The 72089-nt window shown below is 41.0% G+C and overlaps 2 long non-coding RNA genes across 2 annotated transcripts; both read left to right on the top strand.

Moving 5' to 3' along the window:
• The first annotated feature begins 17918 nt into the window (after positions 1 to 17918).
• Positions 17919 to 49482, top strand: LOC143273170 (uncharacterized). The gene is made up of 2 exons (XR_013051079.1): positions 17919 to 18002; positions 48916 to 49482. It is a non-coding gene; the product is annotated as an uncharacterized LOC143273170 (long non-coding RNA).
• Positions 20594 to 21610, top strand: LOC143273169 (uncharacterized). The gene is made up of 2 exons (XR_013051078.1): positions 20594 to 20753; positions 21382 to 21610. It is a non-coding gene; the product is annotated as an uncharacterized LOC143273169 (long non-coding RNA).
• Positions 49483 to 72089: the final 22607 nt, after the last annotated feature.

The following is a 72089-nucleotide window of genomic DNA, read 5'->3' as shown; positions in this document are numbered from 1 at the left end:
CTGAGAAAGAATGGCCTAGGATCAAAGGTCTGGTAGTCTCCATGTTGTACTAATAGGTGTATCCTTTCCCTCTTCTTCCCTCTTCTTTGTGTCCTCTTTCTTTTCCTTTTCCCCTCTCTTTTCTCTTGTCCTCTCTTCTCTCTCTCCCTCCATTCCTCTTTCTTCCCTTCCTTTCTTCCTTCCTTCTTTTCTCACCCTCCCTCTTTTCTCCTCTTCCTTCTTCCCCCCTCCCTCTCACTCCCTTCCTTCCTCCCTCAATTTCTCACTCCTTTCCCCTTTCTCTTTTTGGGTCTTAATTTGTAGACCACATTTCTGGGTATCCTCCCGCCCCATGTGGATCTTCTCTTGTTCTGTTATGTGCTATCACCTGTGAGTTAATGTAAGGGCCTTTGTGGCTGAGGAACAATGACCAAAGATCAAAGGTCTGAGTAACCTTTCTCACACCAGCTAGCACCTGTGACTGTTTCTAGGGACTGCATGAAGGCATGTAGCCTAAGAAGACCTCCTGGTGGCCATGAAGGGGTGGGGGGGAGGATGAATATTGTGAGCAGTGGAGAAAGGAAGGAGACAGCTGTGGAAGGCTGTCTTAGTCCCGGGGAGAACCAGCAGAGGCCTAGAAACAGGAGGAATAATTTGGTATGGTTTGAGAAACCCAAGAAGGGAAAAGAGTCCAGAGAAGTTTTGCTCGAGATCGAGACTACACTTTTGGAAGGTAGTCTCTTTTTAGCATGGCTATGGGCATGGCAGTGTGTGTAAGGGCCCAGCACTTAGTTTTAATCCTGTAAGTGGCTACTGCTACTCGGGTGTTTTCTGAAGTGAGAAGTTTCAGTATGCTACTGAAAACTGATTTTTTTTCTCTCATTTCCTAAAATATGTATTTTTGCTGAAAATTGTACTTTTCTGTTTTGTAAAAGTTAAAATACAATTTTTGACTCTCTGTATACAGTGGTTTTCTTGTACTTGCATTTTTTTCATTTTGTGTGTGTGTGTGTGTGTGTGTGTGTGAGCATGACTGCATGTGTGTGGAGGTCTGATGACAGACTACATTAATCCTTACTTTCTTTCCATTATATGAGTTTGGGGGATTTATAGGGAAGAGCCTTTACCCACTGAGCCAACTTGCTGGCCCTTTCTATGTTTTGGTGGTTGGAGTCACACTTCCTATAGCAACTTAATTTTTGTATCTGTGAATTTGGAGGAGGAAAAGCTGATGCTGCACTTTCCCTCTGTTCCTGTGGCTTCTGCACTGTGTGCATGTTAATCTTCAGGTATAATTCCCATTATTTACAATTATCACCTGAAGGACTTAGGACATCGCAGGTATTATATACTAAGGAGGGATGTGAACCTATACAGGTTATGAGAATCAAACCCAGGCCCTCTGAGAAAAAGCAGCCAGTGCTCTTAATTGCTGATACATCTTTTCATCTCTTGGATCTTTTTAGTTAGTTTGGACTCCACATCTGAGAGAAATGTGGTGCTTGTTCTTTTAAGTCTGTGCATTTCACTAACAAAAGGAATCCCAGCTCTGTCCATGTTACTTCAAGTGGCATGATGACATTCATCACAGCCCTCACTAGCAGTTGGATCTTTCTAACAAAGTAAGAGCTTAGGACTTCCTTACAGAAACCAGGGTTTGACCTTTACATACATATTATGACAAAACTCTTAGTTAAAAGGGTATAAGTGCGAAGAATAGAAAAGCCAGTTAGTAGTGTCCTGGAGGTTGTAGACTGAAATTTGGCAACTATAACTTGTCTTCTTCATTTGAGCTGGTGGTCATCAATTGGCTGAAGCTGCCGGAATCTGTGCTGAGTAAGCTGCTGAGGCCACATCTTGGCTTTAGGTGCATAGGTTCCACCCTGTGTGCATAGCTGAATATCACTGAGCTCATCTTCTCCATGTTTAATGTTTTCACATCTATTATTTATTTGTGTGGAGAACATATGGGTGGAGGCCAGAGGACAATTTACAAGAAGATGGTTCTTGCTTTCTACCTACCAGGTGGGTTCCAGGAATGAGATTCAGAGGGTCTGACTTGGTGGAAGGTGTGCTTACCTGCTGAGCCATGCTGCTGTTTTAAACTCTATTGGTATAAAGCCATCATTTCTCCACTCTTTTTAGCATGGCTATGGGCATGGCAGTGTGTGTATAAGGGCCCAGCACTTAGTTTTAATCCTGTAAGTGCCAATCCTCTTTCGTTTCCTCTCTGGCCTCTTGAGTAATATTCTTTGAGATATCAGGTTATACTCAATATTATGGAGTATAGTCTGGGGAATATGTTACACAGAAGTTTCTACTTGCCATAGAAAAATCAATTTGCTTTTTAAAAATACCACCCAATACATAGTCATCAGTGTTAAAATATTCAAGTGGCTTGAAGTATGGATATAACTACTAAAAGGAAAAAGACAGAATGTTCTAGAAGGATTTATCAAAGATGCAACTCGACTTAAACAGATCATGATATTCACAAGAAACAGTATACCTTAAAGGACATGGGCTCAGGACTCTCATATTATTTCTCTGAGTAAATATTTTAGCCTATCAGTTCAAATTCTACCTATGGAGGACTGCACTTTTGAGCTGTGGATTATGTTAATGAATAAATATTCTACCTTGCAGTCCACTTTGGATGTTATTAAGTCTGCTTTATTGAAGTTGTCAACTTTCCAAAGTCAAAGGAGAAAATTTTTCTTGCCCTGAAATTGATGGATGCTTCCCAAAGGGTGAGGAATGGGTCCAATGCACATTGCTTTCTCTGATGATCTCCCTTGGAGGTTTCTTAGACGGCACAGGCTGTCTTTCAGAAGCCCTTTAAGCCACCCCACATTTCACCTGCTTCAGTTTCTTTGCCTATAATTCCACATCTTTTTATTTCTTGCAGTCAAAATGAGTGTTTGAACTTTTCAGTCTCTAATCAGAAGATTCATTATTCCCCAAACATGCCCAGGTTTATGATTAAAATAAGTCAGGCAGCACACTGTTCATTTATACCTGTGAGAAGCCAGCAGCAGGCAGCTAGGAATCTGTCTGTCAAAGGCTTGCTTCCTCCAACAGATGTGGCAACCAGCCACTGCAGGCATTGAGGCTTGGGGAGAATACTTGGCATGATGGGTTTATCCATCAAACTTCTTTTTTCTTCTATGCACAGAGGAATTATAGGGGAAGCTGAAAACCCTGATGTTCTAATGGCTTCTTGCTTTAGATGAATTGCTCCTAATTAAAAAGTATTTGTTTTATCTACGACATGAAAAAACATGTGCACCTGATTCAAAATATATGTTTATATTTAAATCCTGCATTTCCTTCATGGGATGTACTTGATATTTGTTTTTCTGTTTCTTTTACTTCTAAAACAAAATTGAAGGCTCAATGGTAGAGCATTTGCCTAACACATTTGGATTGTTGTATTTGGGTTTCAAGAAACACACACACACACACACACACACACACATATGTGCACACACATACATACATAAATGTATTGTAAAAGGCTGAGGCTTATGACTGGAAATATTGTTCTAGATAAACCTCAGAAGTCCTTTGTAGTCACAGTGGCATTGGAAAGATGCTGCCACTTAGTGAGAGAGAAGCAATGTGGGTGGGGACATCACCACTAGTTGGCAGTGTAAGATTATTGCAGACATTGTACTTGTAGCTTCCCAGCACAGAGGAACAGAGAGAGGCCAATCCAGGGCAAAAATACTGTTTAATCTGTTGTCAATCATCTGGCAGTACTCTCCCATTCCTTTGTCCAACTCCTCCTTTGGATTTACACACTCCTTCTCAGACTCATGACATCTTCTTTAACTATCTTTGCTTATGTAACTTCTACACTGATTCCACTTAGCAGCACCCATGAAATTTTCAACAATATTGATGCCTAAAAGCTATATATAATTATTAGATCATCTGATATGTGTGATATATGACAGTGAAAATGTGCATAATAAAAGTCTCTATATATGCACATATATTTCCATATATATGTACACAGACAGACAGACAGACACACACACACACACACACGCACACATATTCAACACCTTGGAAAATACATACATCCACACAGATTATGCATAAATGAGGTCTGTGGAATACAGCTTTACTTTCTTCCATGTTTATGAGCAGTATTATTAAAACTGCAGGTATCTAAATATCCTTTTACATCAGTAAGCCAATGCTGAACTCCTAGTACTGTGATTGGTACTTGTCCAGCAAACATAAATATAATTATGCAGCAATTATTGCCTACAATCTTAGGAGCGTCTTATCCTTTTAAAAAAGACTTTATCCAGGGGGCCCCCCAAGCAGATCAAGCTAAACAACTGTCTCGCCGCGCAGAGGGTCTAGTCCAGTCCCATGCAGGCTCCACAGCCATTGATCCAACTTTCATGAGTTCTCACTAGTTTGGTTTGGTTGTCTCTCCAGATTTCCCCGTCATGATCCTGATGCACTTGCTCATAGAATCCCTCTTCTCTCTCCTTTTACTGGACTCCTGGAGTTCTGCCTGGTATTTGGTTGTGGATTTCTGCATCTGCATCCATCAGTCACTGGAGAAAAGCTCTGTGATGATCAGTGAGTATTCATTGATCGGATCACTGGAGTAGGCCAATTCAGTTCAAGCACCCTCTGCACTATTTCCAGTAGTCCAAGCTGGGTTCATCCTTGGGGGTTCCTGGCAACTTCCTTAGTACCAGGTTTCTTTCTATCCCCATGATGTCTCCCTCTATCATGGTATCTCTTTCATTGCTTTCCCACTCCATCCCTGTTCCAGATCCACCATCTTCTGGTGCATGACTGGGCTTTTTGGAGCCCTCTCTACCTATGATGGGACACCTTGTGCAGCCTTGAGGCAAGGGAAAGGGCTGAGACTTGCCTCTACTGGATGTGCCTCCCCATGGGAATCCTTGCCTTCTTGTGTGTGGGGGGAGTGCGGAGTGGGTTGGGAAGGCAGAGCTGGGGGGGGGAGGGAAGAGGGGATCTTTGGTATGTAAAATGAATGAAAAAATTTCTTAATTAAAAACAAAAGAACTCAAGATGTGAGGCTGGAGAGATGCCTCAGGGGTCTTGATCACATGTTCATGCAGAGGGTCAGGGTTCCATTCCAGCACTCAAATGCTAGCTCATGACCATCTGTAACTCTAGTTCCAGGGAACCCAACACCTTCTTCTGGCCTCTGTAAAACATACACACCTGTAAGCAAAACACCCTTAAAATAAATGAATAAATAAAATTCCTCAAGCTGTAAAATAAATGAAAACAACCTCCCTCCCCCCGCAAAAAGAAGACTCTGTCCAAGTATGTGCCATAGATGCCCATGGGACCCTACAGAGACCCTTGTTTGAGATATACCTTCTTTACAGAATAGTAGCCAAGGAGCAGACTTGTCACCCAGGGTTGATGCCCCTCATCTTCAGGATATAAGGATGCTTAAGGAGAATCCAGCTTTTGTATTTAGGAATGTGTGGTGACTAAAAGCAAGGTTAGTCACAAGGCAAACACATGTCCTTCCCCAAAGTTGAGACAAATGATTTAACCTGCCTGCTGGCCTTGTTGACTCTTGCAGAATTGTGGCAATGGGGCTTCAGTTTGGAACCACAGCTTGGCAACTTAACGTCTATAAAGAGTTCAGCACTCATGGAATATTGTAGTCTTTCTTCCTCCTGCTCTGCCCTTTCCTCTTCTATGATTGCTAATGTTCCTGAAGAACATTTAAAGATACACACATTTTCTTTTTTAAAAAATATTTTGGGTATGAATGTTTGTATGATGCATATGAGCATGTATGTGCTGGTGCACCTGTCTTATAGGTGTGCACAGAGGTCAAAGGAAGATGTCAGATGCAGTGTTTTTTAGCTCTCCACTTTACTTTCTTTTCTCTTTTTTTCACTTTTTTCTTTATTAAGAAATTTTTTATTCATTTTACCAACCATAGATTCCCCCTCTCGTCCCTCCTCCCGCTTCCCCACAACCTCCCTGTTCAACCCATGCCCTATTCCCTCCTCTGAAAAGGTAAGGCCTCCCATAGGGAGTCAGCAAAGCCTGGTACACTCAATTGAGGCAGGTCCAAGCCCCTTCCCCTGCATCAAAGCTGTGCAGTGTCCCACCATAAGTAATGGGCTTCAAAAAAGTCAGCTCATGCACCAGGGATAGCTCCTGATCCCACTGCCAGGGGGCCCCTTAAACAGACGAAGCTACGCAACTGTCTCACTTTACTTTCTAAAGACACAGTCTCTCACTGAATGGAATTAGTCTGGTAGCCAGAAAGTCCCAGTAATCTTCCTCTGCCAGCCCCAACAATACAGGAGTTACAGGTATATGCTCCACATGTCACATACAGCCCAGCATGGATTCTGGGCATCCCAACTTAGCTCCTCATGTTTGCACACAACTGATCTTACCAGCTGAGCCACTTTCTCCCATTCTGTGTTCTCACTTACAGTAAAATGCTACAAATTCCATCCTTAAACATGTAACATATTACTGTAAGTGAGGATGTAGAATACAAGATAATTGCGTAAAGTGATTAGAGGCTGGATAGAAGCTGGACATCATTCATTTTCAAACCTAATCCTGTAGTGTAGTAACTACATGGTTACATGAAACACTATTGGAGTTTTAGATTTATCTTAAGTGTATGGGTGCTTTGCCTGCATGGATGCATGTACATCATATATGTGCCTGGTACATGTGGAATCCAGAAGAGAGCATTGAATCCCCTGGTACTGGAGCTGTGGATGGTGTGAACCACCACACGGGTGCTGTGAACTGTACCAGGTATTCTTCAAAGGCTGCAAATGCTCTTAACTACTGAACTATCTTTCCAATTACATCACAGAAGACTGAGTCCCTACTTTTTCATTCGGTACTTGGAAGATTATGAGATAATAAAATAGAACAAGCATATAATTTTTACCCAGTACATTAGAGCTGCAAAAATTTTCTTTTTTCCACTTTCTCTTTGAAGATTTGAGACAACTTTAGCAGCACCCAGATAAAGGGACTAGTTAATTAGTTTATTGTTCTCTTATTCACTTTTTCCTTGTTAGTTCTATGAGCACACCTTGAATAACTACATTGTATCAGGTGCTGAGCAGATATGGGTAAGGAACGGTCCCTGCTATGAAGGAAATTATGGCTTAGAAGAATATTTTATAGTGACTCCTGCTAGTTAACATTAAATCTTTCTCTCAAGTGCCTAGAGTTGGGCTTCTCCACTAATCCTTTTCCCCCTCGGAAGGTTTTTCCTATGTTTTAGAGTGAAGGTCAGGGAAAGAAAGGAAAAGGAAACTTCCACATTACCACTCATTGCTCTCAGGGCAGGGAGAAGGCTCTTAGGACTTCATGTTATTCAGATTGGAAAGTTCCAGGCATGGTGATGGCAAATGCAATACCATATGTCATGGTTTGCCTTAATTGTTAACTTCACATAGCCTAGAGCAATCTGAGAAGAGAAACATCAATGATGAATTGCTTAGACCAGATTGGCCTTTGGGCATGTCTTGGAGAGTTGTCTTGACTGATAATTGATGCAAGTGAATCTATCCCACTCTGGGTCGCATCATTACCTAAGCATGAGCTCCTGAGCTATATAACATAGTCTAGCTAAGCATGAGCCAGCAAGTAGCATTCCTCATGGTTTCTTCTTTAGTTTCCTGCTTGAGTTCCTGTCCTGACTTCTTTCAATGATAAAGGATGATCTGCAAGTATAAGCTAAACAAACATTTCCCTCCCCTACTTGCTTCTGGTTAGAATATTTTATCACAGCAACAGAAAGAAATTTACAACGTTACAGTTGGATCCATGCAATTAAAATGACCAACCAATGAAGGAGAAAGTCAGATTATTGGTTTAGCCTTATCCTATCTAGGTGTAAATACATGGTTGAGTTGAGTTTGTGTTAATTATTCTATAAGTCTACCACCTTAAAAATGCAAACCTATGGTGAGTATTCAATAAAAACACTATTTGTGACTCCTGTTTTCAAAAAATCCTTCAGTTTAAAATAAATGCCTTTTGCTCAATTGGTTCCTGGTAGGCAATTAGCTACAAGTGGAAGAATATTAATTTAAACTTCAGGGGTTCCCTTTAGTCTCCTCAGGCATGTAACTTCAAATAAATTATGCATGTTACAGGGAAAGAAAAGTATATTATTTTCAAAACACTTTAGGTACCATTGGAGAGATTTCATGTTTTAAAGAAGGAAAAGGGCTCACAAATAACATTTTTCAAATTTCAAATGTTTAACATAGGGATTTAATATTGCCTACATTCAAAATAAGGAACATTCGTTACCAAGATCTCTGAGAAGCACTACAGAGAATGTGAAGTTTCAAATGTCACTGAAAATTAATGGAGATAGTAAGGCTTTTAATTGCAATGATGAAAACATCTGCTGTCAGCAGAGAAAAGGAAAGAAAAAGTGGGGTGAGAATCCCTCTGGATTTAGGTTCAGAGACTCTCAGAATTGAGCATTGGAAAGAGCTTAACAGCAAGAATCAATAGTATTCCTAAAATATTCTATCCTGAAAGAATTATCTATGATCAGGGAAATCTAGCCACAAAGAGCCTAATATGCCTGGAGCAGACCACTATTTTCTTGGCCTCATATGTAATAAAGATGAGAACAGGAGAAAATTAGATGTTTAATAATCTATGACCATTCTTGAAGTATGGAAAGTGTTTAACTTTTCATAATTAAGGCACTTTCTCAATATAGCCTGTGTGACTTCTGTTTCTCCTTTTCTCTCTCCATTCCTCCCTCGATTTCCTGACTCCCTCCCAGCCCCTCATTATTGTGATACAGGATCTCACACTGTAGCCTTGGATGACCTGGAACTCACCATGTAGACCAGGCTGGCCACAGACTCTTAGCTTTTTTCTTGTCTTAGCCTCATGAGCAGTGGCATCAGAGGCAGGAACCACCAGGCTGGCTCCTGCTTCTCTTTCTTTATTGGCTGTCCTTTAGGATGGAGTTAAGTTCACTGTATTAGGATTCTTACTAATGCTTGGTAGAGTTCTTGCTAAAGTCTTTCTAGAATTTTCCAAGTCAGGTAATAGAGTGATTTGTAGAATATTTGTATTCTTCTAGACTGTTGTTGAGAAGAGGACAGAACTTCTATACTTGTCAAGAGAAAGCAATTTAAAATTCTAAAAAGGATTTTTCCTGATGAGACAATTTTTTAAAAAAAATTATTTATTTTTACATCCCAGTTACAGTTTCCTCTCCCTCCTCTTCTCCCAGTCCTTCTCCCCACCCATCCCTGTTCCTGCCCCTTAATCCATGCCTTCTCTGTTTCTATTTAGGAAAGGGAAGGTCTCCCATGGATATCAACAAAACATGGCATATCAAGTTGTAGTAGGACGAAGCACCTCCCTTATATTAAGGCTGAGCAAGGCAAACCAGTATGAGGAGTAGAGTCCCAAAAGGCAGTAAAAGAGTGGGAGACAGCCCCTGTTTCCACTGTTAGGAGTCCCACAAGAGGACCAAGCTACACAACTGTAACCTATATGCAGAGTGCCTAGGTCAGTCCCATACAGCCTCCCTGGTTGTTGCTTTAGTTTCTGTGAACCCCAATGAGCCCAGGTTAGTTGATTCTGTGGGTTTTCTTGTGGTGTCCTTGATCCCTCTGGCTTCTACAAACTTTTCTCTTTCTCTTCTGCAGGATTCCCTGAACTCCACCTAGTGTTTGGCTGTGAGTCTGCCATCTATTTTCATTAGTTCCTGGATGAGGCCTCTTTGATGACAATTGGACTAGGCACTAATCTATGTGTATAGCATATGCATAATCACATATGTATGCATATCATTGTCATTTTCCCCTCCAGTCATGTTTGGTTCTATCCTTGGTCTCTGGGTCATCTAGCCTGTGGGTCCTGGTGCTCCAGGCAGTGTCAGGATGGGCTTACTCTCTTGGTGTGGGTTTTAGGCTAGTCATTGGTTGGCCACTCCCTCAATCTCCCCAGCACATCCTATAGGCAGTACAGATTGTAGGTAGAAGGTTATGTAGCTGGGTTCGTTTCCTACTCCCTCCACTTGAAGTCTTGCCTGGTCACAGAAGATGGCCAGTTCAGGCTACATATCCACTGTTGCTAGAAATCTTAGCTTGGGTCATCCTTGTATATTCCTGGGAGATTCCTTTGCACCAGGTTTTTACCTGATCCCCCAAATGCCCCTGTTTCCAGTAGTCTCTTTCAGTACTCTCCCTCTCTGTCCCCCCAACCTGATCAATCATGTTCCTATCCCCACTCACCCATAGTCCACTCAAGAAATTGCTTTTACTTCCCCTTCACAGGGAGATCTGAGTGTCCCCCACGCTGAACTCTCCGTGTTACCTAGTCTCTCTGGGTCTGTGGATTGTACCATAGTTATACTTTATTTTATAGCAAATATCCACATATGAGCTAGGACATACCATGTTTGTCTTTCTTGGTTGTGTTATCTCACTCAGGATGATTTTTTCCAGTTCCAACAATTTGCCTTCACATTTCCTGGTGTCCTATTTTTAACAGCTTAGTAATACTCCATTGTGTAAATGTACCACATTTTTTATCCATTTTTTTTGTTGTTGAGGGACATCTGGGTTGTTTCCAGTTTCTGGCTATTAAAGATAAAGCTTCTATGAACATAGTTGAGCAAGTGTCCTTGTGGTATGGTTGAGCATCTTTTAGATCTATGCCCAAGAGTAGTATTATTGGGTCTTGAAGAAGATTGATTCCCTATTTTCTGCGAAACCACCATATTGATTTTTAAAGTGGCTATGCAAGTTTGAACTCCCACTAGCAGTGGAGGAGTGTTCCCTTGCTCTACATCCTCTCCAACATAAGCTGTCATTTGTGTTTTTGATCTTAGCCATTCTGAAATATATAAGATGGATTCATTTTGATTTATATTTCCCTGATGGCTAAGGATGATGAACATATGTTAGCATTTCTCTGCCATTTGAGATTCTTCTATTGAGAGTTTTCTGTTTAGGTCTGTACCCCATTTTTAAATGGGTTATTTGGTTTTCTATGTCTAGTTTCTTTAGTTCTTTATATATTTTGGAAATCATCCCTCTGTTGGATGTGGGGTTGGTGGAGATCTTTTCTCATTCTGTAGGCTACCATTTTGTCCTATTGACAGTGTCCTTTGCCTTATAGAAACTTCTCAATTTCATCTTGATGTAACTTTAACTAAGCAAGTGAAAGAGCTGTATGACAAGAACTTCAAGTCTTTGAAGAAAGAAATTGGAGAAGATATCAGAAGATGGAAAGATCTCCCATGCTCATGGATCAGTAGGATTAACATAGAAAAAAATGGCCATCTTACCAAAAGCAATCTACAGATTCAATGTAATCCCCATTAAAATCCCAACACAATTCTTTACAGACCTTGAAAGAATAATACTCAATTTCATATGAAAAAACAAAAACCCAAGATAGCTAAAGCAATCCTGTATAATAAAAGGACTGCTGGAGATATCATTGTCCCTGATATCAAGCTGTACTGCAGAGGTATAGTAATAAAAAACATATGGTATTGGCATAAAAACAGATAGGTGGATCAATGGAATTGAATCAAAGGTCCAGACATAAATCCACATACCTATAGGCACCTGATTTTTGACAAAAAAAAGCCAAAATTATACAATGGATGAGGCAAATTTTGAAGGGAGGCTATTCATGCTACATGGAAACAGTTCACAATGCCACTAGCATGACAGATCTCCTGCTGTCAACACTGCTGCTGCTACTTAAATGGAAGTTATTCTGGTCACTATTCATTTTCCCCATTTAACAAAACTCTCATCCCTACATGGAAAGATTTGAAGTTCTATGCTAGGGAACACATTTTTTATCACTACGGGGAGATGACTGATTTTTAGTAACTAAGTCAAGTGCTCCTATGAGGCTGAAAGATTTGTATTAATGTATATACTATTCAAATGGAAATACTTGATACAATAAACCACATAGATCCTCCTTGTTTGCCATCTGATTTAAAATTGTCCTCAATTCATTACCCAAGAACCCATCAAGATGTGCTTTCAGACTTTCTCTCAGATTCAGTACATCACACTTTTCAACTTCTATTACTAGTACATTTTCCACACAAGGGGAGTATTATACACTAAAAATATTAGAGGACTGTCTCCTTCTGTATCAAAGATTTTATCTACTAACATAAATATCTTGAGTATCATTGCTCTTAGTATTATTATGACTATCATTTATCAGTAAAATTCCAAAAAAGCTGAATGTTAGCTTTCCATACTTCGTGGATCTGCCAGGGCCTCAGCTATGACATCTTCAGGAGACACATGTGGTTTCCTGTGTTTAATGCCTGTAGAAATGATCATTAATTTGTCTTACAACACTTACTGTTTAATGAGTGTTGATCAATCTTTTACAGTGTGCTTACTGCTGTTTGGTCTAAGTGAGTAAATGCATTTTCTGTGTGTGTGTTTTTAAGATTGTCTGATTTTGTGCCTCTCCTTATATTGTTTCACTTATGCTCTCAAATTTCATAGTTGCTTGGATAATAACTCACATGATACTCTATGATGGAGCAGCTGGATGGACCTGATTTGACACCTTCACTCTTCCCAGGGACAGAGATGTCATTGGTTATCTAATGAATATGGAGACCCTTCTGTATGACTGGAGGCTGAGTGCTCTGCAGCTGTGGCCAGGTGGATGTTTCCCACTAGAATTTGAACATTCTGGAAGCTTAGTGGGATCTCAGAGATCAACTCTTGCATGTGAGCTCCTCTTTACTCTACTCTCATTTGAAAGCTTCTCTAATTGTCCCACTTGACTAAATGTTTTGTGGACAGGGGTGGTGTTTTACTCACTATATGTAGTTTGATATGCACATTGTAGTGACCCTACTCAAAACATTAGCTTTAATGCTGTGTTCTAACCAGGTGTAGAATTTTGACCCTAGTTTAACACCTTTGGACAAGTGACTTTTCTCTTTACTGTAACAAAGCATTGGGAAAAAAAACAACTTTAAGAAAGGAAGGATTTATTTTGGCTCATGGTTTTTAGCCTTTTATTCTTGGGAGACATGATGGAGTTCCTAACAGCTGGTGTTTATGGTAGAGCTTTCTTGTATCATGGTGGATCAGGAAGTCCCCATGGCCTGATCTTCATGGCTCGTATCTTCCACGTAGGTATAAAGGTTCTAAAGGTTTCACAACCTGCCAAAACTATACCACCAACTGGGAACAAGTTTTCAAAGAGATGAGCCTATCAGGACATTTCATATTTAAAATATAATGGTATTAAAAATGGTCCAGGATAGATATATCCCACATATATTTACATATATTTGATGTAAAAAGGCAAATATATATGCAAATAAGATTCTATATGTATGTTATATGTAAGTGTTTACATGTTCCTGTGTTTGTGCAGGTGGGTATGCAGGGGTGAGTACACATTCAGGTAGAGAGCAAAAGTCAATGTTGAGTATCTTTCTCTTCTTTCTGTATTTTTGAGATTAATTTTATTATTTTTACTTGCACTTATGTATATGTCTCTGCGTGGGTATGTGCTGGTGGTAACAGAGGGCAAAGGGATCATTAGATCCCATCAAATGGTTGTGAGCCCCAATAGCTGGATGCTGGAAATTGAACTTGGGTTCTCTGGAAGAGTAGTATGTGCTTTGAACCCCCCCCCCAGCCATCTCTGAAGCCCCTCCATCTTTCTGTGACAGGGTCTCTTACTGTACCTGGAGCTCATCAGAGTGGTGGACCACAGAGCCTCCAGAATCATCCTGTGCCCCATACTGTGCTAGGATTGCTGGCTCACACCACCACACCTGGCATGCCACATGGACATGGGGATCAAACCCAGGCCCTCCTGCTTGTGTAGCAAGCATTGTACCAACAAAATGGTTACTTTAACATTCATTATACTGTAACATTGTCAACTTGGAAAGCAGAATAATTTTATTTTAATCTCACAAACCTAAATAGTCTCTAGAATGTTTTAGGGATTGTTAATATATTTGTACATCACTTATTGATGATAATACATTCTAAAAAGTATTATTAGGTGGTTTGAGCATTGTGTTATTATCACAAAGTTTATCTATACTAACCCAGGTGATATAGTTTGATCACTCTGTGTGTCCTCAGTGCCAGTAAGAGACTTGGTAATCATGGGGGTGTGAGGCTTCTCATGCACATATTCCATGTCACCATCTCTGCCTCTTCTTTGATTTGGATGTGTTGGTGTAGTCTCTTATACACATATATTTTGTGCTGAATTTAGTAATGGACTCAATGACTTGCTGGCCCCAGTGTCCTCTCTATTGAATGCTATTGGAAGCTACTGAGAAATGTTTCACTTGTTCCTTCCTCTATGCACTTGACCCCTAATGAGTTATAACCTGCCACTTCTCTATCATCTTCACTCCTTTCTTGTCGTCTCTGTACTGGCTGACATTATTCTCTTCGGAAATTAAAGCCCATTGTGCCTGTTTTCTCCAACACCTCTGTTGAATCCGGCAAGTAACTTTCATTGGCAAACACATAAAGCATTTACAGAGAGTCACTGTTGAGTGACCATGGATTAGACCAGAGGAAGGACCCTGGGTTCAAATACCCTGCTCCCTCACACCTGAGTCAACGTGAGCTGTGCTGTGACCTCTGCTATGTCACACGGCCTCAGAGTTCTCCAGAGCATGGAGATGCTGACCCTTGTGAGCAACAAATGGAATTTTTATGGGAGTGTTTTTAAATCCTATGACAGCTTTGTCAAGAGAAAGGTTTAGTTAAATATTGAGCAGGTAAAACAACCATGCTGTAGCTAATAACAACAGTAGTGAAGAGAAGAAATTTTAGAATGTAAATGAAATTTTAAAATATTCAAAAAATATATATATATATTCATGAATATATGAATGAAGTATAATAGGGTAAAGGAAAATATGCTATAAAGGAACAATGGCTGTTTATAAAGATTTAATGAATCTTTGAATTAAGGCTTACACATATGGTATTCATCAGTGTGTATCTGTATTAGTTACTTTTTTCATTACTGTGGCAAAATACCTGAAAAGCAAATAAAGAAAGGAAGAATTTATTTTGGTTCATAGGTTGAATATCTAGTCCATCATGGTGGGGAAGACATGGGGCAGGAGCATAGGCAGCTGGACACATTACATCTGTGGTCAGGAAGCAGAGAGAAATGTTGGTGCTCGTCTCTCTTCTTATTCAGTCCCAGATTCTAGCTAGAATCATCCACATTTTGGGTGAGTTTTTGCACCTCAGTTAACCCAACCTAGAATCTCCCTTCTGTGTTCAGACACATTCCAAGGTTTACTTTCATAGTGATTTTGAAGCCAGGGAGTTAGACCCTCCCAGACAGTCAGGATGTGGTTCTGAGCCAAAGGTTTCTGTTTGCTTACTATAGCTGAACACATCCTGATTCCTTCAAAAACTATAGAGGTGCTAACAGTACTCTGATTGCTTACAGTCCCTCCACCCTTTTCAAAGGCCCCTTTTAAACACACAAGTAAGCCAGGCAGCAGCAACCCGCTTTAGGGACCTGTTCTGTTGAGCTGGAGCTCTGGTGAGCATAAGGCCTTTGTATCAATCTCACCATCACTCTGTCCTACTCCTGACGCTTACCAAGCTTCTTGTCTTTGCCCTCACCTGTTGTTTGTGGATTTAATTTGCTGATGTCGTGAAATGTGAAGCCAGTGTTGATCTCTGGTGTTGGGACCTTGTGGTGCCTCCAAGGTCTTCTGACCACAGTATCACACATCAAGGAGAACTTGGGTTTGAATTCTAAATCACAGTAAGTGGATGATAGAAGGTAACATCACAACATGGCAATAGGAGGCTGCTCTCCCATTCTTGGGCTGGAAGTACAGCTGGCTATGGAGAAAGAGAAAGCTAGTAAGCACGGAACTGGAAAGATGGTAGAAGGCTAGTGTTCCCCCTTCCTGTGAATCTCCATATACTCAGTCCCCCAAACTCTTCTTATGGAACTGAATTTGAGCACATCCAACAAATGTGTGTGGCACTAGAATGGTGGGACACTAGGACTCATAGAAACAGTGGGGCCAGCTCACTTCAGCTCGGGAGTATGAAACTCAAACGGTTATCTTGCCACCTACCCTGGCCCCTGCATTTGAAATTACAACTTCAGTTTTCCCCACCCCACTGCTCTTGATTCATGTCTTGCCAATACCCAAACCCTGGCACATTTTTGAAATTCAACTACTAACAGAAGTTATATGTAACATGCACAAATCAATCATCTTTAACCCTGACTTTACTTTTTTTTCCTTACCAATTTAAATTGGCTTCTGGGAATCTTAAGCTACATTTACCATTTACCATTATTAAATACAACCCAATAATGATCCTGCTTGCATGCTGACTGTTTCTGAAACATTGTTTTCATTTCATGCAGAATTATAGACACCCTGCTCACTATATATTTAGGCCAAGCAGGCTCATTTTAATGGGTGGCCATTAGCTTTGCCTTCAGGGGAAGATTTATTTTTTATTTACACTTGCTGCTATGAGAAAAATGAGCTGCACAGGTTAAGGGTGATTGATGATGGCATTTTCAGGGCACAGGAATCCCTGGCTGAATAATCTGAGATCTGCACAGGAGTTCAATGTTTCCTCAAGGTTGCTTGCAGACTAAACAGGGACCCCAGCTCCTACCCTTTGTCATGTCTTGTGGTTGCTGCTCTGCTCTCTCTGGCAGCAGGTATTCTCCTTGTCATCAAAGCTTTCTTTATTACCTTTGCTTTCATCAGGTTACAGAGCAAGGAGATGGTTGGAGATGGGTTTCTGATGCAACGAATTATCTACCTGCTCTGCAGTTTTATCACTGAGTCTCATCTATGTGCCTGGAATGTAGAATCCAACCCATCATCCCTGTCTTCTGATTATTCCTTCAAATATCTCGGAGGAGAATATTTTTGAGCTATTCATGACCCTAGTCCATATTGTTGTTATAAAAACAAAACAAAAAACAAACAAAAAACAAAAACCTAAACTAAATTAGTGAAGAAGCAGATAGAGGTGTGGAAAGGAGACATATTGGAACACATGCAGGGGAATATGTTTGGGACAGAGCTGAGCAGGATAACAATGGAAATGCCAAAGCTATATCAACAGATAGTCCTGGGAGGGGCCTGAAGACACAGAGGGCATAGGCATCTGGAGTCAGACTCTTACATTAGCTGGGTCAGAACTAGAGCCATCAGTGAAGGAGGCAACCATATTCCTAGATAGACATTGGAAAATGAGGGTTCATGACAGGAATTATCCCATAGAGCACGGAGAGTATGTGACTCCAGAAACAAATCTGAGATACACAGGTCACACCCAGAGGGGAAAGCAGTAAGGGATGGTTAGCTAAGATGCCAAGACATGGATGTGTTTGAGATCTTCATTTCAACAGGAACAAGGAGGAGTTGATGGTTCTGAAGATCAAGGAACAAGCTGGGGTAGAGGCACAGGCTGAGGAACTAGAGAAGGGAATCCGCAGCTTCATGTCCAGGTCTGCCCAGCCTTTTGGTTTGTAACATGATACTGTGGTCTACAAATGTAGGGCCACATTCATGGCTGTCCTGTGATGATGTGCAGCCCATAGACACGCCTTTGCAAACAGGCGTGTGTGATCAGTGAAGAGTTGAGCTATCAATTAGCTCCAGGCTCAATTTTGCCCATGAGCTTCTCTGACCTTGGATACTTGTCTTTTGAAGAATGAGACTATATCTTCTTCCTCCCTTTCAGAGGTATGTTTCTTGGGGACCATGCTTAGCACAAGGGAAGATTTAGGAAATGTAATTGTTTAAATAAAGGACTAAGTCAAGAGCTTGTAGAAGCAAAGACCCCAATGAGTGAATTTCTGTGTGTTAAGCAGTGTTCCGTTGCTATGACAACAAAACTTGAGACAATCAACTTAGAGGAAAGTGTAATAGAGACTTAGTGGGGGCTTGGTGTAGGGGTGTGAAGAGGACAAGAGAAAGCAGAGGGGTGAGTGTGATCAGATGTACTATATACATGTGTAAAACTGTCAATTGATGTTTAAGGCTCAATAATAAAATAAAAATGTCCTATGGAAAAGAATCTATATTCTGCATCTGAGAGGATAGCTCTGACATTTGTGATTCTGTGTCTGGTTTGTTTAACTTAACATGATAATATCCATCTTCACCCATTTTTCTAAAAATGAGACAATTTTCTTTATGGCCAAATATAACTCCTTGGCATATGTATTGAATTATATCTATCCATTCATCTGATGGGCAGCTAAACTCAATCTTTTGTGGTAATTCATTTCAACATTGATACCCATTGATTTATCTTGGCTTTTTCTCCCCCTGAAAATCTTGTATTGGGTTAGAAAATGGGATAGTCCATATCAGAGTAAATAACTGTCTGAGTCTATCTGAGACGATTCTTAAGCCAAATATTGATCTCATTGAAACCAGAGATGGGGAAACCTAGAATTTTCTACCACCTACCCACTAGCAATGGTGGTTTCTTTAGTGGTCCTAGGTCAAGTTTCCTAGAGCAGCTTTGTCCATTCAGGTGTAAACATCCCTTGGCCTTTGTCTGCATAAAACTCACAGAGATCTAACTCATCTTGGAGATTTCACATGAGAGAGGAAATAAAGGAACCTAGTTAGCCAGCTTTTCCTCTTCCTTGTGTCTACATAGGCAGCTGGTCTCCTAGAACATGTGCAGGGAGGGCTGGAGACAGGGGTAAGGCAGATGGCCTGTCAGAGGATATGGATGCCACACTATAAAAACCACACAGCATATTTTTTCATGACAGGACTAATTCCTTGACTAAATCTATAGTCTTTAGTTTTAGTAGCTGTGAACATCACTCTGGGGCTGTCAGAAAATTGTGGCTACAACTGGAAAGGCCTGCCTGTCTGGCTTCCTCTCTCTTGAAGAACACACTCAAGGTTCTTTTCAGCAACCTTAAGCTCATGGGGATCAGTGTTCTTTTCACTTTTGGAACTGAGCCCTCCCTCAAGACTTCTCAGTTATTAGACAAAACCTGGGTAGGTCTGACACAGGTTGCATCTGCCCCAGAATTCACCCTTAGCCTGGAATGATTCTGAAGTGACTGAGACACTGACATGGTGCATGAATTTTGTAGTGCTCAGACAATATGAGCATGTAGTGTTACAGAGAAGAAAAAACTCTAGGCAAACTTATAAGAACTAAGTAAATCACAAAGAATTCTGTTCTGAGAGAGATGACCATGCATAGCCTTCTTCTGAGAGATGCATGTGGATAACATAGTCATATTTGTGGAAATGTTGTTTTTAGTGTACAGAATTGATGTAGGAAGATAGATGACATAGCCCATTTTTCTATAAAGGAGTTTTTAAAAAACAGATTTATTTATTCATGTGTCCATGTGAAAGTTTGAGCTTTTGTGTAGGTGTATGTGCACACATGTACATGCATGAGAGCCAGAAGAGGATGTTGGATCCCCTGGAACTAGATTAATAGGCCTTTTCTGATGCCTGCCGTGTTATCTGAGTGCTGGGGTCTAAACTCTCATCCTCATGATTGTTCTTACCCACTGAGCTATCTCTTTAGCCCCCCCCCAGGTTATTTATGTTTTTATTATGTCCATACTTTTTGTTTGATTATGCCTGAATTTCTAGGCAAGCATGCAAGAAAGTAATAGATCAGAATAATACTGACCAGAAATAGATAATTTAGAAGGAGATCAATTAGAATCCTAATGTTTTCTTTGGTAGTTAAGATCATTTTGGACACAATTTCAAGTGTAAAAATTTGATGAAGATGGAGCTGATGGAATTTCTTAGTGGTTAAGAGCACTTACTACTTTTCTAGAGGACTTGAGTTTGGCTCCCAGCACATAAGTCAGGTGGCTCCAAACTCCAGCTCCAGAGGATCTGATGCCTTCTTCTGGACTCTGAGAACACTCATGTGCACATACCCACACCCTGACACACACACATACATATATAATAAAAAAAAACCAATTACAATAGATCTTTAAATATGTTTGAGGGGGTAAATTTGCTTACTTTAAGCATTTGCAGATACTTTATGTTTGTATATTTGTGAGAGGAATTGAAAATGATTTTAGCAAGGAGATAGGCTAAACTTAAATCACATGTAGTGGGAGGTCTAAATACTTCCAGAATATTCTGTCACCCTTTCTTGCTTCTATTTCTCCATGTTTGCTTAATTCTTGACCATAAAAATACAATTCCTATGGATGGTAGGGAATGTGGCCACAATCTGATATGTACATTTCTTAGTTCCCACTGCAACAGGAGATGGCCCATGTTTTATAGTACTGAGGAAAAGATTACAATGATTCCCTTAGACAAGTAGTCCAATCTTAGCCCAGTCAACAATGTTGACAAAATTGAGGTACTTAAGGGTCTCTGGATGGGTTATATCTCTGCTCTGGAACCAACAGCTGTGGTTAGGGAATCAGCCTTGGGGCCTCTGATGGATATAATGAGGAGAGTTCTCACATGAAGAAACAGATCTAGATTGAGATGACATCAGAATGCCTCCCAAGGACACGTGATCTTGTGAATCACTGAGAAGTAGGTGTCAACACTTGACAGGAACAACACACTTTCTCTAAGCCCACTCCTTAAACTTCAGGAAACAAATTTACTTTAATGAGATAAGACTGTTGTTCTAGAATTCTCTTTCAGTGTTTGATCCACTTTTTCCAGTTCTTGTTGTTGAGGAGCAGTCTAGCAACAAAGAGATGTAAGTAATAAACAGTTTCTGCCAAAGCTCCAGCCCCTTTCCTTTGTCTACCCAAATCTTCCCAGGGGCAAATTCATATGAAAAACTCACAGAAGACAAATAATGGATCCTATATTAAAACTTCTTCTTAGGGTTTCTATTGCTGTGAAGAGACACCATGACCATGGCAACTCTTATAAAGGAAAACATTTAGTTGGGGGGGAGGATGTTACAATTTCAGAGGTGTAGTCTATTATCTTCATGGAGGGCCATGGCAGCATGCAGGCAGACATGGTGCTGGAGAAGGAGCTGAGTCCTACATTTTGATCTGCAGGCAATGAACTGGGACACTGGATGTTGCTTGAGCATAGGAGGCCTCAAAGCCAACCCCCACAGTGACACACTTCCTCCAACAAGGCCATAACTATTGCAATAAAACCATACCTCCCAATAGTGCCATTCCCTATGAACTTATGGAGGCCAATTACATTCAAACTACCACAACATCTAATTAACCCGATTGGAGACAAGACAAGAAGAGGTGACAAGGAAAAGAAATTCAAGTATAACTGAGTTTACCTGCCTACCTACAGCAAGGTTAGTGCTAAGCATGATCTCTTAGTTAACTTTGTATTTCATGTGTTACCAGGATGAGTACCTGTGTTCTTCCTTTCCAAGGGAAAATAACATCTCTACAGTGCATAATTATGATAAATAGCACCTTAATTGAGCCATCAATGTTCCATCACCAGTAATGGACAACTCTAAAAGTATGTACCTTCCAATGTTACACACAGACACAGTATTGCCTGTGCAATGTCCTTGCCAAAATGTTCAACCTAGCTCTATTCATGAGAATAAAATCATACAGGCCTCCATTGTGGGGTGTTTTTATTATAAAATGTTAGCTCCTGGAAAAAGACTAAGAATGCAAGAGGACTGTCGTAAGGAGATGGAGTGACAAATTACAGTATGGGTTGTGTTGGTTACTTTTCTATTGCTGTGATAAAATACCATGACCTATGGAACTTGTAGGGAAAAAACCCTTTATTTGAGCTTATAGTTCCAGAGGGTTAGAGTCCATCACCATTTTTATGGGAAGCATAGTAGCTGGCAGGCATTATTGCTTGAACACCATCCTGAGCTCACATCCTCAAACCCAGAGCAGGAAACAGAACAAATTGAGAATAGTATGAAGCTTTTAAAGTTCAGAGCACACCCTCGGTGATGTACCTCCTTCAGCAATGACAGACACTTTAAGCCTTCCCAAACATCACCACCAACTAGGGGACCAAATAGTCAAATGCTAAAGATTATTTGGGACATTTATCTTACATGCAACCACTGCAGGCATCATTTGTTCTAGCATTAAAAAGTCTCCCAGCTGTAAGAGACTGTTCTTCCTTTCATGGCCAGTTAGGGACTTATTAAAATGATTGTGTACTTGATATTACTGTTTAATAAATTTTGAATTTCTGGAGAATAATGTTGATATTTTTGATATATAAAATGTTCAGGTATTTAGATATATTTTCATATATGTAGTGGATTTGTAAGTAATTCAACAGAGATTAATGTGTGGTATGTATGTATCTTAAACAGAGAGAACCATGAAAAAGAAAAAGAAAAAGAAATCATGTATTAGTCAGCTTTCCATTACTGTAAAAAGCAACAGAGACATTTGTTGTAGAATATTATATTAAGGCGTTTTGCTTTTGTTTATGTTGCATTTGTGAAGCTGTGTTACTGTGCCTGTCTAAAACACCTGATAGTCTAATAAAGAAGCGAATGGCCAATAGTAAGGCAGGAGAAGGGGTAGGTGGGGCTGGCAGGCATAGAGGATAAATAGAAGGAAAAAAGGGAGGAGCCAGAGTAGGAGGAGGACATCAGGGACCAGCCACCCAGTTACACAGCAAGCCATGGAGTGGAGTAAGATTTACAGAAGTAAGAGAATGGGAAAAGCCCAGAGACATAAAGGTGATGGGATAATTTAAGGTAAGAAAAGCTCATAAGAAACAAACCAAACTAAGGCAGCTAAGAATAAGCCTCTGTTTGTGATTTATTTGGGAGCTAGGTAGTGAGTTCCCCCAAAGAGCAAAACCAACAATTAAGTTATAAAGGGAAAAGGTTTACTTTGGATCACAATTTTAGCCGTTTGTCAATTTAACCATAGACCAAACCAATTGCTTTCATACTTGTAGTGAATTAGCTCTCCACAGCAGGAGTGCTTCCCACAGGGAGACTGCTCACCTCATGATCAGAAGTGACTAGAAGCCAACAAAGTCTCACTGTCTCCCCAAGGACCAGCTTCAGTGACCTGGAGCTTCCCCTAGGTTTCATTTCTTAAGGTCTCAGCGTCTTCCAATTGCAACATCTAGGAAAACAATCCTTACGAGTGTGTGTGTGTGTGTGTGTGTGTGTGTGTGTGTGTGTGTGTTCATTTAGGTGCATGTGCACATGTCTGCAACTGTACTTGTGTGTGCAGGTGCATATGTGTGCTTATGCAAGTGGACTCAAAGGACAAAGTGTGGTATTATTTTCAGGTACCATTCTCTCTGTCTCTCTGTCTCTCTCTGTCTCTCTGTCTCTCTCTCTCTCTCTCTCTCTCTCTCTCTCTCTCTCTCTCTCTCTCTCTCTCTCTCTCTTTCTTTCTTTCTTTCTTTGAGACAGGATGTCTTACTGGCCTGGAATTCATCTATTAGAATTAGAGTGTCTGGCCACCAATCTCCAGGATCCCATGTTTCTCCACCTCCCCAGCACTGAGATTACAAGTATGTGCCATGACACTCAACTTTTCCAACATGAGTTCTGGGGACAGAACTCCAGTCCTCATGCAGTTTACAAGCTGAGCTATCTCTTCAGCCCTCCAAACGCCTTTGAGGGGCAGTAAAACCCATGTAATAGGCCGGGCGGTGGTGGCGCACGCCTTTATTCCCAGCACTCGGGAGGCAGAGGCAGGCGGATCTCTGTGAGTTCGAGGCCAGTCTGGGCTACCAAGTGAGTTCCAGGAAAGGCGCAAAGCTACACAGGGAAACTCTGTCTCGGAAAACCAAAAAAAAAAAAAAAAAACCCCATGTAATAGCAGGCCATGTAGTAAGTGATGGCCAGTCATGAATCTAGATGAAAGCAGTAGAGCAGGTAGTCATTATGTAAGTCTTCAACCCTTCTTGTGGGCTTGACAGCTTTAAGAATAAAAGATTGGGTTACTTCACTCAGAATGATATTTTCTAGTTCCATCCATTTGCCTACAAATGTCATGATGTCATTGTTTTTTACAACTGAGTCATATTCCATTGTGTATATGTACCACATTTTCTTTATCCATTCTTTGGATGAGGGGCATCTAGGTTGCTTCCAGGTTCTGGCTATTATGAATAATGCTGCTATGAACATAGTTGAGCAAATGTCCTTGTGGTATGTTTGAGCATCCCTTGGGTATATGCCCAAGAGTGGTATCATTGGGTCTTGAGGTAGATTGATTCCCAATTTTCTGAGAAGTCACCATACCAATTTCTAAAATGGCTGTACAAATTTGCACTCACACCAGCATCCTCTCCAACATAAGCTATCATCAGTGTTTTTGATCCTAGCCATTCTGACAGGTGTAAGATGGATCTCAGTAATTTTGATTTGCATTTCCCTGATGACTAAGGATGTTGAGTAATTCCTTAAATGTCTTTTGGCCATTTGGGATTCTTCTGTTGACAAACATGGTATGTGCTCTGTCATAAGTGGATACTAGATGTAAAGCAAAAGATAATCAGACTGCAACCCACAGCTCCAGAGAAGCTAGGAAACAAGGAGGACCCTAAGAGGGATATATGGATCACCTTGGGAAGAGGAAACAGAGGAGATCCTGATGAGTAAACTGGGGTTGGGGGGTTCATTGGTGGGTAGGAGATGGGGGATGAGAACATGAGGGAATGGAATGGTCGAGCTGGGGGAGGGATGGAGTGGGAGAGTAAAGAAAGAGATACCTCAATAGACGGAACTTCTATGGGGTAAGGGAGAAACCTGGTGCTAGGGAAATTCCCAGGAATCCACAAGAACAACCCCGGATTAGACTACTAGCAACAGTGATGAGGGTGCCTGGACTGGCCTACCCTGGTAAGCAGATTGGTGAATACACTGTCATCATAGAGCCTTCATCTAGTAACTGATGGAAACAGATGCAGAGATCCACAACCATGCACCGACCGAGCTCCAGAAATCCAGTCAAAGAGAGGGAAGAGGGACTTTATGAGCAAGGGTTTCAAGATCAGAATGAGGAAATCTACAGAGACAACTGAACCAAGCTCAAAGGAACTCACAAATTTTAGACTGACAGCTGTGGAACCTGCATGAGACCAGTCTAGACCCTCTGCATACGGGATACAGGTGTATAGCTGAGTCTGTTTGAGGGGCTCCTGGCAGTGTGATGAGGATCTGTCACTGGTGCATGAGCTGGCTTTCTGAATCCCATTACCTATGGTTGGACACCTTGCTCACCCCTGATAAAGCAGGGAGGGGCTTGGTCCTGCCTCAACAGAATGTACCAGGCTTAGCTTTCCCCCCAAGAGAGAAGTTACCCTATTAAGGGAGGGAATTGGGGAGGGGAACAGGAGGAGAGATGAGATGGGGATCTGTAGTTTGTATGTAAAATGAATAAAAATATAAAAGTTTGGGATAAAAAGGACGTGCTGTAAGAGTAATCTTAGTTTACAATCTATTAATTGGAAGCAATAAAGGAGCCTGGAAAGGTGCAAACACCTCAATGTTATCTCTTCTATGGTTGGAAATAAAAAGCACTGAGGGAACACAATTTGAAATCTTATTTTATCAGGTGTGAATGAAGGTGAGACATAACACAGCTTCTTGGGAAAACAACATTTCTTAATGGAAAAGTTCACTTTCAGATAATAGGAGGTTAGTATGTCTGATATTAAGTTCTTATAAAGCTAAACATTGATAAGACAAAAATAAGATAAAATTCTAAATTTGCTGTGAGTTACTGTCTCGGTAATGTCAAATAACTTCCTAGAAAATATGTTAAATAACATATTGACAAATAATATCAGATAACAAAACAAAACTCAGGCTAGCAAATTGGCTCAGTAAAAGCAGTTGTGCGTAGGGCTAATGGCCTGAATTCAATCCAGAAGAGAACCAACCCATTAGATATGTTCTGTGATCTCTCCATGTTGACTGTGGGATGTGCCCACTTGCACTCACACACATATATACATACACATACAAAAATAAATGAGTTAAAAATTTAAAGCAGTATGGAAATTAGTCTAAATTGAAAGGAGCATTGGCTTAACAGTTACAATGAGCCTGATAAAACCACACTTACTTGATAGAGAGCCTGCATAGCATGCCCAAAGCTGTGGGTTCAAATCCCTAGTACCCCATAAACTGCTCATGTATACATCTGCAATCCTAGCATTAGGGTGTTGGAGGCAGGCAGATCACAGATCAAGGTCATTCTTGGCTACATACATAGTGATTTTGAGACATGCCTGGGTGAAAGAAGAAATAAAGAATGGAAGGAAGGTTAGACAGAGGGAGAGGGAGGGGAAGGATGAAAGGAAGGAGGAAGGAAAGAAAAATAAAGAAAAAAATGCACTCACGGGGGACCCAATACTGGGATCAACAAGTGTGTAGGTACAACCTTTCACCAACAGGGACCCAACTCAACAACCTTTACAAACAGGCACAGCATCCAGAAGGCAGTGTGAAATGTCTGCATTTTCTTTAGTCCATAAGGATTTGCCTGGACTTGGCTATCCTGTAGTCCTGTCTTTTTCAATTTTTTTTTTCATTTCTTTCATCCCTACTGGTGACCATTTCTACCCTATCCTAGAGCAGTGCTTCTCAAACTTCCTAATGTTGTGAATACAGTTCCTTCTTGTGGTGACACCCCCGACCTTAAAATTATTTCATTGGTACTTCATAACTGTAATCATGCTACTTTTATGAATCATAATGTAAATACTGATATGCAGGATATCTGATATGTGGACCCAAATAGGACCCACAGACTGAGAATTGATGCCCTGGAGCCTTGACTCCATTCATGAACATCATCCATAGCTCAGAACCAACAATGTAACTTGTTGGACTCTGCTAAAGAGTCATGAACTTTACTCTGGAGAGAATGGCTGCCATGAAAAGAACAAATAACAAATGCTGGAGAGAATACAGAAAAAGACATTCACTGCTGGTTGGAATGTAAATTAGTCTAGCCACTGTGGAAATCAGTGAAGAGGGTAAGGACATTTGGCCAAGAGAAGGAAGGAAGCAGGAGAAAAATGCCAGGAACTGATTATGAGAGGCATAGTCTGTCTGTAGAAAGCTTCTACTTCTAAGTGATTCCAGCCTCAAATAAGAGTCTTTAAGAGTAAAAAGCAGATCATCACTTGAAGTGAGAGGGGGAAGGGAACAGAGACTAAATCACATGGGACTGAAAGTCTCCCATTTCTCATCTCCTTCCTTTGTAGTACAGAAATGGAGGAAATTAAGCAAGCCCCTGCATTGCGCATCTACTGCATGGTAATGGTGGTGTGCTCAGCTGTGGCAGTGAGATTTTATTTAGATTCCAGCAGGTGCCCATTGATGGAAAGAAAGACTTATTTCAGGTTTACCAAATAATTTCTACGTCAGTTGCCTCATCGCCAATTTAAGATGCTCATGAAAACCAAGCACATCACCCGATTACATAATTTATCCCGAATGTACATCATGCAAGAAGAGTTACGTTATTTAAACTCATTGCAGAAATAAATTTCTGGCAAGGTCTCAGCACTCAGAATCCAGGCTGGCGCTACCTGCTCAGTTATGTGTCAATATTTTTCAGATTAGGCTAGATGAAAGTGTTCAGAGGCATGACCACTGCTCATAGGTTAAATCCCCCAAAGCAGACAATTTCACCCTTGTGGGCCCAGGCAATTATCCTTCCCCAGGGCTTCCTACTGTTGCTCTGATTGTCTGGTGAGTGAGGAGGGCCAAGGTCATGGGGAGGTCTGGCATGTACAGTAGAGGAATTGTTCCCACATCAGTCCTGGAGAGGGAACAGTGCAGTGTAATCTAAAAGTAAGAACTTGGGGCCACTGAGATGCTCAATGGGTAAAGGTCCCTCCTGTCAAGTCTGTTGCCTGAGTTCAATTCCCAGGACCTGCTTAGTGAAAGGAGAGAAATAATTGCTGCAAGCTTTCTTCTGACCTCCAAACCTGCGCCTTGATACATGCACACACACACACACACACACACACACACACACACACACACACACACATACACCGAATGAAAAAATAAGTAAATGTAAAATGGAAATTGAAGGCTGAACTTTGCCAGATTTAAAGGCACACACCTTTAATCTCAGTGTAGGGAGGCAGGCAGACAGACTAACAGAGGTTAGTCGAGGTGAGCTTAATGTACTTAGGGAACTATCTCTAATTAAAACTTTATTGTAGTAGCAAACTGAGAGGCCTGCTCTGCCAGTTACATTAAGTCCTAAGAGCAGGGTTGAACAATGAGGCTCATGACAGTGGTTCTCTGTAAAATTGGTTTATGTAAATTCACTCTGTGACATTTGCAGGCATTGCTCAATGATATATTTCTCGGAATTTCTCCCGCTCCTTAAGGGGCCAACAAGTGTATTTTTTGTTTTGTTTTGTTTTTTGTTTTGTTTGGGGGGTGTTTTTTGTTTGTTTGTTTGTTTTTGAGACAGGGTTTTTCTGTGTAGCACTGGTTGTCCTGGAACTCACTCTGTAGACCAGGCTGGCCTTGAACTCACAGAGATCTGCCTCCTGCCTCCCTGAGTGCTAGGATTAAAGGTGTGTGCCACCACCGCCTGGCTCAGCAAGTGTATTTTCATCTACTGTCTTCCGGTCCACTTCTCAAATGTAAATTAAGACATATCATTCCGGGAGTGAAGAGATGTGGCTCAGCAGTTAAGAGCACTGGCTGTTCTTCCAGAGAACTGGGGTTCAAATCCACACAGTGGCTCACACTGTCTGTAACTTCAGTTCCAGGGGATCTGACGCCCTCTTCTGGTGTCTGAGGGTACCAGGCATGCATATAGTACACAGACATACACATGCAGACAAAAACACCCATACACATAAAAATAAATAAATAAATAAATCTTAAAAAGAAAAAAAAAACTTTATTGTAAAGAACTTGAAAGTTAAAATCACACACCACCATCGCATGGTGGTGCATGCCTTTAATCCCAGCACTGGGGAGGAAGAGGCAGAGGGATCTCTGTGAGTTCCAGGACAGCCTGGTCTACACAGGACAGCTATGGATGTTACACAGAAACCCTGTCTTGAAAAACAAACAAACAAAAAAAAAAAAAGAAAAGAAAATCACAAACCAAAATTAAGCAGACCAAAGTCTATGCCTCACATTGATCTCTGTACAGTTAGACTGTCCCCTCTGACAATGGAACTTCACATTGGATTTTGTACTTTTACTATCAAATATACTTTTGTGCACATACCCACCACCCAAAACAAAACAAAACAAAAAATCCATGACAGAGTTGAAATTATAAGAACAATTAGATTCATACCCTCTTTCGTGACTCAAGCATCTTCTTTCTTCATTTGGTCCTTCCTCATCACCTAATGTCTAGCCTTTCTTGTTCTTTTTCCCACGTGTTATATTGAACCCAAATGAGCATCTGTTTGCACATGTCTATATATTGTATCTTTCCTATTCTCTTTTTCCCCCCTATTCTCGTTAAAGAACTAAATCACCGAAGGAAATAAATCTAAGACTATGGATGCCTTCAAGGGCTGGGAACTTCATTTTACAAAGTACTTTCTCTTCCATTATCACTCTGACCAGAATCTCCCACTGAATTAAATTTGATAGCTGCTGGTGTGAGCAGATGTGAGACTCAAGCAGTACATTAACAAAGAAAGCCTCATTAGGTTTTGTCCTAAAGTCCCATTTACTCCAGCAAGCTATGGGCATGGTCACAGAATGTTTGACGCAAGGTGGGTGTTGTGAAATGCCTGACCTACTCAGAAAAGAAAGAGGTCTGTTACGTTTGCTGCCAGGATGTGGGAGGATGGCTGGTTCCTTCCTTCCAGGGGGTTCTGTGAATGAAAGTTCCCAGAAGAAGCTGCACCTTCAAGTTAACACATTCTGCAAGGCTGATTGGCTGAATGGAACACCACTGATTGAGGAGACAGTAGAATGTTGCTAGTGGAGAGTCTAATTAGAGTTTACCTTGAGCTGTCTTGAGACTCCTAAAGAACCATTCCTTGCCCACCTCTGTGTCTGATCTAATATCCTGTGACTAACAGATAAAAGTCTCTTGGAATGTGTTAACCTAACAAGCTTCCACCGACCAAGAGGGGGAAGGGTGACTTGAAATAACATTTGAGGCCAAAGGCTGAGATTTCTCAAGTTTTGATGTGACTGCCTACTCCATGTTTCTACCAATGTATTTGAAAAGTGACGTATGGCTTTGTTGTTAATGTTATGATGCTATAGGAACCTGAAAAAACTGGTTCCACATTAAAATACGGTATTTGGGGTAACTTGAAACCATGTTTCCAGCCACTCATACTTGGCTTTCAGAATAAGCTATCTCTTATCTCTTTTGAGGTGACAGTTATGTTTTTTGTTGACAGTGTCTAACAAAGTCAGAGGAGGTTACTGTGCTCCAACCATGTTAATCAACTCCAAAGTGGCCTGGTGTGGCCTGTCTCAGAATCCTAGATATCTACTACTTTTGTCTTCCAGTTACTATGTGCAGAATAAAGAAAATGTGGAGAAACTTGCTACTACTCCATTCTGCTAAGAGTACGTCTGTGCTAGGTCTCTGTGTATATGGTGATTTCCCCTGGCCCTCCAGGTTTTCCATCTGAGAGCCTGGAGATGTTTCTGGAGCATTCTCCCATCCCTTTCCTGTGGTCCACAAAATCACTGAGAACTCCACTCTACTTTGCAGAGTTTTTGCTAAGGGGCGGATCTCCCCACCTAACTTCCAGACATGGCAAATGACCTAGGGAAAAAAGGCTGACTGAGGCTGTCTCTACCAGAGGCACTGTTGGCTGCCAACAGCAGTTCTCTGAAGAGCCAGGCCCCTATTTCATCACCTGTTAGTGCCCAGAATTAGCATTTTCTATGTGGCAGAAACAGCTCCAGTGGACTCCTCAAGGACTTAACTTTTTCTAGTTCTTGTTCAACTGGCAACAGCTTTCTGCTCCCCACACACCCTCCGAAACATCAACTCAGCATTTCATGTAATTTTAACCCTGTGGGGGGGTGGGATGGGGAGGGGAGATGCAATGGTGTGTGTGTGTGTGTGTGTGTGTGTGTGTGTGTGTGTGTGTGTGTGTGTGTGTGTTTTAGAGAGAGAGAGAGAGAGGTGATCCTCACCTTCTAGCATGTGTGAGATGGGGTGTCTTGTTCACTACTGTGTCCTCCCTGGCACAAGAGCTTCCAGGGAGTCTCCTGTTTTCACCTCCCATCTTGATGTAGGAATGCTAGGATTGCAGACCTGCACGCTACAGTGCCGGGCTTCATGTGTGTTACAGACTCGGCTCCTCATGCTTGCATAAGAAGCACTTAGCCCGCTGAACCATCTCTCCAGCCCTCGTGCACTTTTTAAAGCTCTGTTTAAAATCTTGGCTGTTGTAGTTACTTTTGGTAGAAGGGAGTCACGGCTAATCTGTTTCACAAGAAAATGAACAACTTTGAGTCTGTGCTTATTTTACAGATACCTTGCATGGCTACTTCTACAAAGTGTTCCCACATTGTAGGTAGTCTTGCCATCCAACATGGTGTTTGGAAAACTGGTGAAACAGGTGGCAAAAAGAATTCTTCAAAGACACGAAAAAGACAAAAGAGAATTTAATGTGATACAGAGTGACAGAGCAATGGGTCAGTTCCCAGAGAAGGGGCTGCACAGCTGAGAAGAGATGGCCCTACTGGTACAGCAGTTAATGGTGGTGTAACTCTTATTGTGGGATTGAGTAAGCCTGTACTTGAGGGAACAAGTGGACCTCTCATTATCTCGTTGAGAAGTAAATTTTGTGGCACAGTTTGCCTTGAGACTGGATTTGGATAAGGTGGGTTTAGGGGCAGGGCTCCAGTTGTCAACATATCACACAGCTTACTAGCTAGCAGGCCACCAATAATTGTGGTCAGATTGTCAAAATCCATGAGTTTGCTCTCACATTCAATCTTTTTGTTTCTACAGTTAGTACAAGCAATTTAATAATTTTAAACCTTCAATCCAACTGTTAGATTTTTCTAACCCAAATAACAGTATTTTAATTAGGGTTTCTATTACTGTGAAGAGATACCGTGAACACAGCAACTCTTATAAAGGAAACATTTAATTGTGGTGGCTTACAGTTCAGAGGTTCAGTCCATTATCATCATGGTGGGACATGGTGGTATGCAGGCAGACATGCTGCTCGAGAGATAGCTGAGAGTCCTGAATCTTGCAGGCAACAAGAAGTAGTATGTGCCAATGGACATGGCTTGAGCATATATGAGACCTCCACAGTGACACACTTCCTCCAACAAGACCACACCTACTCCAACAAGGTCATATCTCTTAATAGTGCCACTCCCTTTGAGATTATGTGGTGGTGGTGTTGCAATTATATTCAGACTACCACAAAAATACTCTTTGAAATCCATTTTCAATCTTTGCAATCTTCTTTTGCAATTTTGTGTATCTCTGTCTTCTATGTCTCTGACTCCTTCTCTTCCCCATATACAGTATGTATAAATGGAGATATATGCATACCCACATATGTACATACATATACACATGTCTCATATAAGGTCCTGTTGCAATGAAGCTTTTTCCTCTAAGTGTGACATGGCCACCACTATCATGAAGAGGAGTTATTGTGGTGACCTAAAGAAGAGTCCACACTTAAGGTAATGTAATGATAGAATAGTACAGTGGTGGTTAGGTCTGTGGTGATAAAGCTGTAATATTTCCTCCTACAAGTGTGTGTGTGGTTTTGAGACTCCCATCTGAGATTCCTGGGATCAGTAATTCCTGCTCCATCTGCCTGTAGTCTTCATAAATTCAGGAGTATATAGGAGGTAGAAGATTGACTAGGGGTCGGGGACTCACCATTGATGTGACTGGCAGTGAATTAGACATGCTGGGTATGTATGGGAATTTCTGGTGATTTTGAGTCATCCATGCTTTTATAAGTAACTATGATAAATCTACTGGTTCACCAAGCTGGTCTTGGATGGAATCCTTTCTTTGGTTTCTCAGTGTCCTTTTTTGGGGGAGGGGCGCAGGTTTTGAGACAGGGTTTCTCTGTGTAGTTTTGGGGCCTGTCCTGTAGACCAGGCTGGCCTCGAACTCACATAGATCCACCTGGCTCTGGCTCTGGAGTGCTGGGATTAAAGGTATGCGCCACCACCGCCTAGCTCAGGGTTCTTTCTGTCTGGGTGATTAGATGTTTCTTTACATCTCTCAGAACAAGTGATGTTGTGGTATTTTTTAAACCCATTCTGTGATTCAGATATGTTTTGAGTGTGTCCCTAGGGATTTGTGGGCTGAAGATGAACCCCCAAAGTGAGACTTAAGAGGATAGAACTTAATTTGCTATAGTGTTCAGAGGTAGACTTGGAGGAATTGATGGATGGAGCCCCATGACTGAATCCTTCCACGTCTTAAGATTCCTCTGGCCTCTGCTGCCAACAAGTCTATGACCTGATATGTTCTTCCAAACCTCAGCCAAAATCAACCTCCTTTGTTTATTACTCCGTCTGTGGTATAGTGCCACTACAACAGGGAATGGACTTACAATCTGCAGCCTTCTTCTTCAGCACAATTTTACTCTATTTCTTTTCATATTTTCCTTTGTGTTTATATCAGAATATGTTTCTTTAAAATCTTTTGATAATACAAGTAATAAATTAAATAATCTTGAAGGAACCATGTTAAAGTGTTAATAAAGATTGTAAATACCAAAAATAGATATAAAAGATGACTTATTTTCAATAGCATTTAATAAAGGCAAGCAGAAACAGTGGAAAAGAATGATTTCACAGGACTTCAAAACTGAGCCAGACATGGCAGCACATGCCTGTATGCCAGCTCAGTAGAGGCTGGGCAAAAGATTCCAGAGTTCAAGGCCAGCCTGAGCTATATAGATTTAGTCTCAGAAAAAGGAAAAACTAAAAAGTACTGGTTCTGGTTTTCTCATGAGACACAGAAAATGCTATCTATGGAATGATAATCAAATAAGGTTATTTTACTTACTAACATGATTAATTGGGTGGAATACTGAATGTGAAGGAGAAACCTTGATGCCAGATGAAGCATCTAATTAGCAAAATCAAGGAGCAATGATAACCTTGACCCAGTGTGCCAATTATGCTTTACTTGAACTGTAGAAACTTTTTCTATTTATTACCAACAATTTTTGGAACCTTTATATTTATAGCTGCTTTGGGTTATATTTTACCAGAATTTGTGACTTAAATGAGCTTGATCTTGGCCATAAATACTGTCCTTCTGGTTAATAGGTTTTCTTTCTAGAATATATATCAAAAGGTCCTCTGTGCTCGCTGGATAGCTGTACTAAATTACAGTATCAGAGAGGAGGGTAGGGAGATAAAGGTAGGAGAGATGGAGAACTGGATGGCTTTTCCAGATTATTTGTGTAGTGAATGAAGTACATACTGCAGGCAAGAATGGAAGAAAACTAACAATATGTTACTATTACTATAGATTGTCAACTAGAGGGGATCTAAGATCATCTAGGTGATGATCTCTGGTTATGTAAGTGAGGGGTTTTCTGGATTAGGCTGGATGAAATGCAATAACCAACTCTAGGTGAAGGCAGCATCATTCTACAAATTACAGTCTTGGAATGAATAAAAAAGACAGAGAACAAAACACCAGAATTCATCTCTCTCTGCTTCCTGATTGTGAACAGAATGTGAACTCGCTGCCTTGCATTCCTGCCTCATGCCTTCCCTAGAATGATGGACAACTATGTCACCTGCTCCTCTTTATTCAGGCAATGATTTTGTTCTTATTTTTTTTGTTTACTATTTATTTTAATGAATAAGCCTGTGAATAAAGAGAATGAAAGATAAATGAGAACTTTCTGGAAGGCAGAGGAAGTTTGTTTTTTGATCAACAAACAAACAAAGAGCAGCAAAGAATATTCAAAAAGTGAAGGATAGGAAAAGAGCACTGTCTAGTGGGAAGTGGAATTTGCAGACTGGCAGGGGTAGAGGAGCAGAGCGTGAGAAGTAGGGAGATGGCTGCCCTCAGTTTGAAGACACTTATTGTCAATATCCCAATTAGACAGTAATATCAAGGGGAAGACAGACCCACACAGGTTACAGCAGAAAGAAATATAGACACCCCCCCAAATATAATCCCCACCTCTCTCTGTGTGTACAGATAGATAATCATTAAGTAGCAGACACATAAAGAATATTGTCTGCATGACAGAGAAAAACCAAGATAGAGAGGACTGGTCCAGGAATAAATCCAATGCAAGGAACAAACAACTGTTTGAAAATTATAATTTCCAGACCTTTGGTACAAAACCATAACATCATGTAGATCTCAGCCATTTCTCCATCATTGGGTGATCCTCATGTCTTTCTTGGGGTCCTGTTTTCCAGGTAGCCTCACTGGTGATGTGAGTAGCAGTCCAGTCATCCTTGTTCCACATCTAGTATCCTCCTATGAGTGAGTACATACCATATTTGTCTTTCTGAGTCTGGGTTACCTCACTCAGGATGATTTTTTCTAGATCCATCCATTTGCCTGCAAACCTCATGATGTCATTGTTTTCTCTGCTGAGTAGTATTCCATTGTGTATATGTGCCACAATTTATTTATCCATTCTTCAGTTGAAGGGCATCTAGGTTGTTTCCAGGTTTTGGCTATTACAAACAATGCTGACATGAACATAGCTGAGCAAGTGCTCTTGTGGTATGATTGAGCATTTCTTGGGTATATGCCCAAGAGTGGTATAGCTGGATCTTGGGGGGACTGATTCCCAATTTTCTAAGAAAGCGCCATACTGATTTCCAAAGTGGTTGTACAAGCTTGCATTCCCACCAGCAGTGGAGGAGAGTTCCCCTAGTTCCACATCCTCTCCAGCATAAAGTGTCTTCAGTGTTTTTGATCTTAGCCATTCTGACAGGCGTAAGGTGAACCAAAGGCTGAGGCCCTTCCCCCTCCAACTGGATCAGGCCCTCTGAATAGGTGAGACAGTTGATTGGCTTGATCTGTTTGGGAGGCATCTAGGCAGTGGTACCAGGTCCTGGGCTCATTGCATGAGTTAGCTGTTTGAAACCTGGGACTTATGCAGGGACACTTGACTCAGTCTAGGAGGAGGGGACTGGACCTCCCTGGACTGAGTCTATCAGGTCAATCTCAGTCCTCGGGGGAGGCCTTGCTCTGGAGGAGGTGGAAATGGGGAGTGGCCTGGGGGGGAAGGGGAGGGGGGGCAGGAAGGGGGAGAACAAGGGAATCTGTGGCTGTTATGTAGAACTGAATAGTATTGTAAAATAAAATAATAATAATAATAATAAAAACTGTAACATCAGCATTCAGGAAGCTGAGACAGAAGGATTACATGTTTGAAGCCTGCATGGGCTTCATAGTGATACCTAGTTACCAATGTCTTTAGAAAAATCACAGGAAGCCTTGAAATTCACAAAAACATGAGAGAATAGGAAGACATCTTTCAGACATCCAGCATTCAAAGATTGGGGGTGAAAACAACAGACAAATCTTAAGAACATTTGGGCAAAATAAAGATTAAGGAATTGGTTTATAGACCATATACACGAGTAACAATTCTAGAAAATAAAGAGACAATCAGGGAAAGAATAGAAGACATTTCCTCTGAGCTGAGAGAAATACCTTCACATTCAAAGACCGAATAACATTTTAGGACAGCAAAGACAAACAGGTTGTTTAAGGTATAGCCTGGACAAGATGGTAAACCACAAAAGAATGAAAATTTTTGGATTGTGTTAGATTTATCTTCATCAGAAATGTTCTTTGAGGACGTCTAGAGACAAAATTATAACAAATTTAGTTTTAAAATGTAAATGGTTTCTTTATTCTAGAATCAGGCAACATCTCATTCTAAAACAATAATCCTAACAAGCTTGTTGGGTCCTTGGTCTCGGTGGTTTAAAGAATTAAAAGACAGAAAATAGCTCAGAGCAAAGTGACAGTAAAGTCAGTCTTTTAAGCAGAGCAGTGGGTACCAGAGATGGTGCCATTGGTTCTAGGGGACCTGGATTTTATTTGGGTTTCTGTTGCCCCACCCTGTCTATATTTTTGTTGTTGTTCTACAGCGTTTAGATGTCTCTTTTGGTGCAAGAACTGAGGCTCTTTTTCTACCAGTAAGCATGGACATAAATGCAATAGGACCCCAACTTGGTATATGAGCTCAGAATAAGCTGTAATAGGGACCCCTGCCATGGTGCACTGGTGCAGAAACAGTTGTGCTTTGGCTTGGATCAGAATGGATCCCAGCCCTGTCTTTTCTGTGTGGTGTAATGGGGGAAAACACACACACTGCAGATGGAGGGAAATGGCCTACTTTTCAGGTCAATGGAAATTCATTGCTGGGAACTAAACTGGGTGGAGGTCATTTCTCCATTTGTGTTCTTAGGATGCACAGCTTAACTGATTCTTATTTTCCCTGAAGAATCGTACAGAAGAAGGCTGAGGATAGCAGAAACAGCAACTAAAATTATAGTGACCATTTCAAAGATTACTGAGACCTCTTGGTTACTCTGACATGGGTTGGCTAGACTCTCTTCATTATGTTTTAAACAGGCTTCTTGCAAAGTATAATTTAGTAACAGGGCATTTTATACAAGTGACTCAGTTTTTGTTTGCACTGGGCTGCTGGGATTACTGTAGGAACTTAGTGACAAGCAGTGGTCTCATCAGGGCATGGTAACTTGTGCCTGTAATGCCAGCATTCAAGAGGCTGAGGCATAAGGATCCCCAAGCTGGAGGTTAGCAGGAGACACATAGTGAATCTTTGTCTCAAAACAAGAAAACAACAGACAAACAAAAACACTGGTCCTTCAGAGACTTTCATACAATCATTAAAGATATGGTGTCAGAATTCTTGGGAACATTCATCAAGATCGTGATGATTTGGAAGAAAATGGCCCCCAAAGGAAGTGGCACTATTAGAAGGTATGTCCTTAAGGATGGACTAAACCTCTGAAAATGTAAGCCACCCTAATTAAATGCTTTTCCTTTATAAGAGTTGCAGTGGTCATGATGTCTCTACACAGCAATAGAAATCTTAACTAAGACAAAAGTTGGTACCAGGGACTAGGTTATTGCTATGAAAGACCTGTCCATGCTTTTGTTTGGACTTTGAATTTGGACCTCAAAGCCCACCTCCACAGTGACACATTTCCTCCAACAAGATCACACCTACTCCAACAAGGTCATACCTTCTAGTAGTGCCACTCCCTTTGGGGGTCATTTTCTTTCAAACCACCACACGACCCCAATTAAATTTCAAGAGGATAACATTTGCCCCCAAAGTACGTACTTAAGAAAAAGATGCATTCCACAAAAGAAAGAAACCCCAGGAAAGCATGTGCACTGCTATTAATTGTATTAAAATGAGGTAATAAATCATGGATAAGCAATTAGAAAATATAATCTTTGCATTCTGGGGCAGCAAGTATGCTTTCTTTCAAATAGTGCAAGAGTAATTCTTTTTGATTTGTGGTGAAAAGATCGTCTCTGTGTATGATTTGATTTAGCAGCAAATACTATTTTCAGAGTCCATACACTGGAAATTATGTGAATGGAAACACAACAATATTCATCAACTTAGAATGCTTTTTAATGTTTTAGATATATACTAGTTTGTTTTAGTAAAAATCAATAGTGTGTGTGTGTGTGTGTGTGTGTGTGTGTGTGTGTGTGTGTGTGTGTAGGCCAAGAGATGAAGATAGGGATTTATTTTAAGGAAGTGGCTTATATGGTTGTGAAAATGGGCACACTGGTAATTTTCAGCCAGTGGGTAGCATGGAGAAAGGAAAGATCCTGAAGCTGCTTAGAAGCAGGGTTTCTATTCCCTAGGTATCTCGGTCTTTTTGCCTAAGACCTTCAAAGGATGGAGTGAATCCCACCCACATGGTGCAGCACAGTTTGCCTTGTTCAAAGCTTCCTTGTTTAGATGTTGACCTTAACTAAAAGTACCTTTGTTTGCCTGGAGTTTTCCCAAATTATCTGGGTCCTGTGACCCAGCATATAAATAATCATAATTAGCTCATCACACAAACATGACAAATCTTGGTGTGATCAAACATAAAGTTAACATGAACTTCTACAACACAAAAATTGCAACCTAAAGCGACAGAAAGTAGAAGATGGCGGAATGGGGGAGAGGAAGTGGGAATAGTGTGCTTGCTAGTTTTTAGGTCAACTTGACACATGTTACAGTCATCTCAGAGGAGAGAACCTAGATTAAAAAATGCCTCTGTAACACTGGGCTGTAGGCCAGCCTGTAGAGCATTTTCTTAACTAGTAATTTATGTAGGAGGATATAGTACATTGTAGGTGGTGCCATCCCTGGGCTGATAGTCCTGGGTTCTTTAAGAAAGCAGACTAGGCAAGCTATGAGAGGCAAAGCAGTAGGCAGCACTCTTCCATGGCCTCTGCATCAGCTCTTGCCTCCAGGTTCCTGTCCTGCTTGATGTCTTGTCCAGACTTCCTTTAGTGATGGAGTAAAATGTGGAAATGCAGGCCAAATGAACCCTTTCTTTCCCATCTTGCTTTTGGTCATGGTGTTTCATCAAAGTAATAGTAACCCTATCTAAGATAAATGGCATCCTAATAAAGAGTAGCAAGAGGAAGTGGGTGTGGCTTACATCTTTAATCCCAGCATTAAGGTGGAGGCAGGAGAACAGCTATGAGTTCAAGGCCAGCATGACCTACATTGTGGTTCCACACCTTGGCTGTATAGTAAAACTCTGTTTCAACACCCACCTACCCTCAAAGAAAATGAGGAAGAAAAGTAACAACAGTTGATGGACCATAAGCTAGACTCTTAATAAATATAGAGACATAACATAATTGTCTAAATCTGAAAAGAGGGATAGCAGAAGAGGATGTTTGTGTTAGAAAAATCCAATTGTTTCCAAAGTGGAGAGCTGGTATCTACCACCTAGATATAACTAAAGTGATATAGATAGTTTCAAATAAAGCTACAAGCCAGGTCTCTGTGGGCTAGATTCATTGGGCAGGTGAGATTTCTAGTGTACCGAGTACCTTTAGGTCCACATAGACACGAACAGGCTCTCAGTTTACTGAACTATATTCTCTTAGAAGGTCTGGCTTGTGTGCAGCCCATTCTGAAATGTACACCCCCCCACACCTGATTTCGGTGCTTCCAACTCTGAGTTAGAGGGAGGAAGTGGTTACTATCCCTGCAGGTAACTAACAGGTAGAAGTGGGGAGTTCTGTAAACCTTGAGTGAGGAGAGGTGGGGTGGGGGACATCATTTTTTTTTATGGCTTTATTGTCTGCTTTATTTTTTCTTATGTGATTATATATTCTTCATATATGATCATGTGTCTTTGATGAAAATAAATGAAATGAAACACAGAGAAGAGTGAGAGGGTGCTATTTCTCTCCTTAGACAATTCCTTGGAGAGTTAAGGAGGGAGAAAGAAAAATGTTAGAAAATAAATAGAAGAGAAAGGGAGGATTTTTCTCTTCTAGGGTTTTATAATTGGTCATAGATATGACTTTGCTCTAGGGTGTCCCTCTCTCTGCTCCTGGGAGGCAGACTTCTGCATACTTGTGGCCTGTTATTTACACTTTAACCTAATTGCTGAAAATGCTGAAGAATGTCTGGTGTCACAGAAACATAGGTGCTTTTCAGAACCACAAGTTACTAGCTGATTCATAAGTCATGGTGGGTGGACTGAAAAAAGGCTAATCACTTATCTGTGAGCTTGAAGGGCACTGGGAATGGATCTGCCCCTCAGAATTGGCAGCTCATAAAAATAGGGACTGAGCCTGAAGGACTGGGTGTTTAAATGAATGGAATATGAGTTGTACTTTAGCTCTGGCTAGAGAGATGATATTAAGATTCTAGCCAATCAGAGACTTTCAGATAAACAACAAAACAAAACAAAAAACAAAACAAGAAACCAAGGCATCCCAGACCATTGTTCCACCCTGTGAGTAGCAGCAAGGTGCTGGTGAGTTGGCTCAGCTGGTAAAGGCACTTGCTGTCAAGCCTGTCAACCTGAGTTCAACCCCTGGAACCCACATGCTGGAAGGAGACTCCCATGGGTTTTCCTCTGACCTTCGTACACGAATTATGACATGCATGTGTCCTCTGTCCCCATACACACAAATAAATAAATATATCAATGTAATAAAAATTAAAATTAATCTAAATGGGCCTATCAATCATGTGGGCAGAAAAACAGAGCTCTGAAAAGCAGCCTGTTACAGAAATGTCAGAAACAGTATGAAACATTCCTAAAATGTGAATCAACACATTGTCCACTCTCACCTCTCTAGAGTACTAATGTCAGTCTTGATACACTCTAGTTCTCTTCTTATCAGAATTATTTTGATGAAGACTGCATGGGCCCTTGAACTAAGGAGAGGCTAGAATGAGAGCCAAGTGAGAGATGTCCGGAAAAACCCAAAGAAGCTGAAGCTACACAATGAATCAATGAGAGACTGTCTGCTACCAGAACTTCAAAAAAATTTCCCCATCAATATTGTTGCTGATCAGCATTTGTGAGACTGGACCATCTACTGAAACATCCTGGCAGGAAGTGACTCTGCCTTTTCCTGAGGATCTAGGCACTCCAATTAGCTTAACTGCAGGATAATGATAGGAAAACTTAATGCTATTCACCAATTTTAACATTGGGGAGATATTCTGAAAACTGACTAGATAACCTAATGTCACTATTAATACTGTGGTATTGTGAAATTAAGTGTGATTAGGCAACAGGAAATGAAATGTAAATGCTAAATTGAGAACATATTCATTAAGATATCCATATACTGCTCCATACATTGTGGCTTTAGAGTGATTTTAAAGCATGTCTTTGTATTAAGTGATTCTAATTCTCTGGGTTTCAGTTGTTACAACAGTTTATCATTGGGTTGATATTTTTTGTTCATTTGTTTGTCTGTATTCAGTTGTAGAGACAGAATCTCAACCCAGGCTGGCCTCAAACTCATTAGGTAGCCAAGGCTGGCCTTGAATTCCTGACCCTCCTACCTCCACCTCCCAAGGGCTGGAACTACAGGCAAGTAGCTCCTCTTCCCAGAGTCTACATTAAGATTTTGAAAAGTTTTCTTTCTTTCTTTTTCCTTCCTTTTCTATCTTGATTGTACTGGACCCTTATCAAAACTTTCAGGCATCAATCCACATAGAGGGAGAAGTTGGTGGGTGGGCAGTTACAAAAGTAAGACTGCCTGGTATTGTAAGTAGCATTTGCAGGAAGAAGGGAAGATAAACTAAGCCTTCCAGAGAGAAAGACAGATTGAAACAAAATTCTGCTGGGTGTGGTGGTGAAGGGCTTTAATCCCAGTACTCTTGAGGCAGAGGCAAGCACAAGCAGATCTCCATGAATTCAAGGCCAACCTGGTCTTCATAGGGAGTTTAAGACCAGCCACGGCTACACAGTGAGACTTTGTCTAAAACAAACAAACAGAAAATTAAAATTGCTGCATTAGTAAATTGTTGCCCTAGTCTAGAAGAGACTGTACTTGGTTCTTTTATTCCAAGAGTTGTGTTGCAAGGTTAAATGAAAAAAAAATAGTATATTTTATAACACACAAAAATGGAGGCAATTGGTTCTGGAGATATGGTCCAGCAATTAAGAGCATGTATTGCTCTTGAATAGGACCAGAGTTTGTTTCCCAGAACCTGTGTTAGATAGTCATGATTATCTGTAACCCCAGCTCTGAGAGGTCTCAAACCCTTTTCTGGACTGTGGGTGCAAATGTGTTCGCACGAGAGAGAGAGAGAGAGAGAGAGAGAGAGAGAGAGAGAGAGAGAGAGAGAGAGAGAGAGAGAGAGAGAGAGAGAATTTAAAGTAAAATCTTTCTAAAACATGGAGGTAATTTATTCTGGCTAAGTCCTGAGTGCAGTCACAGTTCAGTGCAGCTGCTGCCAATTCCTTAAAGGGTTTGTTACAAATGAGTAGCTGTAAACATCAACTTCTGTTGTCTTAAAAAAAATTACAGGGCTTTTCTACCATTTCCCTGAACTGAGTTTCTAGCAATTATCAAAGCAAAGCAGATTAAAGACAAAGTTATACTTTCAGGCTTCCATTGGGAAAAGCATAAATCATGTCTCCCAAAGAAGTTCATATAGGAGAAGTTATCTTTGGATTCTAATCACTGATGAGAATTTTGTGTTGATTTATTTGAGAAATTCTGAACTAATTATAAAGATCTAAGTACCCTTGATAAAGCTGCAGATTCTCATTTCGGTCTCCATTAGTGGACTTGTCTTTCCTGGCTTATCATTAAGGTTAACGGTCCAAGTCAATACTGACTTCATTCATGTCCTCTGCTCACCTTTTTCTTCTTCCCCTCCTCTTAGAATCCAGCTTTGTGTCTGTTCCCCATCACACAGTCAGTGGGTGCTGTTATCATCACTCTTGCCTTCACCAATAATTCCATGAGAAGTTCAGGAAATGGTATCATTTCTCACACATTTATTGACAGGTTCCTGCCAATAGGAGCATTTGGCTCTCTTGCAATAAAGTGCTTACTGGATACTTGTTTTTTGTTTGTTTGGTTTTTTATTTTTTGCTTTAAGTACCTGTGTTCAGATTGCAGACTGCATATAATGGCCTCTTAATTAGTGAAAAAGTAGGATCACCCCAACTCCTGTGAATGTCATTATAGATTTATGAATTTTCCAAACTCTGAGTTTTAGACCCCTGTCACTCTCTCCTTCAAACTGTTATTTTGTCATGGAGAGCCTTGCAGAGGGACTCTCTGTCCTCTGGCTATAGTGTGGAAGGCCCCTTGGCTTCTGAAGCTGTTATCTGTGATCAGAGTCTGGCTCAGCTGTTTCCAGGTTCTTGGCCCCTTATCCAAAGAGTTGAAATAAAGGCTTACACAGATTGTGAAGGAGAGAAAATTTTATTCAAAAGCAAAGCAATAGTGTGGACCAGAAAGAGACACAAGAGATACATTGCTGCATAGCAGTGGGTCATAGCAGTGATCAAGAGCCTGATTATTGGGGGGAGGGGTCCTTTTCTGGAGTTCAAGAGGAGGAGTTTGGTTGCTAGGGGCATACTTGGTTGACTTCTAATTTACAAATTTGAGTACTGAAGTCCTTGTTCACTGTTCATGTTCCTTCCCAGAGTGCATCTAAATTTAGTTAGATGCACCCCTATTATGCATATGTATAATATAGTCAACAGGAAATTCTCCTGAAGTGAGATTGGGGAATATGATTTTGCCCTATTGTGCATGTGCCCAGAACTATTCTAGGCCCCATAGACATGTCTGTTCCTTATATCCAGGCACAGTGGAATGTACCTAAGTAGAAACTATATATGTTTGATGGTTGTTAAGGAAGGAGAAACCTATTCCATCATCCAGAGAGCGGTGTGCAGGTAGTTTGAGGCAGGTGGGTGTCTTGCAGGGGTAGTAGGTTGTAGGTGCATTGTTTGGAGAGAGATGTCTGTGTACAGTATGGGCAGATAAGAAACTTAAGCTTTCAAATACAGTATTAGTAGAAGAGGGATGCATGTAGGCCAAGCCAAGGGAGATTCCATGATACGGATATGTCCTGTTCTTGCCTGTCTCAAAGCCTGCTTGCTTTTGCCTTCTCTTCCCTGGGTGAGACATTAGTTGTTCATCAAGAAACCTCCTCCCAGTACCATGAAGTACCCCTACCACATCTGTATGAGAAGGGTGGTTACTGCTCCTGGTGACATTGTGATATCTTTCCACAGAGAAGAGCCAAGAAGGTGATACTTCAGAATTTCATGACCTCATACTAACACTTTGTGGTTTCATTTTAGTATCATACAGTTCTTATCCAATTCTTTTGATTTTATAATTACATTTGTACATGGACTGAAAATTCTTGTTTTATCAGTGTTTACTTCTGGAGAATGGTTAGTGAAAAGGGAAACTTCTCTGTATTTCTTTTCAATCCTAGAGAACATCCCACTAAATATGGATGTACTAGAAGAAATTTTATCCAAGAATAGATATATGGATAGGTATACTATAGATCTACATGACAATATATGTATATAAACACAATTCATATATCAATAATACATATATAGTCTATTTGTTAGAGATGGTAATATAAATTTCATTTATATGCAATTGATATATATTACACACACACATACACACATATATATAGCTTAGAACTTCATATCAATGTGACATGCCAAGAAATCTTTTAAAACATTCATTAATCTGTTCCAAGAGCCCCATTTTGCAGAATGTAAATCCAAAGTGGAGACTATAGACAGAGCTGAATTTACTATCCTTCCTATTTTTATTTATTTATTTATTTATTTATTTATTTATTTATTTATTTATTTATTTATTTGTTAACTTGACACAAGTTAGAGTTATTTGGGAAGAAGTACCTCAATTGAGAAAATGCTTCCATCAGATTCCCTGTGGGCAATTCTGTGGTGCATTTTTTTGATTAATGACTCATGTTGGGGCCAAGCTCCCTGAGGGTAGTGCCACCCCTGGTCGGGTGGTCCTGGGAGGTATAAGAGAACAGGCTGAGCAAGCGCTGAAGACGAAGTCAGTAAGTAGCATTCCTCCATGGCCTCTGATTCAGTTATTACCTCCAGGTTCATGAGTTGTTCCCCAGACTTCCCTTCATTAAGGGCTGTAGAAATAAAAGGAAAACAACCCTGTGCTCCTCAAGTCACTTTTAATCATGATCTTTATTATGGTATTAGAAACCTAAGAAAGATGCCACAAAAGCCTCCAAGGAAAATGCACCAGTCTTTTATATTTCTGCACACCATTTTCCAAATAAAAATAACCCGGCTCTGCCTGCCTGTCTTAGGAACAATTGCTATGCAGTCTTCTTTTGGGACTCTTCTTGGAGCAAAGGCAATCTTCTGCCTGGACCTCTAGGATATGCTGCAGGAGGATTCTGATTTCTACTTTCTCTTCCTTCCCACTTCTTGGTTCCCAGAGTTGCCTGAGTACCCTGCGTCCCATTGCATTTGAGATGTGTGTGATGCTCAGGCTGAGTATTGGACCCAATACTCAATTTAGAATTCAAGACGGTTGAACTTTTTTTTTTTTTTTTTTTTTTTTTTGAACAGGAGAATGTTGTCTTGAGACCAGTTTTCTGATGCCTGGGGAAGTTATTATTTTTCTGTTGTATAGCCCAGATTTGATATTTGAGTAAATTTGAGGAATGTTGTGTGCCTGTAAAAAAAACAAAACAGAGATCCCTTTCTTACCATACTTGGCTCACTAAGGACACCCTGGTTGTAGAAAAGAAGGGCCTGCTTGTCCTTGAGCTTAAGGTATGCGACTTTGATGAGACATGAGATTTCATCTAATATTAATTCTTCATTCTTCAGATGTGAGAATTTGATAATTGTGCTAGTTTGAATGACAGTGGTACCCATAGGCTTGTAGATTTGAATACTTTGTCACCGGGGAGAGATATTATTTCAGTAGAAGGTGTGGCCTTGTTGCAGGGAGTTTCTTACTGAGGATGGGCTTTGAGATTTCAAAAACCCAAGCCAAACCCAGAGTCTCTCTTTGTTTTGGCTGGCAGATCAAGATGTAGTAGTGTCCAGCTACTTCTCCAGCACCATGTCTGCCTGTGTGCCACCATGTTTCCCACCATGATAATGGACTAAACCTCTGAAACTCTATACAAGTCCTCAATTAATAACTTTCTTTTTCTAATAGTTGCCTTGGTAATGGTGTCTCTTCACAGCCATAGAACACTGACTAAAACAGCAATATAAATTTCCCAATAGATGGAATATGTGAGCTGGAGCAAACCTAACTTTCTCCTTTTTTTCTAAGCACTGCATTCCACTCCCTTCCTTTGGATGAATGGATCTTTACATAGTGCACTCAAAAGTGATGAATTAAATTCAAACTTGCTGTAATGTCACTAGCCATGGTGATGTGAATCTGTGAGAGAAAAGGGGGAAACATTTCAGTTGCCAGCACCCCAGGTAGGCTCAGTGCGGAATTATAGATTGTGTGAAAATGACTTCTGTGTCACTGAACAATGCCATGCCTCTCTGTTCCCTTGAAAAAATAGCCAGGTCTACTAGTATCTGCCCTTGAAGAGATGGTAACTGGTTTAAACCCTTAGAGACCTTTCTTGAACCTTCCTGAATGAGTTCTGTCTCCAGGAAAATGAATCAGCCAATCATTTGTAACCACACTGCCAAATGCTTCTTAGCTGTTCTGTTTGCATTTCAAATGCTATTTACATTTATGGTTAAAGTGATGAATTTACATAACTGTGAGATGAGGAGGGAGTTTAACATTTAAGGATTGGATACCGGAGTCGTTACTGAAGAACCAGAACTGGGACTTGTAAAATGCCCTGACTTTAGTTAGTCTGGACACTTTCCTGTCTTAACAAGCTGTCCCTGAGGCACAAGGCCGAGTCTCCATTTACCTGGCCTCAGCACCCTGCAGCACACACAAATGCAGAATACAATCACCATGTATATCTTCAGACTTACATGCAAACATACAATTGACCTAAATCTCCCTTGGATTCATATCCTCCTTTGCTATGAAGCTCCTGCAAAACAAACAAACAAACAAACACAAAAACAATTTCTTCTTGGTTCAAGTTCTATCCCAAGTAAGATGAATTGTAGCTGTTTCTTTTCAGTCTACAACCTTATTTGCATAAAAATAAAATGTTGTTTTTAATCGTTTAATTTGATTGTACCTTCCCACAGCCTTGCCAGTGTAATAGAAACACTGACTGGAGGCTGCACTGCTGATTCTCAACTGATGTGTTGTGCAAGTGCTTCTTCAGACTCAGAACACAAAAGGTCTCTGTTGGAAGCCACCGCTCCTCTCACTGGTCTTTCCAGTCTATAACACATGGCTCTATTCTGTGAGCCTTAATCCCTGTTCCTCAGTTCATATCTTAATGATCATATCAATGTGTTGTCCCGGGAGTCTGCTCTCTTCTCTGTCACCAAGAAAGTCTTCACCCTTCATGCCCACATCGGGAGGATACCTTTAATGGACACCTTTGGCTTCTAGCTATTTCTATCCCAATCCCTCACTGGCTTGGTCTTGGATATGGCTTTTCAGTGTGGATCTGCTACACCTCTTCTTATGATTACTAAAAACCTGGAGAGGCTCCACACTACTTCACGGAACAGCTGAGCTCCATTAAATACTGGCCAGAATTGCATCTGCACCCTGCTACCACCACACAAAGGGCTGAGATAATTATACCACCATGACACAAAGCTGTTCCCCACTCCAAGAGAGGGTCAGATGCTTTCCTACCTGATGGGCTGTGGCAAGGTTTTTCTCCAGCTGTACAGTGGGTTCTACAGCTGAGTCTACAGTGCTCAGCACCAGTCCTGTTTTTGCCCTCTCTTAGCACCCAGTCAGTGATAAAGGTCTGCTACCTACATACCAATTCTTTTCTTCCTATTATTTGGACCTGATATAGCTGATCTTTCTCTTCCATATGGTGCCTTCTGGGCAAAATTTGGGTATACACATTGAAAGATACGGTTTATGATTTTTTATCTAGAACCAAGACATAGTTTTGGTGCTCCTACTGTTGAGTCCTGTTATGGTTGGGCATTGGTTTCTCTTTCTATATTTTTTTGGTGGACAGGAATTCCCTACTCATGTTGGAATTTCATATTCTGCAGAGAGGAAGCAGAAACAGAAAGAGGTGCCAGAGTGTCTGCCTTCCTAAAGGAGACAGAGTGGCAGGGAGAGGCCACAGAGGAGGGAAGTTACTGTTGATGCCTGGTTGTAGAAGGTCTGGTGACTGAAGGCACGAGCAGTGGCAGCTCTTCAGTTCAGAGCACTTACAGATCAGTGTAAAGACTGTGAAGGCCATTCTGGCTTCGGCATGGGCACAAGGGAGGAGGGCAGCAGATGGTACTTCACAAAGGATGGGGAAGCATCTGGATTTGACTTCTTTCCTTTCTTCCCTTTCAGGTGAACTGACCATTCCAAAGCAGAGGCGAGAGAAGAAATGGAAGTATGGGCATGGAAGGCAGTTAGTCTAAGACATCACAGGAAGTTTTCAGGAAGAGTTCTCACCTACATTTTGATTTCAAAGACAAGTAGGCAGTGTTGAAACAAAAATAGGAAGAGGAAGAGGAGAGGATACACTAGTCAAGTGAGACAGCATGAGGAGGCATGGTCCATGAGGAAGAAAGTGGGTTGGGACTGCTGAAGCCTTGAGAGCAGAGTAAGGAGGGAAATCAGTAAGTACCAAGGGAGCAAACATCAGTGCAGTCAGGAAGCATCCATCACACTGGCGAATCTGGACTTGTCCAGCTCAGAATCTCCAGGATCCTGATTTCTCTGCCTCAGATCTGCTCTAAAATCTCAGTAGGTTGACCAGCTTCTATATTCAGAGGACTGTGCACCTGTATACATACATATATGTGTCTTTGGATGTATGTATACACAAAGATCTACCTGTAACTAGAGGCAGAGCCTTTCTGTCTCAATTGCCCGGTCCCAAATAAACACAAAGAAGCTTATATTAATTATAAATGTTTAGCCAATGGCACAGGTTAATTACTAGCTAGCTCTTATGTTTAAATTAATGCATTTCTGTTAATCTATGTATTGCCACATGGTCCGTGGCTTATTGGTTCTTTCACATCTTGCTTCTTGGGTGGCTTGAAGTGTCTACCCCAACTCCGCCCTCCTTCATCTCCATCCTCAGTTTGACTGTACTGCCCAACCTTATCTTGCCTCACCATTAGCCCAAACTGCTTTATTTATCAACCAATGAGAGAAACACATATTCACAGCATACAGAAAGACCATCCCACAGCATCTACCACTGAAAGTTTGGAACCAGCAGGAAAGACCCCGCTACCCATTCATATTCTCTCAACTTGGATTACCTCTTCATTCTTCCTGGTTGCCCTTGTGTGGGTACCACTAATGCCCTGAAAGATCCCATGTGATGTGTAAACTGCACCTTGGGAACATCACAGTCAATGGAAGGGGCCCAATCCAGCACATGGAATGTGCTAGGTTCTCACTACAGAGAACTCTATGCACAAAACTATGAGTAGTGATGGAGGGTAGAAATGTTTCTGAAATATTTGAGAAGCAAACCATGAACACACAGCAGTGGTTTGTAACACTGAGAAGATGCTAATGTGACTGGAGTTGTTAGGGTCAAAGCCTGGTCTCTGGAAGACCTAACAAGCAAGGATTGTCACCTGTTCTAAATAGGCCAATTAAATAGACAGGTAATAGCAAACAGCAAAAATCATTAACTATGCCTACACTGGGAAGAGAACAATGAGGTACAGTGACTTGACAAGTCATGTTGGGGTCATTGCATGAAGTTTAGGTTTAAATAGAAGGCAAGGGGTATACATAGCTAAGCAGTCCTGATCAATATGTGGTCCTTCCCATCATGGACTCATCATTATTTCAGTTCTGCTGTCTTCTGCAAAGTGGTCTGACAGGCTGTCATAAGTATGTAAAATCTATTTCTAGGGGACAAGCATCCCTCTAGCTGGTATTAGTCATCAACCTTTCCTTTGCTCAGCCTGAGACTCCTCAAGGGATTTCAGTTCCTTGGGGACCATTGTTTCAATAGTCTGATGGCCAAAGGCAGGTGCACAAGTATCTGTTTAGAATCCCCCACCCCCAGAATGGTTGCACTAAGAACAGAGCAGTCAAAAGTGGGTGGGGAGCAGATGAAACACAGATCCACTGTGATGCCATGTGGAGATGGTGAGCTTCCTTCTGAGGTGGATTTGGGATCTCCTTGTTGCAACAGATGTTGATGGAGCCTCACTGTGGGCAGTGGAACCCCTTTCCCTGCTGCTGGGGCAAAGGGCCAACACACAGCCCTTGCTGCAGCCTTCTTGATTGTACCAAGCTCAGCAGTAACTAAACTAAGCTACACATTAGAAGAACTGGAAAAAATTAAAATCCTACTGATGAAAACGCATCCCGGACTCGTGAAAACAATCTCTAGTGGCAGAATTTAGGCAGCCACATATTTTTGAAGCTCCTCAAGTGATTCCTTCTGGAAAACAATTGGCTGCTGCTGCCTGAAATGCAAGGAGCTTCTGACCATGTGTGAGAGCACTGTCTCCCTCCCAGGTCTTCCCCCGTGGCTCACTAGTTGTGGGTATATGAAAGCTAGCTTCCTTGATGCAGGTAGGACAAGTTTCAAGTTTTCAAAGTGCCCTAATAACTAATTCCATGCCAAGATTTATGTACTTGAAATTAGATTTCATTTTTTAAAGTTTTTATTTTTATTTATGTGCACATGTGTGTGTAACTCTCTGTGTGTATGTGTACCTGTGTGCCCTCAGAGGCCAGAAAATGGTGTCGGTCCCCTGGATTTGGAGTTATAAGCATCTGTGCACTGCCAGATATGGGTAGTGTAGTTGTCAAAAGGAGCAACAAATGCTACTAACCACTGAACCACCTCCCAAGCCCAGCGGTTAGATTCATGGTGGCATGTCTTTGCTCAGTGTTTCCCCTGATCATCCTTTGTTATTGTCCCTTTTCTAGGTTCTTTTCAAAACACCTCCTCTAAATCTGCTATACACAAGTTTTCATCTTAAGTTCATAGTTTAGATATTGTTGTGTGTTGGTGGAAGTTTCTCTCCCACCTGCCTATTCCCAAATACTTGACAGCCACTTCTTAAATAATTGACTCCAAGGCTTAATATTACTTAAAAATGCTCAGCTGGTAGCTCAGGCTTATTACTAACTAGCTCTTATACTTAAATTAACCCATAATTCTGATCTGTTTAGCCACGAGACTTAGTACCTTTTCTCAGTGTGGCATTCTCATCTTGCTTCCTCTGTGTCTGGCTGGTGACTCCTGATGCCGCTCTTCCTCTTCCCAGAATTCTCCTAGTCTTGCCCTGCCTATGCTTTCTGCCTGGCTATTGATCAACGTTTTATTTAAACCAATTCAAGTGACAAATCTCATAGCATTTCTCCACCCCTGTTTTTGCCCAGTTAAAAAGAAAGGTTTTAACTTTAATATGGAAAACAAAGGGGCTGGAGAGATGCCTCAGAGGTTAAGAGCACTGACTGTTCTTCCAGAGGTTCTGAGTTCAATTCCCAGCAACCACATAGTAGCTCACAACTATCTGTAATGAGATCTGTGCCCTCTTCTAGCATGCAGGAATACATGCAAACAGAACACTGTAAACATAATAAATAAATAAATCTTTTTTAAAAAGAAAACAAAAATAGTTATTAAGTAAGAATTGCAATAACAATAGCCAATCCATTTGCATTTGACAAAATTAGAGAAAATGCCTAATTATCTATCTTATCTTGGTGAATCTAAAGTGTTATATCTAATTTACTTTCCATTATAACTAAGGAAAACTATAATTATAACTATTTAGTTTTCAACTCCATCAAAGACCCCAGAAGGATGTAATGTTACCTAATGACAGGGACATTAGGCTGCCTGGACAGTCACCCAAAGTTCCTCTGCAATGTTAGGTCACCCATCTTCAGCCTACAGGCCTACCAAATCTGACAGACTTATCTTTGAAGCAGGATTTTTGAAGGACTGTCCCACCTTCTCTTGGCAAAATTCTGCAGTCACTTTCTTTTGTGTCCTGCTTGTCCAATTTGTACAGCATACTGTCAGTAGTCGAGGCATGGGCATTTTCTTTGACCACATGGCTAGCTTTTGCCATAAAGAAAACAAACTCGCTGGGCGGTGGTGGTGCACGCCTTTAATCACAGCACTTGGGAGGCAGAGGCAGGCAGATCTCTGTGAGTTCAAGGCCAGCCTGGTCTACAAAGCGAGTTCCAGGAAAGGCGCAAAGCTACACAGAGACACCCTGTCTTGAAAAAAAAAAAAAGAAAGAAAGAAAGAAAGAAAGAAAGAAAGAAAGAAAGAAAGAAAGAAAACAAACTCTATATGGAATGTCTTTGATGCCCATCATCCTCTTTAAAGTAATTGGTGCTGCCAGAGCAAACATGTCTCACCGTTGAGAGAAGTCTAAGTTCTTAAAACATTAAAATGCCATATTCTGTAGGTCTTTGAAGTGTTTGAAGATTGCCTATCTATCTGAAATATACCTCTGTGTGATCTTGAAAACAGACCTAACATGACTGTAAGTTTGCTATTATAGATGACTACTAACCTGTATTTCTTAATTATATATTACATTTTTAAATGAGCTGCATAAACATAATATCCTAAACAAAAGTAGAAATATACATACAGTATAACAAAATTAACTTTAAATTTGTATTAATAAACTAAAATCCATACCAATGTAAAATATGTAAGATTAATAGCTGTTTTTTGGATTAAAATAGATTCAATTATCTTCCCTTTTATCCTATCAGTTCTATATTCCTCCTCTTCTTTTCAGAACAAGATCCCTGAATCTAATCTCCTTTGCTTAGTTTTTTCCTAACCATTATCCATAACAGCTTGTAACTAACGCCCCTAAACAGTGACAAACATCCATAATTTTCTCTGAATTTGTCAAATGATAGTGAACTAGACATTGTTATTATATTTATGGCCTGAATACATTTGGATATAGTTATTGTACTTATTGTATATAGTTTCTCTTATAATAGTTATAACCTTTTTTTATTTTAAACAAAAAAGGGGGAAATGTGGTGATATTTTTGTTTGTCCTTTAACAAATAAATCTCGCCTGAAGATCAGAGTACTGAGCTCACCACTAGAGGCCAGGCAGTAGTGGCATGTACACAAATTTCTAAATGGTCTTATTAAATAAATAAAAAAAAAAAACATGGAGCCAAATATAGGGGTGAAAGCCTTAGAGAGATCAGGGAAATAGGGAAAGCTACCAGCCAACCTTACCTCACCAATTCTGCAGCACCCAAATGTGAGTTACGTCCTGTCTACCCACATCTATATGCCTTGCTGTTCTGCCATCTGATTTGCTCTCTCTGTTTAGCTACATCAGTTCCTCTTTCTACACAGCTCTGTCTGTCACTTTCTGTCTGTACAGACCTCTAGACCTCCATGGTTAACTGGTGTTGGAATTAAGGCATGTGCTCTGTTTCCAGTGTAGCCTTGAACACACAAAGATCCTGCCTGCTAAGTGATAGGATTAAGGGCGTGTGCTACTGTTTGCCCGACTTCTTTGTTTACTGAAAATGACTTGCTTTTCCTCTGATCTCAAGGCAAGCTTTATTTATTAAAGCACAAATAAAGTATCACCATATTTCAACACAAATAAAATATCACCAAGTCGCACACTCCTTCAATCCCAGCCAATACTTGGGAGGAAGAAACAGGAAGTGCTATGGCTGGGTGGAAAAAGGAAGTGATAAAGCAGGGTAGAGACAGGAGCTAGGCCGCTTTAGGTGGGTTTGAGGATTTGTAGAGGTAAGAAGTCTCTCTAGCAGCTGGCTGCTTGTTTCTCTAATTTTTCAGCATTTACCCCAACATCTGACTTTGGGTTTTTATTATTAAAACCAATTAGAATTCATGATACAATCATGGAACACAGTCCTCCAAACAAAACAGTCCCCATCTTTAACAGCTTTTCCTGGTTGACAGACTTGTTGATATTCTCTCATAGAAGAAAGTGGGTAGGGAGGTTTATTGAGCTTTCACCTTAGATTCCAGCCATTCCTCTCAGGTGTTTGTGTGCAGTTCTGCCCTAATTGTGTTGTACCAGTTTCTCAAAACCCCCAGAGACCACCTAGGAGCTGGTTTCCCATGCAAACACATAAGGGTCCTTTTATTCAGGTTCAACCTGGGCCACCGCATGGCAGATGGAAGGAAATGTGGTGACAGCCATGAGCCCAGGTGTAGAGGGTTTTTATAGGGAAAAATCACAAGCCAGGAATTGGCAACTTGGGATTGGGTAGAAGGGGCAAGGTGATGTTTTGAAACTATTTGTCTAGACTTCGGGCTCGAAACCACAGCCCAACCTGCTGAACAGGATTATCTGGACTGCTCAGCAGGATTATCTAGATATTTCCAAGGGCCATAAACCACTGACAGGATCTTGTTAAGTTTTCCTTTCCTGTCTGCAGGAGTATCTGAGTCCTGTTAGGCTCTCCTATATAAACAGCAGACAGGATGTCTGCAGGAGGATACTGCTTTGTATCTGTTTGAGTTATCATGGCATATTCCTGAGCCTATAAAGTTAAGTCTAGGCCTTCACAATTGCACATGGCCTTGGGGTCTTGGGAGGTGCTGGAGTTTACAGGCTGGCAAAGGTTAATCTAGAGAGGCTTTATGTGGCAATGGAGACACTATAATCTTTGCTGGGGAAAGACTTTCCAGTGTGGTTGCTTTAGGGTCTCACATGGTCTGTTCAGGAACCCCTCAGTCATGCTCTGTAAGTAATCCCAATAAACTCATTGGTTCCCAAGGGGGAAGAGGGTAGGGTGTTAGTGGAATTGTCCATTGGTTTGTCATTGGGGACTTCTGAAGAGGAAGTAAACATTGTTTATGTCTCCCTTGGAAAGAGGGTCTTAAAACAGTCATTGGGCTTCATTGGGAAAACAGGCACAGAACTTAGCACAGTGCAGTACAGGATTCTTTTGGGTGTGTGTTGGGGGGGGGCGGGGGGAGTGCTGTGGAAGTACAAGGGTGAGGCTGCTGGTTCTGACCTGGGACAAAGTTTCCTGCAAAGTTGATGAAGTCTGAGCTCGGCTGGCCTTCGAGGAGGAATGTGAATGTGCTTGGGCTTGAAGATAGTGGAAGCCAAAGCCTTATGATTAATTCATTCGTTTCGTTTGCAAGTCAGCATTCTGTGTTAGGCAGGGGCTCAACTCTCCCCAGCATCTCACTGCAAAAGTTCTGTAGATGTTTCTGTCTCAAAATTCCTTTTCAGTTCAATAACAGAGCGGGGAGAGAGAAAGGAGGAGAGAGAGGGAGGGAGACTATGTGTATAATTGCTTTGAGTTTTTCTTTTGTTTGTTTTTTTCTCAACAAGAAGTCTTTCAACCTTGTTATCTGGGGTAAAATAAGACTCCGGGTCTATTTGCACTTTTGAGCCAGGCTGCCAGCTTTACTCCCTGCTTTCAGTAAACAACAGGCAGAACTATAAAATATTTATGGACCCAACCACCTCACTAGCTGTTGCCTCCACCATGCTTTTCCACTTGTGAAAATGTCACTTGTAGTAAAAATTCTGTCACCTTTCAGATTCTTCTTAAAGGCCACATTGCTAATAGCAGCCTGTAATCTCTTCCCATTTTCTGCCTCAACTAGAACTTATTTACTTTGTATGTATGTGTGTGTGTGTGTGTGTGTGTGTGTGTGGTGTGATGTATGAGTATATATGTGCACCTGTATGTGATGTGGTGCATGTATGTATGTACACATGTATGTTAGTATGGTATATGCACACGTGTGTGGTGTGATGAATGTGTTCTTGTGCATGTATTTATGGGTGCCTTAACCTGTGTGTGCATACACTGCATACAGAGGCCAGCAGGAGGCTGCAGAATTTTAAAAACTATGTCAGTTTGGATATGGTCAATCACCAGTCCATCCTTTGAGAGAGTGTTCATCCACTTCATTTATTTATTTGAGCACTGACTAATTTATTCATTCATTTTTCAATGTGGGGAATGAGCCTAGGACCTTGTGCAGGTTAGACAATGCTCTCTCTACCTGTGCTTCTGCTTCTTCCTTCAGATCATTGGTGTGGTGGTCCAGAGGGTGGAGGGAGCAGAAGCCCGGAGCAGGGTTTGGACAACTGTGGGTATGATGGAGACAGCCCTCCAGAATATGACTTCAGTGAATCTGCTCAGTTTTATTCCATACTATAGGAAATATATAGGATTGGGGAGCCTGGGGACAAATCCTAATTGGAATTAAGTGGCACAGTCCTATCATAAGGCTTCATATGTGGCAGTCGGGTCCTATACAAAGCTCCCAGCACAAGTCATAGTTACCATATGTGCAGCAGAGAAGACTTCTAGCCGGAAAGTGTGCCAAGAGTCACCCTAGAGATAAATCAGGCATATGATTTAGAGACAGGTTTTGAATAAGGTCAGTCCTTCAGCCCCAGGGACTGTGGTGGTATTGTGTTCACCAAAATATTGTGTACCTTAATAAACTTATCTGGGGTCAGAGAACAGACAGCCACTAGATACAAAGGCTAGAAAATGGTGGCACTCACACCTTTAATCCTAGCATTCCAGAGATAGAAATCCCTCTGGATCTCTGTGAGTTCAAGGCCACATTGGAAACAGCCAAGCATGGTGACACGCCTTTAATCCCAGAAAGCCAGCCTTTAATCCCAAGGAGTGGTGGTAGAAAGTAGAAATATATATAAGGCGTGAGGACCAGAAACTAGAGGCATTTGGCTGGTTAAGCATGTGGCTGGTTAAGCTTCAGGCTTTGGAGCAGCAGTTCAGCTGAGAGCCATTGGGATGAGGACATAGAAGCATCCAGTCCGAGGAGACAAGACCAGCTGAGGATCCGGCGAGGTGAGATAGCTGTGGCTTATTCTGTCTCTCTGATCTACCAGCATGGACCCCAATAACTCGCCTCGGGTTTGATTTTATTAATAAGAACCTTTAAGATTCATGCTACAAGGGACATTCTCCAGATAAGAGCTGGTAGAGAACAGGAAGTTTCCCTGGGGGGTGGGAGGTATCCTAATGTTGCTGAGCTTTGGAAAAAGCTGCCAGGCCATAATAGACTGCAACCTCTAACCAGCCAGCAAGGCCTCTCAACACTACCTAGAACCACCCTCCAGTCCCGTTAGATACAGTCTCACTAAGTTGTCTAGGTTGGCCTTGAATTCACTCTGTATCCTAGGCAGGCCCTGAGCTTGTGATCTTCCTGCCTCATCCTCCTGAGCAGTTGGGATTACAGGCATGCACCACCAGGTCTAGTCATGCATCTCTTATCTCTCTGAAAGAATCTGAGCAGCTTCTAATCCAATAGACCATTCATTTGTATGTGCTGTACCTTGCTTTGGAAATTTTCAAATTTCATTGTTTTATAACAAAGTCATTTACATTTGTGTGTGTGTGTGTGTGTGTGTGTGTGTGTGTAAGAGTTGGTTCTGCCCTTTAACCATGTGGGCTTTGAGAATTGATTGGGTTTGGCAGCAGATGTCTTTACCATATGCTCTATTGCCACCCTCTAAATTTCATGCTTAATATTTGAAAGAAAATGGAATTCTTGATGTAAACATCACTGCCTTAGTCCGTTTTGTGCTGCTGTAACAAAATGCTTGATTCTAGGTAACATAAAGAAGATAAATTTATTTGGCTCATGATTCTAGTGGTGCGGTGCCAGGGTCTGTAATGGCCAGTTGGCTGTGTTACAACATGACAGAGAAATGGAAAATGGGGACCAGAAAGACACATGTAGAGGGAACAAGGAAGCAAGACACCAGAGAGGGGCAGGCCTCTTTTATAACAACCCACTTTCTTTTTTTTTTTTTTTTTTTTTTTGGTTTTTTCGAGACAGGTTTTCTCTGTGTAGCTTTGCACCTTTCCTGGATCTCGCTCCATAGACCAGGCTGGCCTTAAACTCACAAAGATCCACCTGCCTCTGCCTTCCGCGTGTGCTGGGATTAAAGGCGTGCACCACCACCGCCCGGCAACAACCCACTTTCTTAGACCCACTCTATTACTACTCTCCCTCAGACTCCTGTTTATTCATTCACAGGGTCCAAACCCTATGACCTAATTATCTTCAGGTAGGGCTTGTCTCTTCAAGGGTCCACACCTTGCCAGCATCATCACGTTAGGGAAGGAGTTTTCAACCCATGAATCTTCCAAGGGCAAACCATATCCAGGTGCAGCAACAGTTTTTCAGTGCTGTCTGGTTCAGCTTGTAGTTCTGCACTGTTCTGCTGATCTGTGCTGATGAGTCCTCAGAACAGAGCTGAAGGACCTGTTGTTATAGCAGCTGCAGTGAAGGGAGGTTCATGGTAGCCATAAAGCAGTTGGGATGTCAACAGGGTTCTGAGTGGTCTTGTTCTATTCATTTTACTCAAATGGTCTGAAGAAACAGGAGCCCCACATTGGGAAGGCAGAGAAAGTCATAAATATAGCCTCGGCTTGGAGGGAATTATGTTCTGTTCTCAAAAGCTTACTAGCTCTCTAACTCTCTTCATAACTTTAATCTCCAAACAGTGATTTTCAGCCTACCAGCGAGAAACATCATTTTGTGCCTTGAATGATAAAAAGCATTGTTGGAAGAAATATATAGTAAGCAGCCTTAATCTTGCCAGCAGGCTCCTTCTCTTAAAGGGCCTGTGCCTCAGCACTACCCCTTCAGGGATGGACTTTGCAGCCTATGAACCCTTGAAGGACAAACCACAGTCACCCAGAGATAATTTTACCATGTTTCATAAATGGGCACAAATTGGTGTAGATGTGAGTTGTTTTGTGGTTGTTTTGTTTTGAGAAGGTCTTTTGCAGCCCAGGCTGCCCTCAAACTCACTATTTAGCCAAGTGTACTGGCTGGTTTTGTGTGTCAATATGACACAAGCCAGAGTCATCAGAGGAAGGAGCCTCAGCCCAGAGGAGATCCAGCTGTAAGGCATTTCCTTATTTAGTGATCAATGGGGCAGGGCGCAAGCCATGGTGGGTGGTGCTCTTGAGTTCCTGGATGTGCACACAGAGGCTTCATTACAGCATTATGTGCAATGTTATTCTTAATGTTCTAGAAAACCACCACACTCCTGTTACATTGTCATGGGAAGAGCCTCCCTGAGCTCAAAATCATCTCTGCCTACTTTTCCCTCTGGATTCTGGAGGAAGTGATGGAGAGATGGCAACACTCTGGGGGCCCTTGCGTTATTTCCATGGGCTTGCTTGCACCATTCATATCTTCTTTTTCCCGTTTGATGATTCCATTAATTATCAAATAAAAACATAAAGGTGACTCCTGAACTGCTGTAGCAGATGCTGAATTCCACCTAGTGTCATTGATAAAAGGGCAAAAGACATTAATTATAAACTTTGCTCATTGCCTTGATACTGCATCACATTTAATCAAAGTACCCGATGGTTATTGAATAACTATGTGTATCAGGAGCTTGGTCAACATAGAATGCTACACTTTTCTATTGTGTTTCTAAATAAGCCTTTAGACCCACATATTCTTTCTTCCATGAATGCCCTGCTTATAAATAACACTGAAACTTAAACAGAAAATATTCGGTGGGAGATGGCTTGGTGGGTAAAACCCTTGCTATGCAATCAGGAGAACTTGACTTGAAATCCCCTGAACCTACATAAAGCCAGACACAGTAGCAGGCATATGCACCCTCAGCACTTCTGCAATGAGATGAGAGACTCAGGAGAATCCTCAAAGCTCCTGGATCAACTGGTATATACAGTGGCAAACAAAAGATTACATCAAACAAGTAGAAGGCAAGGGGCAGCACATCTGGTTGTTCTCTGACCTCCACGTGAACACTCTAGCATGCACTCACCCCCTCCTAGAGCTGAAAGGATTAATGTATTACAATATACTTTCATGAGGCCCCTCTAAGACCTTATACATTATAATATCAGTAAGGCCAAAATTAGGTTAATTTTCAAGCTTTATATATGCAAATTTAATTTTTGTGAGAAAAATTACATTTTGATTGTCATTCTCACTTCTTTGATCTATATGACACTGAGCTGAGTGGTTCTGCATTTTGTCATTTATTGCTGATTTCATTTCATCTTTGTGTCCGTTTCTAAATGAAATGTCTTTGACTAGGCAAAATAGTTTACTAGACATGAATTGCTTGAAATATGTTAGGATTTCATTTATAACCAAAACTTGGTTAAAATCCCAATGGAGATTGTTTTTATCCACTTATTTATTTGTTACCTGTCTATTTGGCGATTCTCCTGTCATCTGGGCAAATCAGAAGTTTTCTTTCTTTACTTGGTGATTTTTACTGACTGGGGTGCAGTCTTTATATAGAGATCTAATCTCAATTCCTTCCATGAGACCTTTGTCTTCCAGTCCCTGAATAGCTGTGTGGTAGTGAGTTCAAGACACTTGGCCAGTTCTTTGCCAGCTGGGCTGTGGTATCAGGACTCATTCTTCCTGGGCCTTGGATACTTTCTCTAATTTGATAGCTGATATTCTTGGAAAGGCAATTGTACACATAAAAGGAAGCTGTTGACATGTGCACATCATTCAGATACAAAAAAACATAACCAGAGGGCCTATTCCAAGTGATTCTAGAAGGTCCAGATCCTTGGTTCATCCTGCTAGGTAAATCTCAACTCAATGTTTTCTTTGTCTGGTGTCAAAGGAGCTTATGTTGATGCCTTTGTTCATTTTCTTATCCTTATTATTGGATGGGACTACTTGTGGCTTGAATTGTTTTTATTTATTTGTGTGAATGTGAGTTAACGTGCATGCCACAGTGTATATGCTGATCACTACTTGGGGCTATGAGTTCTCTCCTTCTACCATGTGAGCCCCAGAAACAGAACTCTGTGGTTGATATATTGTGTATCCTAATAATCTTAGGGTCAGAGAACAGAACAGCCACTAGATTTGACTTAGAGGCCAGAAAATGGTGGCACACACACCTTTAATCCTATCACTTGGGAGGCAGAGATCCGTCTGGATCTCTGTGAGTTCAAGGCCACACTGGAAATAGAGCCAGGCATGGTGACACACATCTTTAATCTCAGCACTTGAGATCTCATGTCTTTGCTTGGGAAAGACACAAGCCTTTAATCCCAGGAAGTGATGGCAGGAAGCAGAAAGGTATATAAGGCACGAGGACCAGGAACTAAAGGCTTTTTAAGCTTTTAGGCTTTTTAGCAGCAGTTTAGCTGAGATCCATTCAGATGAGGACTCAGAGGCTTTCAATCTGAGGAAACAAGATCAGCTGAGGAATTGGCAAGGTGAGGTTAGCTGTGGCTTGTTCTCTTCTCTGATCTTTCAGCGTTCACCCCAATACCTGGCTCCCGGGTTTGTTTTTGTTAATAAGACCTTTTAAGATTCGTGTTACAGAGCTCAGGTCATGAGACTTGGTAATAAGCCCCTCTACCCACTGAGCCTTCTCACTGGCCCTGTTTGTGGCTTTAATCACCTTTTCAGCTAGACGACAACGTATAGAGGGTAGCTGAAGTTTTCTTCAGTCCTTCCCAGCCCCACCGACCAGGCAGCTGCTTATGAAATAATCACTCAGAAGCTTATATTAATTAAAACTGCTCAGCCATTAGCTCAGGCCTACCACTGACTAGCTCTTACATTTAAACTCAGCCCATTTATGTTAATTTATATGTTGCCATGTTTTCCATGGCTTTATCTGTGTGCTGTTACGTGCTGCTCCCTGGACAGCAGGCTGGCGTCTCCTGACTCAGCCTTCCTCTTCCCAGAATTTTCCTTATCTCTTTATCCCACCTATACTTCCTGCCTGGCTACTGGTCAATCAGCATTTTATGTATCAACCAAATCAGAGCAACACACATTCACAGCATACAGAACAACATTCCCATCAACAGAGTTTTAAAAATCATATATATATATATATATATATATATGATTATATATATAATTTATATATATATATAATATAATGATATATATAATTTATTTATGTACATGTATATTGTCTACATGCTAGTATACACACTAATGTGTAGTTGTCCATGAAGTTCAGGAAAGGACATAAGATCCCCTGAAGCTGGAGTTACAGGCACCCAATGAGCCACCCAATGTGAGTTCTGGGAAATTAACTTGGTTCATCTGCAGGAACAGCCATCATTCTTATCTAACAAGCCATCTCTCCAACACTGGGTTTAAAATAATGCTATCTCGTTTGATTCTGGCTACCTAATATTATTTTTTAATCTTCTTGACAGTAGTAATATATAGCAATTGCCATCATGGTTTGTTTTTCCAGCTGAGAAAATAAGTATTGACTCCAGAGTGATGGGGCCAGAGTAAAAGCCACATGTCTTCGGAATTTGTGTTCTATGTCACTCTCCTTTCTTAAGACTTTGCTACCTTTCCATTTTTGTTTCATTCCACAAATATTTATTAAATTTCTATGACAAATGAGGTGCCAGAAATTTATTTATACTACTGTGCTAGATGTTAGGGGATAAAGATATATTGTAAGTAGACATTTCTGTCAAACCATAAGAAATGGCACATGATTTCAAACCAATTTGGTAAATACACAGAGGTCAGCATAAACCTTAAAGTGATACTATAAGTGACAGAGTGTGTTATGTCAGCCAGGAGTCATGGGATTTGAAATGTTTGTTATGAGTTATACTTTACTTTCAGTTTTTAGTTACTATTTTTGTTTATAATGTCAAGGATGAACAAATTCCTCCTAACAGATAGTTGATACTTTTGATCTTGGATTTTTTTCACTTGCATAGATTTTTAAAACCTATATTATTATCCATAAACTACCTTTGGTGGTTTTCTAAATCACAAATAAAATACAAGTCATCAAGTAGATAAAATAGATCTGTCTTTAATATTGTTGAAACAATATTGAAACAGGAATGTCAGAGCTCATGCGAGCAAGAGCAAGAAGATGTCTGTTAATTCCTTAGCCAATCTTTGTTAGCACTATGGAGATAAGAGACTGCTTGGGCTGGGAAGATAAATGGCTAAATGACTAAAACATTTGCCATGCAAGTGTGAGGACCCCAGTTTAATGCTCACAATGTGTACAAAGCTTGATGTAAGTGGCCACTTATAATTCCAACACTCCTATGATGAGATGGGAGGTAGAGACAGGAGATTTCTTGCAAGCTCCTTGGCCTGTTAAATTACCATGTGCATTGAGATCCTATCTCAAATAAGGTAAGAGGCAAGGTTCTATATCTGAAGTTCTGTTCTGATCTCTACACCTGCATCATGGCATGTGCGTGTCTGTGTTCACAAGCAGTTTAAAAAACAAAGACTACCAGCTTCATTAAAAAAAAAAGATTTATTTTATTTTAAATTGTGTGTATGTATGTATGTATGAGCCTGGAGGTTGGGGTGGTGTCCTCAGGTGAATACAGTGCTGTCTGAGTCCAGAGAGAGTGTTGAATACCCTTGGAGCTGGAATTACAGGTTGTTGTGACATCTGACTTGTGGTTGGACCTTCTTTGGACCACCAGCTCCCAAATAATGACACTGAGACTTCTTATTAAGTATGAAAGCTTGGCCTTAGAGTAGTCTTGTTCTCAACTAGTTCTTAAAACTTAATCTATGTTGTGCCATGTGGCTCCTTATCTCTCCTCAGTACTGTAGGTCGACTTCCCCCGTCTCACAGATGAATCTCATCTTTCTTCTTCCCAGAGTTCTTATCTCTGCTCAGAAGTCGTGCCTATCCTCTCCTGCCTAGCTATTGGTGCTGTGGGATGTTCTGTATGTCAAATTGCTCTGACTGGTCAATAAATAAAACAATGATTGGCCAGTGGCTAGGCAGGAAGTATAGGCGGGACTAACAGAGAGGAGAAAAAAAAAATAAGAACAGGAAGGCAGAAGGAGTCACTGCCAGCCGCCATCAGGACAAGCAGCATGTGAAGATGCCAGTAAGCCACAAGCCACGTGGCAAGGTATAGATTCATGGAAATGGATTAATTTAAGATATAATAACAGTTAGCAAGAAACCTGCCACGGCCATATAGTTTGTAAGCAATATAAGTCTTTGTGTTTACTTGGTTGGGTCTGAGCAGCTGTAGGACTGGTGGGTGACAAAGATTTGTCCTGACTGTGGGTAAGGCAGGAAAACTCTAGCTACATACTGGCTATTCAGCTCTCTATTAAACCAATCAGAAGGTGCCTTGGCAGAGACACATCTTCACAGTGTACAAAAATAGTATATCACAATACTGACTTGGGTGCTGGGAACTGAACTTTCTTTAGTTCCTCTTAAAGAGCAACAAATGCTCTGAATGTCCAAGCCATCTCGCCAGCTCCAGACTATTAGTTGAGCAAAAGATATGTATTAATTTCTTGGCCTATCTTTGTTAGCATTATGGAGATGAGAAACCTCTTGGGCTAGGGGAGGTGACTCACTGGGTAAAGCACCTGCCATACAAGTGTGAGGACCCGAGTTCAGATCTTCACAATGCATAGAAGGCTTTGCATAATTAAAAGGATCTGTAATTCCAACACTCCTGTGATGAGCTGTCTTGTGCTTTTTTGTTTATTATCAGTTACACCCATGACTACATCTGTATTTTGCACATAAATATCAGGAAGGAAAATATAACACTCAACTCCCTATCCCAGGGTTCATGGTCCTCCTGTGTTTAGAAGTCTTATATCTATAGGTGTTCATTGATGTTTTAGGAGTTTCTCAATGAAGAGCAAGAACCAAAGATTGAGGAAGAGAAGCCCCAGAAAAGATCAAGGACTGTTTGTCAGATAGGATTGACATCAGGAGCTGCTGTTGCTATGGAAATCCTAGCAGGGACTTGATGGTGGGGTTCCTCAAAGACTGCTTTAGTTATCTGGCATTTCAAAAATGTAGTTAGGTGAGAGAGAAGAAAGATGAGAGAAATGGACATAGAGAGGTGAGGAGGAGGGGAAGAATAGAGGGGAGTTATAATTGCACATTTTTTTTATATTTTAAAGATTAATGCTGTGTTTACTGAGGGTGCAAATTTAATTGATTTTTTTCTTTCTATTAATTAATCCTGACTGCCAAATTTTGTTTTCTATTTATTGGCTTAGAGGTCTCTCCTGCAATGATTGGTGGTTTTTCTCAAACGGTTTCTCCACTTGTTTTCTGGACTTTAATGGAAGAGATTCTTGTGATTAGCTGGAAACAGGCAAGGCTAGAGATGGGAAGCCTGAGGCAGAGATTGCCAGGTGTCTTTATTTATTCATTTTCTTATTTTGGTGGATACTTGGGATTGAATTTAGGACTTATACATGCTAGATAAGAGCTCTACCACTGAGCTTTATCTCCAGTCTTCTTTTGATTCTTTGTTTTCAGACAGAGGTTGCCCAGGCTGACTTGGTGCTGAGTCTGTAGCCAGGGCAGGAGTTGAGCTAATAATCCTTCTGTCTCATCCACAAGAGGTAGTGGGGGTTGCAAGCCTATACCACGAAGTATGGCAAGGGGCTTTTGATTGGGGTGTTGCTCATGACTCTGCAGTATGCCTCAGCATGTACCAGTCAAATAGATCTAGTATTATTGCTCTTGTGGGGAATGGCACTTACATCTGGAGGCTCTTCATGCAGGTCTGGGTTGGTTACCTTTCCTAGCATTGAGGCTTCTTGTTTCTCTAGGGGTTCTTTATTCCACATATTCAGAGGAAGAAGAAACAGACTTTAGATGGATCTGGGAGATCTCTTGGCAGTATTTCTTCCTGATGACCAGAACTAGCATACCAAGGGGAGGTGATAGCATGAGATGCTATCTATCAAGTGATTCATCTGTTGTCCCTCATACTGTGAGGAAAAGTCAGAAGTCTAGATTTGAGTTCAAATGAGTCTTATGGGGTAAACTGTGCTCTATCTATCTGCCTATCTATCTCTATCTATCTATCTATCTATCTATCTATCTATCTATCTATCTATCTATCTATCTATCTATGTATCTATCTATCTATCTGTCTGTCTGTCTGTCTGTCTGTCTGTCTGTCTATCTATTGTTTTACATCCCTAGTGCAGTTTCCCCTCCTCTCCTCTCCTCCCAGTCTGTCTCTCTCCCACCACTGCCTCTTCCCTATCCTCATCCAATCCTCCTCATTTTCTCTTCAAAAAAGGACAGGCCAGCCATGGTATATCAAGTTGCAGTGAGACTAGGCACCTCCTTTTCTATTATGGCTTGAGAAAGAAACTCAGCAGGAGGAAAATGTCCCAAAAGCAGGCAACAGAGTCAGAGACATCTCCTGCTCCCACTATTAGGAGTCCCACAAGAACATCAAGCTACACAGCTATAATATATATGGAGAGGGCCTAGCTCAGTACCATGCAGGCTCCCTGGGTGGCAGTTTAGTCTCTGTGAACCCCTATAAACCCTTGTTAGTTGATTCTGTGGGTTTTCTTGTAGTGTCCTTGACTTCTCTGGCTCTTACAATCCTCCCCGGCCCCCAGCAGAGCTGAAGCTCTGCCTAATGTTTGGCTGGGGGCTCCTGTAGTTTTTTATTTTTCACTCTTATTATTATTGTGGTTCTTTGGGGGGGCCCACCACCCAGCTCCCAAATAAACACATATGGAATCTTATTATTACTTATGAATGCCTGGCCTTAGCTTGGCTTGTTTCTAGTCAGCTTTTCTTAACTTAAATTATCCTGTCTATCTTTTGCCTCTGGGCTTTTACTTTTCTCTATTTTTGTATATCTTTTCTTTCCTTCTTATTCTGTGTCTAACTGTGCAGCTGGCCCCTTCTTTTCTCATCCTCTATCTTCTTGCTCCCCTTGCTCTCTTTTTCTCCTATTTATTCTCTCTGCTTGCCAGCCCCACCTATCCTTTCTCCTGCCTTGTTATTGGACATTCAGCTTTTCATTAGATCCATCAGGTGTTTTAGGCACACAAAGTAACACAGCTTCACAGGGTTAAATAAATGAAAAACTAAAAGAATGCAACACATCTTTGCATCATTAAACAGATATTCCACAGCATAAACAAATGTAACACATCTTAAAATAATATTCTATAACAGGCCCCTGCCTGTTTCCATTAGTTCATCAGTTGCTGGATAAAGGTTCTCTGATGACAATGAGATAGGCAACAATCTATGAGTATAGCAGAATACCATTAGGGATCATTTAATTTTTTTTTCAATTCATGTTTGGATCACCTCTAGGTCCTGTTTTAGGAGACACAGTTGAGAAGGAAGTGCTCCTTTCAAGGGAAGTAGAGAACTATTTGTCTGTAAAGGGTCTATTGTAGATAAATAGATTGGGCAGACTGAAAAGGGAAGGCAGTGTTAAGTTCCAAACCCACAGCTATTATAAACACAAAATGCAACTAAAATCACATCTCTGGCCCTGAGCAGATATACAGCTAGCCCTGAAAGTTATATTGTTTCCTTAATCTTTGTGTGTTGATATAGTATTAGATTTTGAGAAGACCTAATTACATAGGTAATTCAATGTGTTCTCAAATATCATCTACTAGATTCAGTTTACCATCATATGTACTATGATGGAAAAGTCACCAATGGTACATTACTTACTGTCAATTAAATGACAGACTTTATTTAGGTGTTTTGTTTTGCTTTGTTCCCCTATGAATCTGGTTCCTCCGGCAGGATCCTGTTCAGGACATCGCATGGCACTCAACGACCCAGTCTCCACAGTCTCTTCCTGGTCCAGGACAATTTCATTGTGCCCCCCCTGGTCTTTTCTGACCTTGATAGTTCTAAGGACTGGTCAAAGATTTTGTAGAATTCTACTCTGGCTCATAATGTCGGACATTTCCTCACAACTAGACTCAAGTTACAAATGAATTGTCTTTTCAGAGCTACATAATCTCACTGTAGTTCTCTGCTGCCCAGTGATGCCTGTTTATTTTAATCTCTCATCATTGAAATTCTTACAGATCCACACTTTATCATGTTATGTGCCTCCTATGACTCATTTTATTTTCTTTTAACATGAAAATAACTTTGCAGTGGATGCAGCCCCTTAAATTTTGAGAAAGGAAACAATTGGTCATTAGGGAGAAGTTCACATTTCACAGACTGAGTGATAATTTAAAGTGTTAAATAGTTCCTATGTCACCAGAGTTCTCCCTGAGGGCCACGGTTAGGGACTAATTTTGTACAGCAAGTCAAGAAGTTGTTTTCCCTGCTTAGAAATGATTTTTCCAAATGTTGTAGGTCAACAATAAACTGCCTGATAACTTGCCTCAAAACGTTTTCAATATAAAACCCAAATTTAATGGGAAAGCCATCATTAATCCAAATTGCTCTCTGCCTCATGGACAAGGTACCATTTCTTTCCTGTGAAATAACCTGAGTTCAATTGAAGTGCTGTTTCCCAATACTTATGAGGCTCAATTGGTTCAGCATCCTGAGTGCCAATGGTTTCCAGTGACAAAAGGCAAATAAGATGATAAATTTTGATTTTGGAAGAAGCCATAAACTATTTACAGACAACAGCTCAGGGACTCAGGTGGAATTTGTCACTTTCTGATGGAAAAGTCAGGAGCCGCAGCTTAGTTTTCTGAGAGCTCTCTTAGTGCATTTGGGAAATTTTGCTTTTATATGTATGTATAAAACAAAAAGACAAAAAACATAAAATCTAAAGTGTGAGATGATCAGAATTATGGCCACTGATATTCATTCAAACATCGTGTTTTGGGAGGGGGCAGAATGGGCCACAGGGGTGCTACCCTCTCAGTTGTACTCCAGTGGGGGAAGATGTTAGTGTGAGGAGCAGAAAGTATAAGCCCTCTTGTGATCTTATTCAACTCAGTGGAAAGCAGAGGATTGTTATGGCAAAAGACCATTTTCTCAGTGAAAAATCCTTTTCTTGTATAAATGTTTTCTTTTCCTTAAACATGACTTTTCTCATGTTGAAGCTTAATTGTGAGTCATCATGTGAAGTGTTAATCTAATTAATCTTCATCAATAAAAAAATCAGGAGTCAGATATGGAGTAAAGAGGAAGGGGTGGGGAGTGGATGGGTGGGAAGGCTGGGGGAAGTGGAAGAAGAAATGAGGGGAATGTATGGTTGGTATGTAAAATGTATTAAAATATTCTTAAATTAAAAAAGATATTTTTTCACAAAACTAAAAAAAAAAAAGAAAAGAAAAGAAAAAGAAAGGACCTGAAAGATCAGATAAGCAGGGAGCAGCCATCAGTTGTGTTCTACCTCTACCATTCCTCCGTCCAAAAGGGCCAAGATCCTTCCTCAGCCCTGCATTACTACTTCCTGTCTTCTGTCTTCTCTCTGTCTACAGTCCTCCAAACCTCTATGGTTAATTTTGGTCAGCTAGTGCTGGCTCCACCCTCTGACTCCAAGCAAGCTTTATTTGTCAGAACACAATCAAATTATCACACAACAGTCATGTATCAGCTAACTTAAGGAGTCTGTCTGATTATAACACAAACTACAATCAACTTCCATCCTTATACACTGAAGAATAGTTCACAAAGTACCCCAGTTTGCTTTCTATTGATGTAATAAACACCATGACTAGAAGCAAACTGGGGAAGAAATGGTTTATTTCATCATGAAGGGATGTCCGGGCAGGAACTCAAGGCAAGAACTAAAGCAGAGGCCTTGTCGGAATGATGCTTACTGGCTTGTTCCTTATGGCTTGCTCAGCCTGCTTTTTTCTACACTCAGGATCACTTGCCCAGTGGTAGCACCACCCATCATGGGATGGGCCCTTACACATCAATTAGTAATCAAGAAAATGCTTCATAGACTTTCCTACAGGTCAGTGTAATGGAACCATTTTCTCAGCTAAGGTCCCCTCGTCCCAGATGTCTGGAGCTTGTGTCAAGTTAACAAAAATGCAACCAGCAACAGAGTGGTTTTCTGTTGTTCAGAAGTTCACAAAGCAATATTTAAAAATTCATCTTTGTGCGCGTGTGTTTGTGTGTATGTATGTGTGCACACGTATGTGTGTCTGTGTTTTGCACTGTGCAGTGCCTGCAGAGGGCATTGGATCCCTTCAGTTGGAGTTATAGGCATTTGTGAGTGGGCTGCTGTGGGTATTAGGAGCTGGATTCAAGTTCTCTGCAAGAACAATAAACGCTCTTAACCACGGAGCCATGTCTCCAGTCCTAAGCATATTAAAAGCACATGTGAAACCATGTGTGGTGGCACACACCTGTAATTTCAGCACTCAGGATATGAAGACAGGATGGTTAGGAGTTCAGTTATCCTCAGCTACTTACTGAGTTTGAGGCCAGATGTGGCTACATAAGGCTATATATATCTCAAAAAAACAAAAACAAAAAAATTATTGTAAGTGAAAAACAAATTAAAACAACGTTTTTATGCCTTTTAAATCAAGTGTTATTTTTTTCCTCTCCCTACCCTTCATAGCTTTCTGGTAATATTCGGCTAATTAGACAATATTAAGTGCCTCATTTTAGGAGCTGTAAACTGTATAATGATCCCATTTCAGTGGCATGTGGTAGAGCCACAGGCTTATGGAAAAGGTAGACTTGAAAATAGATGATTATAATGTAATGTGATTAAAAAGTCTTGTGAACTTGGGAGAAGAGCCGAAGACCTCTTTGTGAAGAGTTACAGAGAGGCTTTGAATCCCAGGAGGTCTGTATTCTTCAGAGCACAGCAGAGAGAGCATTGGTGGCAGAGAATTTGCAGTTACTGTGTGGAAGGAAAAATATCTGGGAGGAGGAGACAAGGGGAGTGGAGATGAAGCTGAGAGCCAGTGTCTGGGAATCCGGGTTGTGTTCTGCAGACACAGCATGCTGCAGCAATCATGCATTTGTTTTAGAAGCACAGTTATGTGGGTGGAAGATGGATTAGAACAATGATTCTCAACCTCCCTAATGCAGGGGCCCTTTCATACAGTCCCTCATGTTGTGGTGCCCCCCAACCATAAAATTATTTTCGTTGCTATTTCATAACTATGGTTTTGTTACTGTTATGAATCATAACGTAAATATCTGTGCATTTGACCCCAAAGGGATCATGACTCACAGGTTGAGAACTACTGAATTAGAAGAGGGAACCATTAGGTTCATGAGGCGTTGCTACATCATTTAGAACCAGTGTGGACATAAACTAGGACAATGGGATCCCCAAAAGACCAGAAGTGGATCTGTAGCCAGTCAATAGGTGGGACAGTCAAACTTGGTGGAGATGGGTGGGTGGCAAGAAGGGAGAAGAGTAAAAATTGATAACTGTTGTGTGACTTTTTCTAGGGGGACATGAAGAAATGTCTATTCATCTGAGCTAGGGCACCTATGATAGATAAAAGTTCTGATTCCTCCTGAGCTGAGTTTACAGGGATATGGTGGTGGTGGCTTGGGGGGTGGGGGAAGTGGGGGGCACTATTTACAAGATCATGGGTGATTCTGAAATGCAGCTGCTTTACTAAAAATCCTACCCCATCATGGGTACCAACTCAAGAAAGCTGCATTCCTGGAGCTTCCTGCATAACTTCCAGGGTGGAGCCTCCTCTCCTTGGTAATTATTATCAACCACTTCAGAAACTTGGGGAGAGGCCTTGTGAATCCTAGAATTGTAAAAACTTCAGTAAACTATCAGATCCCCTGGTGCTGGAGTTACAGGTGGTTGTGAGATGTCTG

Source organism: Peromyscus maniculatus, chromosome 5 (genome assembly GCF_049852395.1).
Source record: "Peromyscus maniculatus bairdii isolate BWxNUB_F1_BW_parent chromosome 5, HU_Pman_BW_mat_3.1, whole genome shotgun sequence".
NCBI lineage: Eukaryota > Metazoa > Chordata > Mammalia > Rodentia > Cricetidae > Peromyscus > Peromyscus maniculatus.
The sequence above is the reverse complement of the archived record's forward strand: the minus strand, read 5'-3'. Positions and strand labels throughout refer to the sequence as shown.